Raw genomic sequence first — 72,089 nt, 5'->3', positions numbered from 1 at the left:
TCGCCCCGCGTGCGCCCGCTCTCCGCCAGCTCCTGCTTGCCGCTTCCCCTGGACGACCCTGGAGTCGCCACGCAGCCCCCGACCGCTCTCTCACTCTCCCTCGGCTTCCTTCCCCTTCTCTGCTCTCTCCCCACCTCGCACCCAAACGCGTCAGGGAGCGCCGCCGTGCACCGCCGTGGCCACAGCCACCCCCTCGCCCCTCCGACATGCCCATGAGCTCCGTGCCGTCGTCCTTCTCACCTCTACCAAGCCAAGCAAGCCGGGAAGCACTGCAGTGACGCCATCATCATCATCTACCACCGACGGGCGCCGAGATCGCCGTCGTCAATCCGTCGCCTCCGACGCTTCCCCGAGCACGTTGACCTTCTCTACCGCATCCCTCTGAGCTCCTGCTCCCAACCCCTCTCCCCCCCCCCCGCTGTCAAATCCCTCCTCTAGTCCCCCTGGCCACCGCGGCCAAAGCTCCCGCCGCCGCGCCTGTCGCCGTCGTCGTTGCAGGTCACCGAACTCACGTCCGAGCACGACCTCGAGCTCATGGATCTTCCAGGAGCCCGCCCAGCCCCTCAGATCGCTTGCTCGCCAAGCATAGCCCCGCGCCCGTGCTGGCCCGAACTCCGGCCACCGCCGCGAGCTTGCCTCCGGTGAGCCCGGGCCACCTCAGCCCCTGCCATTTGCACAGATGGATGCGGGCGAGTCCCAGCTCCACGTAGATGCCCTCATCCGCCCCTTTGGTCGCCGGAGATGCAAACCCGAACGTCTCCGCCGTCTCTGGCTTCGCCGGCGATGAGCCGCGGGTCAACTCCGGTGGGTTGACCCCGGTGGACCGGGGTTTGACTGGCCTGAGCCTATGACAGGTGGGCCCATGCCCCTGTTTGTTTAGCCTTAGCATTTAATTAGTGTTAACTAATTTAGTTAGTTAGATGTGACACTGACATGCAGGCCCCACGTGTCAGGTTTGACCTGGACCGCCCCAGTTGACTCATGATGTCACACTGACATCATGCTGACGCAATAACTCTTTTTCTGGATTTATTCTTATTCAGGAAATTCCAGAAAATGGTGCAAACTTCTAAAATTCATGGAAATTCAACCGTAGCCCCAAATCAAACAAGTTATATATGAAAAATGATCAGAAAAATCTAATCTATCCATCTGTACCACTTTCATGCATGAAAAACCAACTTATACCTGCTGTATAAGTGAAAACATTCAAATGGCATTTTAAATGCTCAAACTAGAGTTTGCATTTGAACCCTTGGTTCAAATGGACTCCCTTGCACTTGTTGCCAACTGCATTAGCTCAATTCACAGCATATTGCCATGTCACATTCATGCATCATATTGTTGCATTGCATTGATTGGTTTTCCTTGTTTGCCGGTAATTGTCCCCTCTCGGTAGACGCTGCTCCGACGTTGTGATCGATGACACTAATGAAGACTCAATGCCATCTTCAGAAGTGCCAGGCAAGCAAAACCCCCTTGTTCATTACGATACAATCCCACTCTCTCGCTCCTGCTCTCTTTTACTGCATTAGGACAACAACGATTCATCTGTTACTTGCTGCGGTAGTTGAACCCCTTATCCTCTGCATGACCTGTCATTGCCACAGTAAATAGATGAAACCCACTAGCATGAGTAGGAGTTGTTTGAGCCCTGATGTGCCTACTCATTCATGCTTGTTTGTCATGCCTGCTATTGCTTAGAGTTGTGTCAGGTCTGATTCATCGGGAATGAATTGGAAAGTTGTGAACATGTCCTACTGTGTGAGAGCTAAGTGTGTGAACACGATTTGGTAAAGGTAGCGGTGAGAGGCCATGTAGGAGTACATGGTGGGTTGTCTCATTGAAACCGTCCTCAGGAACTGAGTTCTGTGTTTGTGATCCATGAACAGTTACTACCACACATTGGGTTCCGGTAACTCGACCCCTCTCGACTTATTAATCAACTTGATCTCTGTCCAGGAGTTGCAACTAGTTTCTGGTGTTTGTAGGTTGTGTTAGTAGTCTACCAAGTGGTACCCGGTACAGGTGGGCTTGGGACAGACTAGGCACCGTGGCACGGTGTACCAAGCGTAGATCCATCCGTCGAGGTGGGCTTGGGAACCCTGTTCACATCGTTTGGGGCCGTGAGCGACACCCCGGCCGGATCTCCTTGCGGATGGAACCCGAATAGGCGATAAACCTGGACGAGAGACTTGTGTGGTTAGTCAGGTCGTGGCCGACTCCCTCGCCAGGCTTCCGCTTGAAGGTTGCCGAGGTACACGAGGTGTACATGGTGGTAAGTGGCGAGAGCGTGTGTGACGAAGTACACCCCTGCAGGGTTAATATGATCTATTCGAATAGCCGTGTCCACGGTAAAGGACTTCTGGGTCGCCTGTACAGTTCATAGACAAGTGAAAGTGGATACTCTAAAATGCGCAAGATAAGCGTGAGTGCTATGGATGGCGTTCTCGTAGGGAGACGGGAGCGGATCCATAGTGGTGTATTGATATGGTGAATATGTGGACTCGTGTGCGCCACCTCAAAAGAGTTGCTTGCAGTCGTAGTTAGGATAGCCTTCGAGTCAAAGCTGGCTTGCTGCAGTTAAACTCCACCACCCCCCTTTGTTGATACCGATGCATATGTAGCTAGTTCTGATGTAAGTCTTGCTGGGTACATTTGTACTCACGTTTGCCTATTTTATGTTTTGCAGAGAGACGTCAGTCTCGCTAGTAGTTCCGTGTGGACTTCGACGTTTAGCTTGTTACCTCAGCTACGATCTTGTGCCCTCGGCAGGATCTGGTAGATAGTCAGGCTTCTCAGCCTTTTTCATTTGTAGATGTCTGTACTCAGACATGTTAAGCTTCCGCATGTGCTTTGACTTGTATGCTCTGAATGTTGGGTCATGAGACCCATGTTTGTAATATCTCGCTCTTCGGAGCCTAATGAATAAATACTCTGAGTCGTAGAGTCTTGTTGTGATGCCATGTTGTATTTGCACATATCGAGCATATTGTGTGTATGATTGAAATGCTTGGTATGTGTGGGATCCGACAATCTAGTTGTCTATCCTTAGCAGCCTCTCTTATGGGGAAATGTAGTCTAGTGCCTCCTTGAGCCATAGTAGTCCGCTACAACCCGGTCCACCGGAGTCCTGCTGGCCCAGCACTACTGCTCTGGACACTTGACTGGCCGGCATGTGTTTCATATCGTTCCTGTGTCTGTCCCTTCGGGGAAATGTCACGCGGTGACATCCGGAGTCCTGCCTAGCCTGCTACAGCCCGGGTTCCCGGAGTCCTGTTAGCCCAGTGCTACAGCCCGGATTCGCACGCTGCTGACCGACACGTTCGATGTTGATTCATGTATGCCTGTCCCCATACGTTAGTGCCGCTTTGGGTTCACGACTAGCCGTGTCGGCCCGGGTTCTTTGTCATATGGATGCTAGCGACACTGTCATATACGTGAGCCAGAAGGCGCAAACGGTCCCGGGCCATGGTAAGGCGACACCCGTGGGAGTACCGTGCGTGAGGCCGCAAAGTGATATGAGGTGTTACAGGCTAGATCGGTGTGACTTGGAATCAGGGTCCCGACAGCTTTGGTATCAGAGCCTGACTGCCTGTAGGTTTACGAAGCCAAACTGGTCGAAGTTGAGTCTAGAAATGCTTTAGTTATATAAGGGAATTGATTGTGGAAGGGAACGTAAGGCTCTTTTTACTCCTTTACCTTATGCCCTTCTGATCTGAGTCACCCTCTTCTCTTCTACGGGGATTAAGAACTAGGCTTCTCATCTTTCTATCAGGATCACGTGTTACTAATCCGTAGACTCGTAGGATTGTTGGTCTGAAGCCTCAGTTCAGTTTCTACTACTTCCGTGTGTTGACAGTTGATCTCGGAACCTTGATATTGTGATTCTGGGTGGTTATGCCACCATTTTGCAGGATGTCTCAATTCTTTTTGAGCATTTACAGCCGTCATGCTGTCCGAGTCATCCTAGGTTTCTAAACAATCTGATGCATTTGCAAAATCCTTTCCCTCTATTTTTGCGTCCCTTTGGGCCAGATTAACCACACTAATCGTTGAGTTGAGGTACTCTGTTGCCTTGACATATACGTTGGAGTTATTATTATGACCTAGGTGTCTTAGAGGACCACTTAGCAATCTAGCAATGCTTGCATCCCCAGTGTGATGATTCTGGCCATTACTCTCGAAAGCATCCCGTGATGCCACCTAGTTAGTAGGCATTCTACTCCTGGGTTCTTGAACTCGAGATTCACCTACTTACTTCATGTTGATAGTGTTGCTAGTTCCTTAAGATATTAGTAACCTTTGCATTAGCCCTCGAGGTCCGTGGTATATCGTTCTTCCAATACCATGAACTGCTTATGGCAGAAGTTCTCTTGAACCGAAAGATCACAACCAGAGTGCTCATGACGAGTTCTCCATTCACATTGTGAATCTTCCAGTCCTTCTCCTTCTGCATGGGTTATCCGGAAGAAATATGTTGAACTTGTTCGACATACTAATCCATGCATCCACAACTCAGATAATCATATGTTCTTTTGGGTTGTCCCTCTTTAGCTGTATTCCGGCCCTCGTCTATCAATTGATAGTCAGGAGTAATTGTGCATTTGTGTTATCGATGCCTATTATTCTTGTGGTCTGTCAAGCCATTCTGATCCGGAATGACTAGGAGAAACAAACTCTAGTACCTCGTCCATTTCTAGGATTGGGTCAAAGTAGTTGTATTCCGCAGATCAAAATGCCAATCCAGCTTTTGCTCTGTTCTACCTTGGAGTGTTACCATCTTTATGTCAAGAATGTCATGAGAATTGCACCACCTCTTATGAATTCCTGATGCAGTGATACCTCTCGCCATCATTATTCATTCCTCGGTCCCGTGTTGTCACAACCGGAATACCGACAAGTGAACCGTGATGTGTGAAATCAACACTCTGAGCAACTCGTTGCTTGGTGGTTAATGGCAATACTCTCACTCTTAGCGTGTTGGTTACTGAATCACATCCTAAGGTTGATCGTGCTACCTAGTCCATTTTTCCTGGTGCACCCTTTGATCAAGAGTTAGCATTGTATCAATCCCTTTCTTGTTTGGTCACATCGTTTTGCCCTGAAAAGCAAGATTGTTCTCGAGCTTAGTAACATATCGGTGGTTCGTGATTTTCCGAATATCTTCTCAGAAGTATCACCAGGTTGTCACCTGACCGCTATGCTGAGCTCGTGATCAAATGGTTTTCCTATAAACCACTCTTTCTCCAAGAATCTGTGTTGGATACCCCTGAGCTAGTTGGTTAAGCTGAACAGCAACTTGGAGAGTTGGAAGATAACAGCTTGCCTGGCTTAGTTCATTTTAAGGGATATCTTTTGTGTGTGTGTTGAAGAAAGATGATATCTCCATCGATTGGTCCTCGTGATCAGTTGTTGGATCTATTGCCTTGTCAAAACTTTGACTTGAGTATGGGCTATCGTCAAGTCAAATCAGAACCAACGATGTTCGTAATGTTGTCTTACTTGTGGTTGATTCCTCGAGCATACACCATTACATCCTTTGGTCTGACCAATGCTATCATCATGTTCACATGATGGTGGAAGTCCAGTGATATGGAAATTCCGATGAGTTGCTGTTGAGCCCATCAGCAGCATTTTGTCTCCTCCATGATTCGTGTTGAACATCCAGCTAGTGTTGGAAACTTGTGTAAGCATTTTCTTCATGCCCCGTTCATGAAGTATATGTTTGGATGAAAGTAGTGACTTCCTCTAAGTTCACGTGCAATCGATGCAAGTTGCCAACGTGAATTCGAGGGAGCTTGTTTTTGCTTCCTCTGGAATCATCCCAAGTTAGTCACGCATATGTGCAAAGTACTCTATGGTTTGATAGGTTGGCCGCCTCCATTCCATATGTGTTTCCTAGCACACCAAGCCACTGATTGATTTGTTCAAGGAGAAGAAGTTCCTTCTTAGGATCCGGACTTATGTAAGGACTTCGACATCCTTGTTGATGGTTCCTAACCAGAACTCGGTAGTGTTTCATTGTAAGACTACCATGTGAGCATGCTTGTCTGGGACAACGTGTTCACATGTTTGTAGCAGAACCAACTCATGTTTTGGAACTTACTATCGTAGTTCATCTCCCGAGAATCTCGCAACGTCATCTCGTCGATTTGTGTTGCAAACTTTCATTTTTCTCTCTAGACTGGATGAGTCTGGAACATTCTGACACCAACCAGATCTGAATCTCAGGCAGCACGATGGTTGGAACATTTCCCAAGAGTTCCTATGGATTTTTGTGCTCCTGAAGTCCGACCTACTACTTGAGGTTCAAGATACCAAACCACATCTAATGGGTTACGCTAGAACATCAAGGAGAACATTAGAAGCGGAGTGCTAAATGTTTCTCGGTCGATCATCCAGATTTTGCTCCCTTGGCTTTGCTAAGGTGAAATCTGAGAAAGTGTTGTCCTCCTTTGCACCTGCATCCTCCATCACCGTTCATCATGGTAGTATGATGTGTTGCCAGGATCCTCGGCACGGATGTTGGTAAAACCTTGATGAATATGGAAATGCTCAAGTTCTTGAGAGCACGTGCAAGCATTAGGTGTCATCGTGAGCACTAACTGGGATTGGCCCACATTTCATCGGTTATGTTATAACTTTTCCAATAGTGGAATCACTCTCTACTGTTGGGTTTCTCCCCAGTTACTAGAATCATTCCCATCATTTGCATTTTGTTCCCAGCTTGCACCTCAGTAATTACTGCTTAGGATCATCTTCAAAGTGGTCCTACTATGGGTCCCATCCATCCCCGATGATAAGCAAATCATCCATTTCGTTGTCTTCAACAAGGTAGTTCACATCGTCCATTCTAGCCCGAGTGTGTCGTTCCCCCGAACTACCTCGAACGATCATTTGTGATTGCCTTAGGCTGGCATAAAGAGTTTCAATGATATCTATATCAAAAGTAATTCTTTTTGCCACTTAAGGGAATAATTCTACGAGTCACCTTTCCTAAGGTGCCCCGTTATGGAGTCATGGCAATTAACTCCTCACTGCTTTGGAACCCATGCACCATACTATCTAAGCGTGGGATTGTTGCCCACCAAATCAAACCTCATCGTTTGTTCTTCCATCCCTCTCGACGTGTTTTGTGTCTCAACTCGAGATGTTTCCACATCTCATTCCGCGAGTTGATCTTCCATAGCTCGATCTTCGAGAAGATCAATCCTGTAGAGTTTTCCTCTCTTCCGTCATCATAGTTGGATGAAGCTCTCGAAAGAAGATGTCAAGATCAAGATGATGCAATGAATTAACATCTTCGAGAAGAACAATTGGATCGTGAAGATTATGTTAGTTTGCGTTCCCCTTTCATCTTACCCTACGCTTGAATCTCGGGACGAGATTGTTGTTTAGTGGGGGTGAGTTGTCACATCCCTAGCTTCTCATATTGCACTAGGCTAGCTTCATGTGTGCATCATGTTTAAACTTTGAAAGAAACTTGAAATGGGGATTGCCTAAACCCTAGCATTAAAGGAATTCAGTAGGTTCAACCAAAGTATTTCCAGTAAATCCAAATGGTTTTCAAAAATGTTCATCATTCTTGGAAAATGCTGGAAACAGTAATCAGAGGTGATGCACATTTTTCCATGACATATTTGGGCTCTGGATTAATCATACTCTATTTGCATTTGGGCATTTAAATGCTATTAAATATTTTAAATGCTCAAATAATCATAAACTAAAATGTTTACTGGAGGATATATTCCCAACAGTGATCATGAGCAGTTTCATGATTTTTGGAAATGCCCTGGCATTTTTAATAAAGCCAAACACAATTACAGAAAATAGAAAACAGAAACAATTAAAGAAAAGAGTGACAGAGGAATTACCTGGCGCTTACCTGCCGCCCAAGTGGCCAGCCCAGCCCACCAGTGCCCCCCTTGTCATCTTCCTCCTCTGCCAGAAGGACTGGGCGCGTGGTCGCCCCGCGCGCGCCCGCTCTCCGCCAGCTCCTGCTTGCCGCTTCCCCTGGACGACCCTGGAGTCGCCACGCAGCCCCCGACCGCTCTCTCACTCTCCCTCGGCTTCCTTCCCCTTCTCTGCTCTCTCCCCACCTCGCACCCAAACGCGTCAGGGAGCGCCGCCGTGCACCGCCGCGGCCACAGCCACCCCCTCGCCCCTCCGACATGCCCATGAGCTCCGTGCCGTCGTCCTTCTCACCTCTACCAAGCCAAGCAAGCCGGGAAGCACTGCAGTGACGCCATCATCATCATCTACCACCGACGGGCGCCGAGATCGCCGTCGTCAATCCGTCGCCTCCGACGCTTCCCCGAGCACGTTGACCTTCTCTACCGCATCCCTGTGAGCTCCTGCTCCCAACCCCTCTCCCCCCGCTGTCGAATCCCTCCTCTAGTCCCCCTGGCCACCGCGGCCAAAGCTCCCGCCGCCGCGCCTGTCGCCGTCGTCGTTGCAGGTCACCGAACTCACGTCCGAGCACGACCTCGAGCTCATGGGTCTTCCAGGAGCCCGCCCAGCCCCTCAGATCGCTTGCTCGCCAAGCATAGCCCCGCGCCCGTGCTGGCCCGAACTCCGGCCACCGCCGCGAGCTTGCCTCCGGTGAGCCCGGGCCACCTCAGCCCCTGCCATTTGCACAGATGGATGCGGGCGAGTCCCAGCTCCACGTAGATGCCCTCATCCGCCCCTTTGGTCGCCGGAGATGCAAACCCGAACGTCTCCGCCGTCTCTGGCTTCGCCGGCGATGAGCCGCGGGTCAACTCCGGTGGGTTGACCCCGGTGGACCGGGGTTTGACTGGCCTGAGCCTATGACAGGTGGGCCCATGCCCCTGTTTGTTTAGCCTTAGCATTTAATTAGTGTTAACTAATTTAGTTAGTTAGATGTGACACTGACATGCAGGCCCCACGTGTCAGGTTTGACCTGGACCGCCCCAGTTGACTCATGATGTCACACTGACATCATGCTGACGCAATAACTCTTTTTCTGGATTTATTCTTATTCAGGAAATTCCAGAAAATGGTGCAAACTTCTAAAATTCATGGAAATTCAACCGTAGCCCCAAATCAAACAAGTTATATATGAAAAATGATCAGAAAAATCTAATCTATCCATCTGTACCACTTTCATGCATGAAAAACCAACTTATACCTGCTGTATAAGTGAAAACATTCAAATGGCATTTTAAATGCTCAAACTAGAGTTTGCATTTGAACCCTTGGTTCAAATGGACTCCCTTGCACTTGTTGCCAACTGCATTAGCTCAATTCACAGCATATTGCCATGTCACATTCATGCATCATATTGTTGCATTGCATTGATTGGTTTTCCTTGTTTGCCGGTAATTGTCCCCTCTCGGTAGACGCTGCTCCGACGTTGTGATCGATGACACTAATGAAGACTCAATGCCATCTTCAGAAGTGCCAGGCAAGCAAAACCCCCTTGTTCATTACGATACAATCCCACTCTCTCGCTCCTGCTCTCTTTTACTGCATTAGGACAACAACGATTCATCTGTTACTTGCTGCGGTAGTTGAACCCCTTATCCTCTGCATGACCTGTCATTGCCACAGTAAATAGATGAAACCCACTAGCATGAGTAGGAGTTGTTTGAGCCCTGATGTGCCTACTCATTCATGCTTGTTTGTCATGCCTGCTATTGCTTAGAGTTGTGTCAGGTCTGATTCATCGGGAATGAATTGGAAAGTTGTGAACATGTCCTACTGTGTGAGAGCTAAGTGTGTGAACACGATTTGGTAAAGGTAGCGGTGAGAGGCCATGTAGGAGTACATGGTGGGTTGTCTCATTGAAACCGTCCTCAGGAACTGAGTTCTGTGTTTGTGATCCATGAACAGTTACTACCACACATTGGGTTCCGGTAACTCGACCCCTCTCGACTTATTAATCAACTTGATCTCTGTCCAGGAGTTGCAACTAGTTTCTGGTGTTTGTAGGTTGTGTTAGTAGTCTACCAAGTGGTACCCGGTACAGGTGGGCTTGGGACAGACTAGGCACCGTGGCACGGTGTACCAAGCGTAGATCCATCCGTCGAGGTGGGCTTGGGAACCCTGTTCACATCGTTTGGGGCCGTGAGCGACACCCCGGCCGGATCTCCTTGCGGATGGAACCCGAATAGGCGATAAACCTGGACGAGAGACTTGTGTGGTTAGTCAGGTCGTGGCCGACTCCCTCGCCAGGCTTCCGCTTGAAGGTTGCCGAGGTACACGAGGTGTACATGGTGGTAAGTGGCGAGAGCGTGTGTGACGAAGTACACCCCTGCAGGGTTAATATGATCTATTCGAATAGCCGTGTCCACGGTAAAGGACTTCTGGGTCGCCTGTACAGTTCATAGACAAGTGAAAGTGGATACTCTAAAATGCGCAAGATAAGCGTGAGTGCTATGGATGGCGTTCTCGTAGGGAGACGGGAGCGGATCCATAGTGGTGTATTGATATGGTGAATATGTGGACTCGTGTGCGCCACCTCAAAAGAGTTGCTTGCAGTCGTAGTTAGGATAGCCTTCGAGTCAAAGCTGGCTTGCTGCAGTTAAACTCCACCACCCCCCTTTGTTGATACCGATGCATATGTAGCTAGTTCTGATGTAAGTCTTGCTGGGTACATTTGTACTCACGTTTGCCTATTTTATGTTTTGCAGAGAGACGTCAGTCTCGCTAGTAGTTCCGTGTGGACTTCGACGTTTAGCTTGTTACCTCAGCTACGATCTTGTGCCCTCGGCAGGATCTGGTAGATAGTCAGGCTTCTCAGCCTTTTTCATTTGTAGATGTCTGTACTCAGACATGTTAAGCTTCCGCATGTGCTTTGACTTGTATGCTCTGAATGTTGGGTCATGAGACCCATGTTTGTAATATCTCGCTCTTCGGAGCCTAATGAATAAATACTCTGAGTCGTAGAGTCTTGTTGTGATGCCATGTTGTATTTGCACATATCGAGCATATTGTGTGTATGATTGAAATGCTTGGTATGTGTGGGATCCGACAATCTAGTTGTCTATCCTTAGCAGCCTCTCTTATGGGGAAATGTAGTCTAGTGCCTCCTTGAGCCATAGTAGTCCGCTACAACCCGGTCCACCGGAGTCCTGCTGGCCCAGCACTACTGCTCTGGACACTTGACTGGCCGGCATGTGTTTCATATCGTTCCTGTGTCTGTCCCTTCGGGGAAATGTCACGCGGTGACATCCGGAGTCCTGCCTAGCCTGCTACAGCCCGGGTTCCCGGAGTCCTGTTAGCCCAGTGCTACAGCCCGGATTCGCACGCTGCTGACCGACACGTTCGATGTTGATTCATGTATGCTTGTCCCCATACGTTAGTGCCGCTTTGGGTTCACGACTAGCCGTGTCGGCCCGGGTTCTCTGTCATATGGATGCTAGCGACACTGTCATATACGTGAGCTAGAAGGCGCAAACGGTCCCGGGCCATGGTAAGGCGACACCCGTGGGAGTACCGTGCGTGAGGCCGCAAAGTGATATGAGGTGTTACAGGCTAGATCGGTGTGACTTGGAATCGGGGTCCCGACATGCGCAATATAGCAGGGTGGCGGGAAACGGGTGAGGAAATGGCGGGAAACAGTGGCGTGTTCATAAAACGCCATCAATTAATGGAAACTTAGGATAGAAGGAACATCAGCTAGCACAAGAAGTAGATGATGATCAGATGAACACGGACCACACTAGGGAACCCGTCGGAGATGAATTCATCAATCCCAAATGGTTGAATACTAGCAAGCGTTTGCCCACAATACACACGGCCTATTCCATCACAAACAGGTCGGATGGATCAACTATATGCCACGTACCGCACATTGTCAAAAAGTAATGCAGTAGACCTTCTTCAACATGTGTTAAAAATAAAAAACAAGGACCTCGAGGTTAAATTAGCTGAGGGAATGGGTCATTTCGGTCATTTGACCGAAATGACCCATCCTATCAGTTAATTTAACATCAACACAACTTCCCATCCAGTCACCCATCTGATGGCTGCTCCAGCCTGAGCACACTTAACTTGATAGTTTTCTTACATGAGCTGCCGGTGGAACAGCTAGTCCTTGCTGATAGGAATGTCTCTTCGCATCCTTATGGCGTATCCGGATGACCGCCCGTCCCACAATGGCCAATAGATGTTGTGTAGACAGAGCATATCACCTACGTCTTATTAGAAGCAATCGTCTATGTTATATCGGTCTTCGCACACATTTCTGATTACACACCTGTTTGCCGCGTATCACACACATCTTGTTATATTGAACCGTTTCTGTTCTCTTGCCTAATCACAAACAGTTCATCCGAGTGAACAGTATGCTGTACATCGCACACACCTTGATCGGGTTGCCCGTTTCTTTTGTGTTTCCTAATCACAAACAGTTCATCCGAGTGAACCGTTGTCGGTGTACAAAAGTAGGGGTCCCTTTTTGCACCCCTTTACTTGCGCGCGGGCAGTCGCAGCCCCACGCCCCTGGCCACACTTGGTGTGGCAAAGGGAGAAGCAGAACCACAAGACAACCAGAGCAACGCCAAGACTAGAGACGCAAAGAGCAAGCGGGCTAGGCGGACTCCCCCGGCAACACCCTTGCCTACGCGGCCCCGGCAAGAGCCTTGCCGGGACAACTTGCCCAACGCCAGCAGAGCGCGCCATCCTTGAGCCCAAGGGTTCCAACGCCATCAACCACAGTGGAATCAAGGCTCGGGAGGCACCTCCATGGTGGCATGCAGATGTTTGTGAAGATCAGACGCACACAAGATCAGATGAGAACCAGAAGACGACGATCCTCGGTGGGATCCTAGCCAAAGAAATCCACAAGACCCCCAGCAAGATCCTTGCCGGGGACGACCGCGATGCCGCGGCAAGACCCTTGCCGAGGCCCCGGCAAGACCCTTACTGAGGACACTTGTCGGGCCAAGGCCAGCCCATGTCTGCCAAGGCTCCACTGTCGTTTCCATACAGCTGCCAGCGCAACCAGCTGAGCAGGCACCTGCGTGGCGACGCGCGGCCTCCAGGCCAACTCAGCAAGCACCTGCGTGGTGGCATGCAGATCTTCGTGAAGACTCTGCCACCGCGCCAGCCTAGCAGCTTGCCAATGTGGCGCTACAACGCCTCATCAGCTCGGACGCGCGTTGGAGCCAGACGAGGCGGCGACAGCTGGGACGAGCTTCCTTGCCGTCCCCGATAAAGGAAAGAGGGCACGTCGGCAGCGCATTAAATGTGTTTGTCTGACGGTGCCAGAGGATAAACTTAGCCACTGTATACCTTTCGACCTCCTGTGTGCCACTGTGGCAACCCCTTTTGTCTATAAAAGGAGGCCCGAGGCGTACAGGAGAAGGATTCAGATCGTTTGGACTACGCACGCACCACAGCTAGTTCGAAAGCTCAGGAACACTCAAATATACACCAAAGCAGGACTAGGGTATTACGCATCCTTGCGGCCCAAACCTGGGTAAAGGATCTTTGTGCTGACTACCAGACCCGCTCTTTGCACAACCCCGCGCCCGCCAACCGTAGAAGGGATCCCGGTGATTCCATAGGTGTCGTTTCCCCCGACATCTTTGGCGCGCCAGGTAGGGGGCGCAGTTGTGGAAATCTGGTTTGGTTGGAGCAGCGGCTTCATGGTGGTCGCCACTCTAAGGAAGAAGGCGACCAAACAAGCGGCATCATCGATAGATGCAGTGAACGCTCCCGCATCGGCAGAAAAGCTAAGTCATGCAAAACTTTGAGCAATTCCTTTTTAGATCTATGGTTATCATCCCCGAAGATCTTGCCCTATGTATGGAAAACCTTTATGCGATGGGGCCCTTCTACTATTGGCAACGCCCTTACTCTGTTTCGAGTCCGCTCAACAGTTCGAGCGGCTGCATCGAGAGCGGCAGGGTGGCCTTCTGCAATTGGCAACGCTCTCGTTCCGTCTCGAGTCCGCTCGACAGTTCGAGCGGCCGCGTTAAGAGCGGTAAGATGGCTTGCCTGGCAGCACGCACACCCAGCAGGCTACTGGGGATCCGTCCTCAAGGCGCCGCGCCCTGGGTTTACGCGCCGGCAAGCCTACCCGATTAACATAGGGTGGACATACAAAGGGAGATCAGACGGGAAAATAACATGCATCGTTTCAGGGTACTGCAGAGTTATATTACATCAAATAATCACTGTGGTTCTAACTTAAGATAATCTGTCTTGGTTTTGAACTCGCAGCGGTGATAAGAAACGAGGTGCGTAGTCCCGACGCTGGCCCTCGATCCTCTGAACTCCGTCGACGCGGCTGATGATGGGCTCCATACGCTCCTCGAGCGCCGCAAGGTCCACACCCTCCGGCAAGCTCTCCAGCGCGGCATCGAAGTCGAGGTTGGGGTTCCAGTACGCCACCTTGGTGAGGACCTTGGTCATGGCACCCCGGCAAAGCCTCCAGGCCTCATCGGCCAGAGAGGCCGCCCTGTTGGAGCGGAACTGCTCCAGGGCTCCAAGAACACCCTCGAAGAATAGGGTCAGTTTGGCATTGGGGCTCGCATTCGGCTCTGGGGCGTACCTCACGTGCGGCATCCCCATGGTAGCCAGCTGCGTGGTGATCCTGCCAGCGACGTTTGCGAGGCGGCTGGTCTAGAGGTTCTCGCCCTTCACAAAATCCTCGTGGTTGGCGTCGTCGTTCTTCCACAGTTGCCTCTCCTTCTCCAGATTCTTGGCCAGGGTCTCCTCCCGGGCCCTGACCTCCGAGAGCGTCCCCTCGAGACCCTCCAGCTTCAGCTTAAGGTGTTTGATGGAGTCGTTGGTCTTGGAGAGCTGCTCAGCCTTGCTGAGGACTACGCCCTGCGCCTCCACCAAGGCACCGTTGAGCATGTCCTTCTCCTTCGCCACCTTCAGAGCCTGTCCTTCAGCCCGTCTCTTTCCACCTCCAGCTCTTTCACCTTGCCGGCGTGGGCCTGGGCCTGAGCATTGAGTGCCTCCTTGTGCTTCTGCTCCAGCTCCTGGGTCCACTACACGACAAGCTTCTCGACCTCCTCATCCTTGCCGCGGAGTGTCGCAGCGAGCTTCTCCTCACGAGCGGCAAGTTCCTCCTCCTGGGAGTTCATCTTGGCCTGTGCTGGTGTCGAGCGGCCTCATCCTTGCCGGCCTGTTCCGCCGCCCTCTCTTGAACTTTCTTGATGTCGACCTGCTTCATGACGAGCTCCAGCTTGCGCTCGGCCAGCTGGTCATGTGTGACCTTCAGCTCCTCATGGGCTTGGCAAAACCAAGCCTGCGTCTCGGTGACACGCCCCTCGAGGTCTGCCTCCGCCTTGCCCACCGCCGCCATTTTGGATTTGGCCTTGTCCAGGCGGGCACGGGGAAGCACCCGGAGCTTCTGGAAGTTGGCGTTCATGGCCCTAAGGAGCTCCTCCTCCTGGGAACCGCCGTCGCCAGCGCTCGGCTCGTCAACAACCTCAAGCCCGGCGGCGGCGAGCACCTCGTCGTCGAACACCTCCCCCTCGTGGGCGCCCTGGTACTCGCCGTCCCTGGGAGGTGGACGAATAGATCGCTGCCCACCTTCAGCTACTTGCCCGAGTCGGAGGCAGCAGAGGAGGAGGGCTGATCATCAGCCATCCCCTCCTCGGCAGTGGTCTTGCCGGCCTCCTTGTCGGGCCCCTTGGCGGCATCCTCAGCAGTGGTCTTGGAGGCCTCCTCGGCGGCGATCTTGCTGGCCTCGGCCTCAGCGTCCCTGGCGACATCCTCGATGACAGTGTCGATGTCCTCCTGGCCCGCCGAGGAAGGGTCTGGGCACCAAGAAAGGGAATGAGGCGGAGCCAAGGTCAAGGCCCAAGAAAAAGAAGGAAGGACAGGGACGGGAAGTGAGCAAACTTACCTGCACCGGGCTGGGAAGAAGTGGCGCCCTCCCCGCCAACGTTCGTTGCCGGGGTGGAACCACCAGTGCCCAAGTTCGTCTCCTCCTCCTCCATGGGCGTGGGCTCGACGGTGGATGCCCTTGCCGGGGACGCCCCTCGGGGTGGCGTGGTCGAGGGGGGGCACGTTGGGGGAAGCCCTCGATGGCTCCTCCTGTTGCCGTTCCTCTCCTGCGAAACCTGGCAAAATCAGCATCAAAGATCCACCCCCAAGGTCGATGGAGGAGTGAGTGATGGACTCACGCTGGGGGCTGAAGCGGGGGGCTGCGTCGAGGGCTGCTCTCCGGGCTGCTCCCTACCACCAACGGCGTACTCGAAGTACCCGCAGGGGGCTTGTCGCCCGTCGAGGCCTTGGCTCTCTTCGCCGCCCTCTGCGCCAATGTCTTCGTGTCCCTATGAAGACAACACCAGGTTAAGGAAAGATGACACAGGAGTAAGGTCAGGGGATAATGCGGAAGTGGGGCAAGATACTTACTCTTCCTCCACCTCCTCCTCCACTGGCTTCCTCTTCCTCCTTGGGCTGAGAGACCCAAAATCGAAGATGACCTCTGTGTCGACGTCCGCGGGAGGAGGAGAAGCGGGCGGAGTCCGAGGACGCTTGGACGAAGAAGAGGCAGCCGCTTTCTTCTTCGCCACCGCGGCTTTCACCACCTTCTTTGCTGCCGCGGCCCTCATCAGGCGCACGGACTACCCCTGGATCTCCTGCCGCTGCTCGGTCCTGCCGGGCCGGACCGGCTCGCCGGAGCTGGCCTGTCGCAGGACACGCTTTTTCTCCAAGGCCGGAGGGTCGTCAGCCTCGGCCTCCTCCTCGGTCGACTCATCGATCACATCTTCAATGAGACGGGCCCCGGTGTCGGCGCTGCTGGCCTCTCCGGCAGGCCCCACCCATCCGGCGAGCTCCTTCTCCTCCGCGGCCGCCTCAGCCTCATCCTCCATGTGGCCAGCGCTGCCGGCCTCCCGAGCGAGCTCCGCCTCCGCCGCCCTGGCGACGATATAATCCAGCTCCTCCTTGGTGTATCCCGGACAAGAAATGGCTCATCACGGACATACTTCTCCGACAGGGTGTCGAAGAACTCCTGCACCTGATCCGCCCCCGGCTCGGCCCAGTTTGGGTCAAGGCCGTGCGCGTTCAAGTCCAGCATCATGGCAATGATGTCGGTTTGGCGAGAATTGTTGCTCAGCGGGACCACCCCTACCAGCAACCCAAACAAGGGCCCATTGGCAACCTTGCCGGCCCTCGCGGCCTTGCCGGTCCTCTCAGCCCTGCCGTCGCGATGCACGTCGAGCTGGAAAAGCCTCTGGCAGAAGTGGGCATGCCCCATCACCATGAAGTTGTGATCCAAGCCGGGGCGGAGTCTCATGATGTCAGCCGCGTTCCTGAAAAGTCAGGCCGGCCTCCCCTAGTTATGCAGCAAGGCGATTCAGCGAGGAATGAAATCCGCCCCAATCATCTCAAGGGTGAGCCCGGCCATGGTGAGACGATGAATCCTGGTGGTGGCGACCGTGAGCTTCTCATCCTTGGCACCAACATCGCTCCAATCATTCCTACGAACTGGCGGCGCCTGGCGAACCCGGCAAAACTCCTGCGGGTCCTCCTCCTCAATCTAGCACCACCGGCTCCGCCACTCCTCCCACCTCTCCTTCTGAGCACCCTCCGGATATGTCCCCTTCCCCTAGTTCCTTCGGATCCAGGCGACACAGCCGAAAATGGCACCTCCCTTTTGGATACGAGGGAAGAAGTAGTGGCGGAAGAGTGTCGTGCTGGGATGCACCCCGGCGAAGCCCTCGCAGAGATGGGCAAAAAGAGCCATGCACGCCACGACATTTGGAGTAAAATCCAGAAGGTGGAAGCCATAGGTGTGCATGATGTCATTAAAGAAATCGAGGAAAGGGGCAGAGCCCACAGGAAAAGTAATCAACGAAGAATGGGTACCGATTCGGGCCGGCCTCGGCGAAGCCGGCTGGGATGATGTGCGTGGCAGGGTGCCCCTTCGTCTTGCACCCCCACAGGGGCTTGAAGTAGTCCCGGAGGTGGACCGCATCAATCGTCGAAGGAAAGTAGGCGAGCTGCATCCACCGCGCCGCCAACTCACTCTCCGGCGCCTCCCTCTCCCCGGCGTCCTTGGCCACTCCCTTGCCCCTGCTGGTTTTGGGTGCCATGGAAGCTGGAGGGGGGCGAGTCGAGGGAAATGGAGGCGGCAACTGCGAGCGGAAGCAGGAACTTGAGAAGGAAGAAGGGAGAGGCGACACTTCCGAGATTGCGAAAGGCATAGGGGGTAAATGGGCGTCGCGCCTGCAGTTCCTCCTTTTTTATGGGGAAGGCGCGGGCCGCTTCGTTACCATTTACCGCGATGTGACGCATGAGCACAACGGCCGCCCCACGCATGACCCCCACGTCACGCACGACTCCCACGTTGCACGTTCAACGTGGGTTGTGGGGAAGTGCAGCGGGCGGGGGAGTTACCGCGGTAAAAACTCCACCGCATGTGCGCCCGCGCACTGCTCTCGGCTTGGCCCAATAACGCTCTGCGCTCATATGTGGCCCAGCCCGGGGGCTCCTGTCGGTGTACAAAAGTAGGGGTCCCTTTTTGCACCCCTTTACTTGTGCACGGGCAGTCGCAGCCCCACGCCCCTGGCCACCCTTGGCGTGGCAAAGGGAGAAGCAGAACCACAAGACAACCAGAGCAACACCAAGACCAGAGACACAAACAACAAGAGGGCGAGGCGGACTCCCCCGGAAAGACCCTTGCCGAGGCGGCCTCCGCGGCCCCGGTAAGAGCCTTGCCGGGACAACTTGCCCAATGCCAGCAGAGCGCGCCACCCTTGAGCCCAAGGGTTCCAACGCCATCAACCACAGTGGAACCAAGGCTCGGGAGGCACCTCCATGGTGGCATGCAGATGTTTGTGAAGATCAGACACGCACAAGATCAGATGAGAACCAGAAGACGACGATCCTCGGCGGGATCCTAGCCGAGGAAATCCGCTCTTGCCGGGGACGACCGCGATGCCACGGCATGACCCTTGCCGAGGCCCCGGCAAGACCCTTGCCGAGGACACTTGCGGGGCCACAGCCAGGCCCACGTCTGCCAAGGCTCCACCGCCGTTCCCATACTGCTAGCCCAACTAGCTGAGCAGGCACATGCGTGGCGACGCGCGGCCTCCAGGCCAACTCAGCGAGCACCTGCGTGGTGGCATGCAGATCTTCGTGAAGACTCTGCCGCCGCACCAGCCCAGCAGCCAGCCAACGTGGCGCTACAATGCCTCATCAGCTCAGACGCGCGTCGGAGCCAGGTGAGGCGGCGACAGCTGGGACGAGCTTCCTCGCTGTCCTCGATAAAGCAAAGAGGGCACGCCGGCAGCATTAAATGCGTTTGTCCGACAGTGCTAGAGGATAAACTTAGCCACTGTATACCTTTCCACCTCATGTATGCCACTGTGGCGACCCCTTTTGTCTATAGGTGTTTTGGACTACGCACGCACCACAGCCTGTTCGAAAGCTCAGGAACACTCAAATATACACCAAAGCAGGACTAGGGTATTACGCATCCTTGCGGCCCGAACCTGGGTAAACGATCTTTGTGCTAACTACCAGACCCGCTCTTTGCACAACCCCGCGCCCGCCAAGTGTAGAAGGGATCCCAGTGATTCCATAGGTGTCGTTTGCCCCGACAACCGTATGTTGTGTATCGCACGCGCCTTCATCTGGCTGCCCGTTTCTTTTATTCCTCCTCATCGCAAACAGTTAATTGAGCTGAACCGTATGCCCTTCATCGCACACGCAACTAAAACCTGAACCGTGTTTGATGCATCCATCATCGCAAACGTTCTATACATTTCTGACGGTTTTCATACAGCACCGTTTGTGATTATTGCATCGCATACAGTTGCTCGAAGGGTCTCTGATCGTAGTGTCACGTTAGCAGCATCCTGAAGTAGTGATACCAAATCATATCCCTGCCATATGGATATGATCATCCAACACATATACATACCAAATCAAAAGTCCATATGCAACATATATAGCTAGCCAACATATCCATCAACGCGCATACAATGGTTTCATCCATACATACATATATAGGTAGCAAGTTTCACATTGTTCATCCTACAAAAACAAAACAAAAAGGAAGCACAAGGAGAAGAGTAGACTCCATCAACGCAAGCTTCCTCATCGAAAGCAAATCTTCAAATTGGGATAGAAGAAAGTTAGAAGAAGAAGAAGAAGAAGACTAGAAGAAGAAGACTAGCTAGAAGAAGAAGAAGAAAAAGAAGAAGAAGACTAGCTAGAAGAAGAAGCAGAAGAATTTTTCTTCTCTTTCTTTTTCTCCTCTCCTCTTCTTTATCTTCTTCTTCTTCTAACTAAGGTAGGTAAAAATGCCATTTTTTAGCTAAGCTAGGTAAAAATGCTAAGTGTAGGTCATTTTAGAGCTAAGCTAGCTACTTAGGTCATTTTGGAGCTTTGTAAGGTTATTATGTCATTTTCATGGAAAATATGCTAAGTCTATGTCATTTTGGAGGTAACAAAGATTATCATGCCATTTTTGACCTAAGTATGCTAAGTATGTCATAAATGAACTGAAGAAGCTAAGTATAGGTCATTTTTGAGCTAACCTAGGTAGTTATGCCATTTTTTACCTAAGTAAGCTAATTATGTCATAAATGAACTAGGTAAGCTAAGTATAGATCACTATTGAGCTATCCTAGGTAGTTATGCCATTTTTAGCTAACTAAGCATATTAAGTCATTTAGGAGGAAAAATGCTAAGTATAGGTCATTTTATAGCTATCCTAGGTAAAGTATAGGTCAACAAAGCTTATTATGTCAATTTGGAGAAAAATAAGGTAAGTATAGGTCATTTTTGTGGTAATCTAGGTGATGATGCCATTTTTGAGCCAACTTACGTAAGTAAAGCTCATTTTTTATCTAACTTAGGTAATTATGCCATTTAGGAAGAAAATAAGCTAAGTATGCATTTGTTAAGCAGAACACTAGAGAAAACTTAACCTCATCACAACAAATGCGATGAAGATCGCAACTAAGGTAACAATTGATCCAATTGCGTAATGATACCAAGCCTCATTATCAATGGCATATTTTCTAATCTTCTTAAGCTTCAGGTGCATTGCATCCATCTTCAAGCGCATCGCATTCATCTTCATCTTCTGATCATCGACGACATCGGCAACATACAACTCCAATGTCATCTTCTCTTCTTCAATTCTTTCAATTTTTTGTTTCAAATACTCATTTTCTTTTTCAACTAAATTTAACTTGTTGACAAGAGGGTCGGTTTCAAATTCCGGTTCACATACCTCCTAGATTAAAATATCTCTATGTCAACTTGATGGCCATAATTGTAATAAATGCAAAATGCAAAAAATAGTTATAAAAGAGAATTTACCACATCCGAATCATAAAGCGGGCGAGGGCTGGCAGGGACGGACATCAAGACCATGGCACTACGTATAAGAAATAATCATACAAAGTAAGAAATTATACAAGTAACTATATAAATCATACAAGTAACTATATTAATCAAGTACAACATAAAAAATTGAATACCTAATAATAATCTGGATCGTCGGGTTCAATAAATGCCCCGGGATCAATAAATGCATCATCATCATCACTATCAGTAATGACATGCTCATCATCATCATTAATAATGCATCATCATGTGGAAGGCCACCTTTACGTAATCGGTCAAGCATTGACAGGTCATCTGCAGCTGTAACCTCTTCTAGTTCAGGCTCTTCTTGTTTCGGCTCAGGGGTGAAGTCGGGTTCACTGTCGCTGTCTACTTCAATGTTCTGGGGTGAAGTAGAGCGGTTCTTGAAACGTTTTTTGGAAAGACGTGTTTCTTGGAAGAATTCTCCTTCATATGTGTCTGGGTTAATGTGAGGTTCATAATCCTCTTAATTGGGGGAGGTGGTCTAACACATGGCGGCACTTCATAAATGACATCCCAACCATTGAGATTTGGATCACTTTGACAGGCCCACGGTAGATAGAAAACTTGGGTTGCCTGTTGAGCCATAATATAGACATCGGGAACATCCAAATGGGTGCTTTGTTTGATTTCCACTAGCCCTATATGTCCATGTGTCCTTCTAGTCTCCTTCGGTTGGAACCAATAACATTTGAAGACTACGACGTTTGGTGGGTTTGCACCATAGAATTGAAGTTCATAAATTGCTTCAACTCTTCCATAATACTCGGTATCTCCTTCACCGATAGCAGAGACACAACAATTTGTAGACTTTCGGTCGCCATAGATAGCTCTTTGCCATAGGTACGAAATCGATACCCATTGATGTCGTACTTGTCAAATGAACGGGCCTTAAAGTCAAAACCATAAGCGACTTGTCTCAATTCGGCGTCCATAAACTCTGAATTAGTCTACAAGTTTAATACGAAAGGGATTGTTGCATTAGCGACAAATTAGATAAAGAAATGAAATGGTCTAATGGAAATTACCGTTTGTTTGAACCAAGAGATGAAACCGGGATAGCCGCCTCCATGCTTTGCCAGAAGCTCATACTCTTCGACGGAATCCTTTTGGATCACCGCTCCATACGAGAATTTGGCGACGTATCGTATGTATCAAATTTATCCGGGAATAAGAGTAGTTCAAAGGAATTAGAAGTTGCGAAACAATGTACTGAGAACTTACTCGATGTACGGCCGCACTTCTGTTAGTTTGGTGAAGATATACAACGGAATGATCTACCATTCTTCAAAATCCAACATTAAGGAATTAGAAGCACCGGCTGGTGCGAGATCCCCTTTGAATAGGCTGAGGTTGGATCCACCCTTTTTAGGGTCGTCAGCATTGTACCGAGGCTTCGGATTATGCAAATGATGATTTTTGGCTTCATAGTGTGTTGTCACGAAGTTTGCCGCCTCCTTAGTAATGAATGCCTCAGCCATCGATGCTTCAATTCTACGTTTATTTTTACATTTTGCTCATAGCGTCTTCTGCATCCTCTCAGTTGCGTAGCACCAATGATTTTGCACGGCCCCCCCCAATCTTGCCTCGGTTGGGAGATGCAAAATCAAGTGATGCATTGGCTCAAAGAAGCCCGGCGGAAAGATCTTCTCTAACTTGCAGATCAACTCCAGCACCAACTCTCCATTTCTTCTAGCAGGCCAGGCGATAGTTCTTTCACACAAAGAACACGGAAGAAATAGCTCAGCTCTGCCAGTACTAGCCATTCATCCTCAGGGATGAAGCCACGCAACATCACCGGCATTACCCGCTCAATCCATATGTGCCAATCATGACTCTTGAGACCAAATATCTTCAATTTATCAAGACTCGCTCCCCTCTTTAGATTCGTTGCATACCCATCGGGGAACATCAACTGATTTTTCACCCACAAGATAATTTCCCTCATAGCTGGCCTTCCAAGATTGAACCATGCCTTTGGCTTTGTCCAGTTCTGCTTTCCTTTCGGTGGTTGCATGTTTTGTAACGGTCTATGACATAGCGCCTCCTGATCGACTCTAGCCTTGCTATTATCCTTTGACTTCCCATCTATGCCGAACAATGTACCAAAAAGTGCCTCGGCGATATTCTTCTCAGTGTGCATCACGTCGATGTTGTGTGGGCAAAGGAGGTCTTTGAAGTAAGGCAGATACCACAAGCATGACTTGTGAGTCCAGGCGTGTTTCGAATTATACCCCTTGAAATACCCTGGACGCTCTGGATCTGGCTCGAGAGCGTCTAACTGATCCAGGGTCTCTTGGCCTGTCAACGCAGGTGGTGCAGAGTTTTTGACAACTCTACCTTTCATGAAGTTCTTGTTGTCTTTCCTGAACTTATGGCGAGGATCCAGGAACTGTCTATGCATGTCGAAGCAAGAAAACTTGTGACCGGCCTGAAGCCAACGAAACTCAAGAGCTCCCTTGCATGTGTGGCATGGGAACCTTCCATGCACACACCACCCAATGAATAGCGCATACGTCGGCAAGCCATGCGTCGAGTACATGTACCAGACACGCATTATGAAGTTCCGTTTGCTAAAGGAGTCGTATGTCTTGAACCCATTATCCCAGGCTTCTTGCAATTCATCCTTCGGCGGCTGCATGCACACATTCATATTCTTCCCCGGATAGTTGGGCCCTGGAATTATCAACGTTAGGAAAATGTTCTTTCTTTGCATAATCTGTCCGGGGGGAGATTGAGTGGAAAGACAAATATGGGCCAACAACTGTATTGGGCTGCCGTCAGACCAAACACACTGAACCCATCCATGCTGATGGTGACTCGAGGATGCCTCGGATCTGCTGCTTTGTCATCATGTAATGCATCGAAGCGCTTCCATGCTTCACCGTCCGATGTGTGCACCATCATCAGCTTCCCATTTGCATCTAGTTGGGTTCTTTGCCCGTTTTGTGCCATGTCATCTGTCTGGCCGTCTCTTCGACCATGAAAAGTCATTGAAGTCTTGGTACAATTGGCATATACCAAAGAACATTAACGGGGATTTTGGTCCGCATCTTCTCACCCATACCGTTGTCCACCACAACATACCTGGATGACATGCAAATGGGACAATAGTTCAAGTCCGCATACTGAAGCCTAAATAAGGCACATCCTTTCTCACAGGCATGTATCTTCTCATAGGGCATCTTAAGAGCACGGAGGATTTTGTCTGACTGGTACAGGTTTGCAGGTAGTACATGGCCTTTGGGTAGAAAACGTCCAAATACTGTCATCATTGCGTCGTAGCATTCTCTGCCCAAGTTGAATTGAGCCTTCAGAGCCATTATTTGTGAGATGGCATCCAGCTGACAAAGCTCAGTGTGCTCGTGGAGAGGATGTTTTGAAGACTCCAACATTTCATTGAAGGCCTTTGCAGATTCCTCCATCTCATCGTCCGAATCCCAAGCATCATCAAAGTCTTGCACCATGTCTTGCATCCCGGTACCATGCTCGGCGGTGCGACGATGAAGCACCTAAGCTCTGGCACATTAGGCATACTCGCCATGAAATGTCCACACCGTATAATCTGGCGTAAAACCCCTCTTCTGCAGGTGTTTTCCCATTTCATCCTCTGTCCTCTTGTGACAATTGTTGCACCCGGCACAGGGGCACCATGTTGTCCTCTGGCAATTTGCAAATGCGGCTCTCAGAAACCCCTTGGTTTTTGTTAACCATTCAATGGTCATGTCTTTCTGACTAGTGTGACTGGTGTACATCCACGCATGATCACTCATCTTGCCTAGCTACTGGACACATAAGATATATATATATATCAGCATGTATATATTCATCAGTTAATGGAGTTTGTCACTTTTATTACGTCCATGCAACCTAGACGCTAATAGGTAAAGATAGGTCCTAATCCCACCCGAGTATGTGTATATTGGGTTCGTTTTCCCATGCTCTGCTCCGGATCCGACGCAAAATTTCGGCAGCACCTCCCCGCTGTTCTCTTGATACACGTCTCGACAATAAGTAGAGAGGATGTGTACCCGGAGAACAACAGGGAGGCACTGATGAAAATTCTGCATCGGATCCGAAGCAGAGCATATGGGAAAACGAACCCAATCTACACATACTCGGGATGTCCATGGATAGCGTTGGACAATTCGAAAGAATCACGGCTATAAATATGCAAATGCATGCATATTTATAGATGTAACCCTTTCGAACGGGAGACGCATACTGGTCACGCATACTGATGATTGAAGACACCTATAGCTAGCAAGTTTCATCGGCACGAAGACCGGAACAGAGCAAATGAAGGGGGGAGGAGGAGATGTCATTTGTGCTCACCCACGAACGCAGGGGCGGAGCTCGTCGAACACTAGACCCTCGCAACGACGAAAAAACTGCACTTTTAAATCAAAAGATGAGTAACATAGCAATATTAGTTTTTCTGTCAACCTCACTAAATATTTACAACAGGACGAGCGGGTTAGGGGGTTCCTCGGCGTCGATGGAACCCTAAATAGCAAGTATCATCGGTGCGAGATACAGGTGGCACTTGGCGTTGAACACTAGATCCACATCCCACAAGTGACGCTGGCGCCCGGCGTCCCGCGTGCAGCAATAGTTTTGGGGGCCGATGACGGTCGAACACCTTGGCGAATTTGTCAGGCAGCCTCTACGATGAGGATTAAAGCCAAGTTTTGAAACTTCAAACAACCAAACCGACTTGAGTCAGTTTGGGTGTTTCAAGTTTCAATACTTGGCTTTTAATCGTCATCACAGAGGCTGCAAGACAAATCCGCAAAGGTGTTCGACCGCCATCAACCCCAAGAACTGTTGCCGCGGGACGCCGGACGCCGGCGTCACTTGTGGGACATGGATGTAGTGTTCGACACCGACGGCCACATGTATCTCACCGACGATACTTGCTATTTAGGGTTCCATCGACGTTGAGGAACCCCCTAATCCGCTCATCCCGGGGCGCCCTCTGGTATGCCGACGCACGGTCGACGGGTCAGCACTCAGACCGGGGGATTCTCGGCATGGGCGTCAGAACCGGCGGGACCCACTGGCTCCACCATCTATCCCCTCGGCGACCGGCGATCCACGACCCTCTTCCTTTTTTTCCTTTTTCCTCTCCTTCTACTTATTCTTCTTCTTTTTTCAATTTTTTTCTTTTTCTAATTATCTAAACCTAAACCTAGCACTAACCTAATCCTACCACTAACCTAAACCTATTAATAAAACCTAACCTAAACATAAATAACAGTACAAAAAAATTCACCTTGGCTTCGACGGTGGTGGAGGAGGCGGCGGGCGGCGGGGCGGCGGGCCGAGGCAGGCCGGGCGGCGGGGCAGGGTGGCAAGCGGGGACGGGGCGGGGCGGCGAGCCGGGGCGGAGGGGGCGGGGAGGTGGGGCGGTGGTCGGGAGCGGCGAAGGCTCGGGCCCGGGGGCGGCGGCGCGGGTGGTGAGGGCCAGGAGAGAGAGAGAGGGGAGAGAGGGGTGGGGGCGTGGGTGCGGCCCCTTTTCTGCTAGGTCACAGCTCTTTGTCATCTCCTAGCAGACGACACAGAGCTTACCTAGTGGGGTGGGGTGGGAGGGAAACAGCTGTTAAAACGGCCACTTTCTTTCCCGTTTGTTGGCGGACAGCAAAGAAATTGGACGTTAGGTCGTTCTCGTTAACCTGCCACCCACCCTCTTTGTCGTCCGCTAGCGGATGGCAAAGAGATGGCTGATGGCAAAGCCTACCTTTGCCGTCCACTACCTCTTTGATGTCCGCTTTCTGGCGGCTGATGGCAAAGCCTACCTTTGTCGTCAGCTAGCGGACGACAAAGAGTGGGTAGACGGCAAATCTGTTGATTCCTGTAGTGTCGGTTGGAGCTCTACTTCGGGCGCAAGGAAGCTTATATTCGAAAAAAATCATGTTTAAATCTCAGCACACTCGAAGTTACGGATCTCCCAGAATATAAGAAACGGTTTTCGGCCAGAAAACGGAAACGCGAAAAAAGAAGATAATTGAGAGAGAGAGAGATCCAATCTCGAAGGGGATCTGGCCCCTCTGCCGCCATGGAGGCCATGGACCAGAGGGGGAACTCTCCTCCCATTTAGGGGGGAGGCCAAGGAAGAAGAATAAGGAGGGGGCTCTCTCCCCTCTCTCCCGGTGGCGCCAGAGTGCCGCTCGGGCAAGGATCGTGACGGCGATCTACATCAACAACCTTGCTACCGTCAACACCAACTTTCTCCCCCTCTATGTAGCGGTGTAACCTCTCTTTTCCCCGTTGTAATCTCTACTTCAACATGTTCCTCAACACTATATATTATTTCCCAATGATATGTGGTTATCCTATGATGTTTGAGTAGATCCGTTTTGTCCTATGGCTAATTGATGATCGTGGTTGGTTTGAGTGTATATTTTATTATGGTGCTATCCTACGGTGCCCTCTGTGTCAGGAAAACATGAGGGATCCCCACTGTAGGGTGTTGAAATACATTTATAATTCGCATATAGTGGCTGGCGTGAGTGACAGAATACACAGACCCGAGTAAGTGGGCTATTGCGTATGGGAGTAAACAGGACTTGATACTTAATGCTATGGTTGGGTTTTCTGGCCTTAATGATCTTTAGTAGTTGTGGATGCTTGCTAGAGTTCCAATCATAAGTGCATATTATCCAAGTAGAGAAAGTATGCTAGCTCATGCCTCTCCCTCATATAAAATTGCAAGAATGATTACCAGTCTAGTTATTGATTGCCTAGGGACAAATTACTTTCTTGTTGACAAAAGCTATCTACTTTTATTACCTTGCACTTTATTCGTAGTTTTATTCTTGCAAAGTGCTCGTAGTTTTATTCTTGCAAAATAGTTTCATACTTGTTTTAGGTAAAGAAAACGTTAAGTGTGCGTAGAGTTGTATCGGTGGTCGATAGAACTTGAGGGAATATTTGTTCTACCTTTAGCTACTCGTTAGGTTCGACACTCTTATTTACCGAAGATGGCTACAAATGATCCCCTATACTTGTGGGTTATCAATGTGCTTCGTGAAAGTCCTATCAGACGTCTTGACCTATCTCTATAGATCTTAATGCCTCATATGTAAGTAGCTTCACCTAGGTCTTTCATTGAAAAACTCTTGTTCAAATAACCCTTTATGCTTTCCAGAAATTCTATATCATTTCCAGTCAATAATATGTCGTCCATGTATGTCGGTGTACAAAAGTAGGGGCTCTCCTTTTGACCCCTTTACTTGTGCACGGGCAGTCAGAGCCGCGCCCGCAGCCACACTTAACAAGGCAGAGGAGGGAAGCCGGAGGGAAACCGAAGCACAGGACGAACAAGGCAACGCCAAGATCAAAAACACAAAGAGCAAAGGGGCGAGGTGGACCCCCCCGGCAAGACCCTTGCCAGGACGACCTCCGCGGCCCCGGCAAGAGCTTTGCCGGGGCAACTTGCCCAACACCAGCAGAGTGAGCCACCCTTGAGCCCAAGGGTTCCAAACGCCGTCAACAACTACATTGGAACCAGGGCTTGGGAGGCAACTCTGTGGTGGCATGCAGATCTTTGTCAAGATCATAAATACACAGGATCAGATGAGGACCAGAAGACGGCGACCCTCGGCGGGATCCTAGCCGAGGAAATCCACAAGACCCCTGACAAGCGCCTTGCCAGGGACGACTGCAACGCCGACAAGACCATTGTCGGGACCTCGGCAAGACTCTTGCCGAGGACACCAGCGGGGCCGCAGCCAGGCCCACGTTTGCCAAGATACCACCGCCGTTCCCATGCAGCTGCTAGCTCACCCAGTTGGGCAGGCACCTATGTGGCGACGGGCGGCCTCTACACCAACCCAACAAGCACCTGGGTGGTGGCATGCAGGTCTTCGTGAAGACCCTACCACCGCGCCACCTCAGCTGCCTGCCAACCTACATGGCACCGCACGCATCGCTGGCCCGGGCGCGTGTCGAAGCAACGCGGGGCGGCGACGGATTGGGACGGGCCCCATTCCCGTCCCCGATAAAGCATGGGGACACCTAAGCGATGCATTAAATGCGTCTTGTCCTGTAATGCGGGCGATAAGCTCACAATACTGTAGACCTTTCCACTTCCTGTGTGCCACTGTGGCAGCCCCTTTCAACTATAAAAGGAGGCCCGAGGCATACTGGAGAGGGATTCGGCTCTTTGGAACTACGCAGCTACCATAGCTAGTTCGAGAGCTCAAGAACACTCTGAAATACACACCAAAGTAGGACTAGGGTATTACGCATCCTCGCTGCCCGAACCTGGGTAAACAATCTTTGTTCTAGCTCCTAAACCTGCTCTTCTCACAACCCCGCGCCCGCCAACCTGTGACACCCCAAAATTTTTGGCCTTATTTCGTTTATTAAAATATTGCCAGGAAATAAAACTTTTCCAATTTGTCAAGTTTTACCTTTTGTGATTTTGGATTTTTGCCTCTAGTGGGAGAAACCTTCAAAGGTATTGTTGGACTTGATTTCTCTCTATAATAAAACCATTATTTATCAGTGGATTTAAATGTTGCAAGATTTATTTATTCAAAAAGCTTTATCTCTTTAAAATGATTTCCTTTTGCAGTTGGGGCCTATTTACACTACAACCTTTTGACAAATGCTTTTAAAAATTCCACCAAAATTTGGGGATGTCATGTGATGTTTCCACATCACTTTTATGCAAAGATACCTTCTGGCCATTGGAGATTTTGAGCTCTACACCAATTTTTCCAATCTGGTCCCGTAGGCACTTTTACACTGCAACCCATTTAAATTTTTCTTCAAAAATTCTTCCAAGTGTTTGGAGATGACAGTGGATGCATACAATTCATCTTCAAGAAAAAACCCAATGATGTTCTTTGAAAAATTTGAGTGGATCAACCTCTTTTGCATTCTGGTCCAATTTGGTGATTTGTACTGCAACCATATTTTTCCTTGCTCTAGTGACCCTGAGCTTCCTCCTACTTGTAGCCCTCCCTACCAAACTCTTAAGTCCAGGAGATTGGGCTCATTGGAGGTTTTGAAGTGCATGTTCTAAACCCTTCTGTTTTCTGTCCAGAACTGGAGTTTTGCAAAACTTGCACTATCAACTTTCTGTTTTTGCCAAACTAATCTCACCACCATCTCCTGTATCTAAAGAGACAGTGATCTGGAGACTTTGGCCACTCCAAGAGTTGCCTAAGTGCACTTGACATTCTGTCGAACACCTGGGGTGGACAGTCAGTTTTGGCAAGCTCTCTGGTTTGCATTGTGGACTTGAACCCCTGGCCTATCAACCTTGTCCACAGAGTGCCTAGCCACCCCTACCCTCGATCTGTGCTTTGCCAGCTCCACCCTCGCGCTCTAGAGCGCGCTGGCATTGCGTCGAACAGGTGCCGTGCGTGCTCTGGGCGCGCCCAGAGCGCACGTTTTGCACGCGCGCGCACTACGCCGACACGCCGCACTGCCGCACGCGACGTGACCCGACCCTGGTCCCTCTGCATCGCTGAGCCGCGCACTAGCCGCCCCCTGCTCCACGATCCCTCTGGTGCCCGGCTGCGCCACTGGCCACGCCCTTGGCGGCACGCCGGCGTCGGCAGCGGCCTCTGCCATGTTCGGCACCGCCCAGACCGCGCCTGCGCGCCAGCTGCCCCTAGGAATCGCTCGTGCCTATCCTCCTGCCTGTCGGAACGCGTTCGTCGCCGCCAAGATGCCCTGCGCCTACAGGAAAGCGGTCGCCGGCGATCCTATCCTCTGCCACCGCGGGAACCTGCCTCGAGCGCTATATAAAGGGTCCCCGAGCCCCTCCGAGCACTCACGCGACTTCAGGCACTCCTCGTAGAGCTTCCCGCGTAGTGAATCGACCTATGGTGGCCGTCTCCCTCAACTCCGGCCAGCTCGGCCGCCGCCAAGCCCCGGTGCGATTCGTCGCAACCGGCCACCCTCTCGCGCAACCAGCACCACCAGAAGCTTCCCCGTAGTCTTGCGGAGCTGCCCAGCTGCCCAAACTCGATCGGAGACCACCGGAGCACAATAGTCACTTCACCACCGTAGCCTTCACCCGCCGAGGAGCTCGCCGCCGGCGATTCCTTCCACCTCCGACGACCCAGCAACCACCCCGAGGACCGCCTCGGTCTAGCCGTTCCATCCCCGCCCGCAGATGCCCTCGAGGAGCCGCCGTCCGTCGCCGGCGATCGCCGGAGCCCCGCTCCCGTCGGGCAGAAGAGAAGAGAAGGAGGGAAGGAACGGTCAAACCTGACCAGTGGGCCCTCTGGACCCACTGTCAGTGACTCGCGCAGCGCCCTCTCTCTGTTTAAGTGGAGGCGCAAAACCCCGAATGCGCTTTCCCTGCTGCGTAAGCGTATTTCCCTCGAAGCGTTTTCCTTTTTTCTGGTTTTATTTAAAAACAGATTTGACCAAACTTTGACTGGCTATAACTTTTAAAATAAAACTCCAAATGAGTTGATTCTTTTTCCTACCTCTCTCAAATTTCATCTAGTTTATCTTAAGATTTATTTCAAAAATATTTGAGACAGGTTTTGGTACTGTGTTTGAAATATTTGTATTTGTGTATTTTGCAAAATAGGATTTTTGGAGGAAAAGGAGAGCTTCCAATAAGTGCATCCTTTGCATACTTTTGAAGGCAAGCATTTCTGAACTCTGGCATAATATTTGTTGTGGTGTTTGGATACGATCACAGCACCTTTTGTCTTGGAGTATAAGTGACAGTTTATGTATCGATGTAGTCTCGTGCATGAGTGCACTTTGGAGTTGTTTGTGGCCAGCAATGGATACCCTGAGGATTTGGATCGCCCTCGTGAGCTTCTCTTGCACACCAGTAGGAAGCGGGAAAGTCGTGGTCTTGGGTAGACACGAGATTGTCCCTAATCCCTCGTTGTGACGAGTATGCCCGGCATAGCATGGTAAGGCTCGAGGAGTGGTGATTTATTTCACTAGTGGTAATATTGTTGGTGGATACTTGGATCACCTGAGTCGGTTGTAGAGCGAGTCTTGTTCAGTAGCTTCCTTTTGTCGGTACCACCACTTGTCCCTGCAGGGGACAGGGTATGGTTCAGTAGGTTGTCAACCCCTTTCCAAAGCACACACCGTACAGAGAGGCCGTGATGAAGGTCCCGTGGCCACGGATTAAAGCCTGTCATTCGGTCCGGGGGCATGGGTGTTTTCGGTTGTAGCCGAAGGGGATAGCTTCCCCAGTTTGCGCGCGGTATAAATTTTGTGATCCCATGCTACGTCGAGGTTGTAGCCTCCCCACTTAGAGTTTTGCTTGGCAGGTGTCGTGGGTGATTCCAGGCACTGGTGAGTTAAGCTAGTGTGTGCAGGTCAGGCGTGTTTTCAATCAAAAGACCGTAGACGGAATTAGTCCCGAGGGACTGAGTAATCCCGTTACTCGTGGAAAATGGTACTCCCTCTGCAGAGGATATATCCTGTCGGATAGTCATGTTCTTGAGTAGGACCACAGTCTGAGTTGAATCTTGATAACGGTATTCGGATGGAGAACGATTTAACTAGAACTCTGTAACGGTATTTGGATGGAGAACGGTTTAACTAGAGCTCAGTAACGGTATTCGGATGGAGAAACGACTTGACTGAATTATCGGTTTTCGGATGGAGAAACGACTGTACTAAATATTGTTTATGATTATGGCACCTTTGGATTATGATCTTTATTATTATGGACTAACCATTTATTTTATGTATATTATTGAGTATCCCTGGGACGGTTCTACCTCCTGGATATTCACTGTGAGTATTCTCGTATAAGCCCTTTCTGTGGTGTCGCTCAGACGCCCGACTGCGGCATGCTTGTTGTTCATTTATCTTTTATAAGCCCTTTATGTGGTGTCGCCCCGACGCCCGACTGCGGCATTATTAATTCTGCATTTTCCGCTCGAGGAGTCTTTCAGACACTCGTTTGGCACCAGTATTACTATTCTGCATTTTCCGCTCGAGGAGTCTTTCAGACACTCGTTTGGCACCAGTATTACTATTCTGCAGTTTCCACTCGAGGCGTCATTCAGACCCTCGCTTGGCACCCAGTATTTTTACTTTGAATTATTTTTACCACATGGGTGCATCTTGGTCTTTCGTATTCTTCGTGGCAGATGCGTGATCTTTTATTTAACCCGGAGCATGTTTGATATATTATACCCGTGTTCTTAATGTTTGCGAGTACATTCAAACGTACTCACTGGCTTGTCCCTGGCTATTGTCTTGGCCAGATTGCCTTGCGTGGAGGTATGCATCGCGGTGACACCCTCGGAGCCTACGTGTTGACGTGTGTAGCCTCGCGAAGATAGGAGTTATCCTGGTCAGCTGTTCTTGTGGGAAATGGAGTCCCATAGACGCAGATGTTTCCAACCGCTTCCGCCCTCAACCATTAGAAACCAAGTGTTGTACTCCCAGGCCTAAATGGTCTTGTACTACATATTTTTGTTCCTTGCTTGGAATTCTTGTATCAAGTTGGTACCTCATCAGCTAACAGTAATCCTGGGGCTGGTGAGCGCACATGCCGTTTTTCTGGGAATTTATATCCCAAAAATCCGGTCGTGACACAACCGTAGAAGCGATTCTAGGGATCCCATAGGTGTTGTTTCCCCGACATCTTTGGCGCGCCAGGTAGGGGGCGCAGTTGTGATAATCTGGTTTAGCAGCCAGCTTAGCAGTTCCTCGTGGCCATGACTTCTAAAGAAGAAGATGGTCAAGAGAATGGCGCCGCCTGCAAGCGCGAAGGGTGCCAGTGCGGCGCCAGGAGAGCTAAGTCATGCCGAACTTTAAATATTTCTTTCTTATATAAGGTTATTCCCCTCGGAGATCTCGTCCTTTGTATGGAAAACCTGCACGCAATGGGGCCATTCCGCTATTGGCAACGCCCTTACTCTGTTTCGAGTCCGCTCAACAGCTTAAGCGTCCGCGTCGAGAACGGCACGGTAGCCTTCCGCAATTGGCAACACTCTCGATTCTGACTCGAGTCAAGCTCGACAGTTCGAGCGGCCGCGTTGAGAGTGGTAAGGTGGTTTGCCTGGTAGCAAGCACACCCGGCAGGCTATTGAGGATCCGTCCTCAAGGCGCCGCGCCCTGGGTTTATGCGCCAGCAAGCCTACCCGATTAACGTAGGGTGAACATACAAAGAGGGGATTGAACAGGAAAGTAACATGCATAATATCAAAAGTGCTGCAGAGTTATATTACATCAATTGTTGCTGCGGTTCTAACTAGAGATAAAAATTGTCTTTGTAATGAACTTGCAGCAGCGATAAGAAACGGGGTGCCTAGTCCCGGCGCTATCCCTCTACCCTTTGGATTCCATCGATGCCACTGATGACGGGCTCGATATGCTCCCTGAGCGGCGCGAGGTCCATATCCTCCGGCAAGCTCTCCACAGCAGCGTCGAAGTCGAGGTTGGGATTCCAGTATGCCACCTTGGTGAGAACGTTGGTCATGGCACCCCGGCAAAGCCTCCGGGCCTCATTGGCCAGGAAAGTCATCCTGGTGGAGCGGAAATGCTCCAGGGCTCCAAGAACACCCTCGAAGAATAGGGTCAGCTTGGCGTTGGGGCTCACGTTGTGCTCCGGGGTGTACCTCACATTTGGCATCCCCATGGTGGCCAACTGCATGGTGATCCTGCCGGCGACGTCTTCGAGGCGACCGATCCAGCGGTTCACACCTTCCACAAAGTCCTTGTGGTTGGCGGCTTTGTTCTTCTTCTACTGCTTCTCGGCCTCCAGATCCCTGGCCAGGGTCTCCTCCCGGGCCTTGGCCTCCGAAAGCATCTTCTCAAGACCCTCCAGCTTCAGCTTCAGGTCTTTGATGGAGTCGTTGGCCTTGGAGAGCTGCTCAGCCTTGCCGAGGACTGCGCCCTGCGCCTCCACCAGGGCACCGTTGAGCGTGTCCTTCTCCTTGGCCAGCTTCAGGGCCTGATCCTTCAGCCCATCCCGCTCCACCTCCAGCTCTTTTACCTTGCCGGCGTGAGCCAGAGCCTGGGGCATCGAGTGCCTCCTTGTGCCTCTGCTCCAGCTCCTGGGTCTGCTGCATGACAAGCTTCTCCACCTCCTCGTCCTTGCCATGGAGCATTGCGGCGAGCCTCTTCTCGCGCGCGGCAAGGTCCTCCTCCTGGGACTTTAGCGCGGCCTGCTGCTGGTGCTGAGCGGCCTCGGCCTGAGCGGCCTCCTGCTTCACCAGTTCATGGGCCTTCTCGATGTCGGCCTGCTTCATGACGAGCGCCAGGTCGTGCTCAGCCAGCGCATCCTGGGCGGCCTTCAGGTCCTGGTGGGCCTGGCGGAACCAAGCCTGTGCCTTGGCAACACGCCCCTCGAGGTCCACCTCCGCTTTGTCCACCACCGCCATCCTAGACTTGGCCTTTTCCAGGCAAGTGCGGTGAAGCGCCCGGAGCTTCTGAAAGTTGGCGCCCATGGCCTAGAGGAGCCGCTCTTCCTGGGAACCGCCATCGGCGCTCAGCTCATCAACGACCTCAAGCCCGGCGGCGGCGAGCACTTCATCATCGAACACCTCCCCTTTGACGGGCGCCCCGGTGCTCGCCGTTCCTGGGAGGTGGACGAACAGGTCGTCACTCACCCTCAGGTACCTTGTCCTCCACGCCGCCGGCGCTGCCGGCCTCCTTGGCGAGCTCCGCCTCCGCCGCCCTGGCAGCGATGTAGTCCAGCTCCGCCTGGGTGGTGTCCTGGACGAGCTGTGGTTCGGCGCGGACGTACTTCTCCTCCAAGGTGTCAAAACACTCCTGCACCTGATCCGCCGGCGGCTCGGCCCAACTTGGGACGAGGCCGTGCGTGTTGAACTCCGGCATCATGGCGATGATGTCGTTTCGGCGTGAGTTGTTGCTCAGCGGGACCACGCCCACCGGCAACCCAAACAAGGGCCCCTTGGTGACCTTGCCGTCCTTCGCGGCGGCCTTCACGGCCTTGCCGGACCGCTCGCCCTTGCCGTCGCGGTTCACGTCGAGCTGGAAGAGCCGCTGACAGAAGTGGGCGTGCCCCATCACCGTGAGGTTGTGGTCCAGGCCGGGGCGGAGCCTCATGATGTCGGCGGCGTTCGTGAAGAGCCAGGCCGGCCTCCCCTTGTTGTGCAGTGGAGCAATTTGGCGGCGGATGAAATCCGCCCCGATCATCTCAAGGGTGAGCCCGGCCTCGATGAGAAGAAGAATCCTGGTGGTGGCAACCGTGAGCTTCTTGTCATTGACATCGACATCACTCCAGTCGTTTCTGCGGACCGGCGGTGCCTGGCGAACCTCGCAGAATGCTGGTGGATCCTTCTCCTCAATCCAGCACCACCGGCCCCGCCACTCCTCCCACCTCTCCTTCTGAGCGCCCTCCGGGTATGTCCCCTTGGACCTTGGGATCCAGGCGACACAACCGGAAATGGCGCCCCCTTCTGGATCCGAGGGAAGAAGTAGTGGCGGAAGAGCGCCATGTTGGGATGCACCCCGACGAAGCCCTCGCAGAGGTGCACAAAAAGAGCCATGCACGCCACGGCATTTGGGGTAAAATCCAGAAGGTGGAAGCCGTAGGTGTGCATGATGTCGCTGAAGAAATCAGAGAAGGGGGCCAAAGGCCGCAAGAAAAGTAGTCGACGAAGAATGGGTACCGATTCGGGCTGGCTTCGGCGAAGGTGGCGGGGATGACGCGCGTGGCCGGATGCCCCGTCGTCTTGCTTCCCGTCTTGCACCTCCATAGGTGCTTGAAGTAGTCCCAGAGTTCGACCGCGTTGACGAAAAGTAGGCGTGCTGCGTCCGCCGCACCGCCAACTCGCTCTCCGACGGCTCCTTCTCCCTGGCGTCCTTGGCCACCCCCTTGCCTCTGCTGGTTTTGGGCGCCATGGCGGTCGGGGAAGACAAAGGTGCGGCGGCGGCGAGCAGGAGCAAAAGCTCGAGAGGAAGGAAGAAGGGGACGGCGGTTCCAAGATTGGGGAAGGCGCAGGGGGTAAAATGATCAGCGCGCCCGTGGTTATTCCTTTTTACGGGGAAGGCACGAGCCGCCTCTTTTCCCATTAACTGCGATGTGACGCATGCGTGCGGGAACCGCCCCACGCATGACCCCCACGTCACGAACGACCCTCCACGTCGCGCGTTCAACGCAGGTCGTGGGGAAGCGCAGCGGCCAAAAAAGTTACTGCGGTAAAATCTGCCCCACCTGCCCGCGCACCGTTCTCGGCCTAGCCCAACAACGCGCCGCGCTTATGTGTGGCCCAGGCCCGGGGGCTCCTGTCGGTGTACAAAAGTAGGGGCTCTCCTTTTGACCCCTTTACTTGTGCACGGGCAGTCAGAGCCGCACCCGCAGCCACACTTAACAAGGCAGAGGAGGGAAGCCGGAGGGAAACCGAAGCATAGGACGAACAAGGCAACGCCAAGATCAGAAACACAAAGAGCAAAGGGGCGAGGTGGACCCCCCCAGCAACACCCTTGCCGGGACGATCTCCACGGCCCCGGCAAGAGCTTTGCTGGGGCAACTTGCCCAACGCCAGCAGAGCGAGCCACCCTTGAGCCCAAGGGTTCCAAACACCGTCAACAACTACATTGGAACCAGGGCTCGGGAGGCACCTCCGTGGTGGCATGTAGATCTTTGTCAAGATCATAAATACACAGGATCAGATGAGGACCAGAAGACAGCGACCCTCGGTGGGATCCTAGCCGAGGAAATCCACAAGACCCCCGACAAGCGCCTTGCCGGGGACGACTACAACGCCACGGCAAGACCCTTGCCGGGCCCCCGGCAAGACTCTTGCCGAGGACACCAGCGGGGCCGCAGCCAGGCCCACGTCTGGCAAGATACCACCGTTGTTCCCCTGCAGCTGCTAGCTCACCCAGCTGGGCAGGCACCTGCGTGGCGACGGGCGGCCTCTACACCGACCCAGCAAGCAACTGCGTGGTGGCATGCAGGTCTTCGTGAGGACCCTACCACCGCGCCAACTCAGCTGCCTGCCTGCCTACATGGCACCGCACGCATCGCTGGCCCGGGCGTGTGTTGAAGCAAGGCGGGGCGGCGACGGACGGGACGGGCCCCATTCCCGTCCAATATAAAGCAAGGGGACACCTAAGCGATGCATTAAATGCGTCTTGTCCTGTAATGCGGGCGATAAGCTCACAATACTATAGACCTTTCCACCTCCTGTGTGCCACTGTGGCAGCCCCTTTCGACTATAAAAGGAGGCCCGAGGCATACTGGAGAGGGATTCGGCTCTTTGGAACTACGCAGCCACCATAGCTAGTTCGAGAGCTCAAGAACACTCTGAAATACACACCAAAGTAGGACTAGGTTATTACGCATCCTCGCGGCCCGAACCTCGGTAAACGATCTTTGTGCTAGCTCCTAAACCTGCTCTTCTCACAACCCCGCGCCCGCCAACCGTAGAAGGGATTCCAGGGATCCCATAGGTGTCATTTCCCCGACAATGTATAATATTAGAAATGATAGAGAGCTCCCACTCACTTTCTTGTAAAATACAAGTTTCTCCATAAGTTTGAATGAAACCAAAAGCTTTGATCACATCATCAAAGCATATATTAGAACTCTGTCATGCTAGCACGAGTCCATAGATGGATCGCTAGAGCTTGCATACTTTGTTAGCATCCTTAGGATCAACAAAACCTTTTGGTTGCATCATATACAACTCTTCCTTAAGGAAACCATTAAGGAATGCAATTTTGACTTCCATGTGCCATATTCCATAATCAAAATATGTGGCAATTGCTCACATGATTCTAACAGACTTAAGCATCGCTACGGGTGAGAAAGTCTCATCGTAGTCCACTTGAACTTGTCAGAAACCCTTTGCGACAAGTCAAGATTTATAGACGGTGACATTACCATCAACATCAGTCTTCTTCTTAAAGATCCATTTGTTCTCAATGGCCTGCGGTTATCAGCCAAGTCCATTGATGTCTACTACACAGCTTTATTCTTGTAGACACATGTTGGGCCTCCACGCGCAGAGTTTTGTAGGACAGTAGCAATTTTCCCTCAAGTGGATGACCTAAGGTTTATCAATCCGTGGGAGGCGTAGGATGAAGATGGTCTCTCTCAAACAACCTTGCAATCAAATACAAGAAATCTCTTGTGTCCCCAACACACCCAATATAATGGCAATTGTATAGGTGCACTAGTTCAGCGAAGAGATGGTGATAAAAGTGTAATATGGATGGTAGAAATATATTTTTATAATATGAATAAATAAAACCAGCAAGGTAGCAAATAGTAAACGGGCACAAAAACGGTATTGCAATGCTTGAAAATGAGGCCTAGGGTCCATACTTTCACTAGTGCAATCTCTCAACAATGCTAATATAATTGGATCATATAACGTCCCTCAAAGTGCCATGAAGAATCACTCCAAAGTTCCTATCTAGCGGAGAACATAAGAAGAAATTATTTGTAGGGTACGAAACCACCTCGAAGCTAATCTTTCCGATCGATCTATCCAAGAGTTCATACAAAAATAACACCAAATAATTTCAGATTCATAATACTCAATCCGACACAAAGAACTTCAAAGAGTGCTCCAAGATTTCTACCAGAGAAACAAAGACAAGAACGTGCATCAACCCCTATGCGTAGATTACCCCAATGTCACATCGATAATCCGCGAGTTGAGTGCCAAAACATATATCAAGTGAATCAATACGATACCCCATTGTCACCACGAGTATTCATATGCAAGACATATATCAAGTGTTGTCAAATCCATAAAAGTCTTCAATCCGATAACAATAAAATCTCAAAGGGAAAAACTCAATTCATCACAACAAGATAGAGAGGGGAAAACACCATATGATCCGACTATATTAACAAAGCCCGCGATACATCAAGATCGTGACATCTCAAGAACATGAGAGAGGGAGAGAGAGACATTAAACACATAGCTACTGGTGCAAACCCTCAGCCCCGAGGGTGGACTACTCCCTCCTCATCGTGGTGGCCGCCGGGATGATGAAGATGGCCAGCAGAGATGATTCCCCCCTCCGGCAGGGTGCCGGTACGGGGTCTAGATTGTTTTTCGGTGGCTACAGAGGCTTGCAGCGGCGGAACTTCTGATCTAGGTTAACCCCGAGGATTTCCGGGATATTTGTGAATTTATAGGGTAAAGAGGGGGTGCAGGAGGCCACCGAGGTGGGCACAACTCACCTGGGTGTGCCTGGCCCCCCAGGCGCGCCCTGGTGGGTTGTGCCCCCTCGGGGCACCCCCCAGGTGCTGCTCTGGCCCATTGGTGGTCTCCTGCTCCATAAAAAATACACAAAAAGTTTCGCGGTGTTTGGAATCCGTTTGATATTGATTTTCCTGTGATGTAGAAAACAAGCAAAAAAACAGCAACTGGCACTGGGCACTGGGTCAATAGGTTAGTCCCAAAAAATGATATAAAGTTGCTATAAAATGATTGTAAAACATCTAGGAATGATAAAATAACAGCATGAATACTTCACAAATTTAGATACGTTGGAGAGGTATCAGCATCCCCAAGCTTAATTCGTGCTCGTCCTCGAGTAGGTAAATGATAAAAGAAATAATTTATGAATAGTGAATGGTAGCAAAGTGCATAAGTTTGATCAATGACAATTTCAATCACTTTTCCTAGCATCATAACAACAATTATTTTTTATAAAACTTCTCATGTTAAAGTAGCCACCAATTCACATGTTAAGGTTCAAACAATGAATTCTCTTGAAACTCAACAACCTATGTTCTCAGTCACCAAGCAATTGTAATTCAACTTATTCAACAGAGTTTAAGTAAGAGCTCCACATACTCAACCATCATATAGTTTTCTATGATTGCTAACACTCACTGCATACACATGAGCAAAACGTTTCAACCGGACACATAGCAAGATAGGGGCTTATTGTTTTGCCTCCCAACGTATTCACCTCAAGGGTGATGTCAACAATAATAACTCATGCTACCCATATTCAACTGGACATATGTGCCTAGATCTTTCCTCACCACATGATGCTTGCCAAAGGAGAAAAATAAAAAGGAATAGAGGGAAAAACTTTGACTCTTGCATAAAAGTAAATACATAAAAGTAAAGGATAGGCCCTTTGCGGAGGGAAGCATAGGTTGCCATGCGCTTATTTGTTGGTATGCTCAACCCCTTAGTGCAAAAGAACATCATGTTATCTTGCCCCTTATGATAGAAACCTTTATTATGCAGTATGTCGCTTTTATTCTTTGCCATCACAAGTTCGTACAACGCTCAATTTTCTCTTACACAAAATGATCTAACACTTTTAGAAGAATTTTTATTGACTTATTGCACCGATGACAACTTACTTGAAGGATCTTATTCAATCCTCAGGTAGGTATGGTGGACTCTTGAAAAAAAGATTTGGGTTTAAGGGTGTTTTGGATGCACAAGTAGTATCTCTACTTGGTGCGGAATTTTTAGCTAGCAAAGATGGGGGCAAGCACCACATGTTGAAGGATCTATGACAATATAACTTGTATGTGAATATGAACAAACATAAACCATTACGTTGTCTTCCTTGTCCAACATCAACAATTTTGGCATATAATATTTTGATGGGGGCTCAAAATCACAAAATATTTCCAGGATAGTGTATTTGCATGTGAAAGTTCTCCTCCTTATGGTAATAATTCAGGAATTGCTTGTATGATCAATATTGTGATTGTCAAGCTTCAAAAGATACCCAATGTGAAGATACCACTAGGCATGATATGATTTCAACTTCATGACATTCAATTTTTTCAACAATTTACTCATAGGATATAAGTGAAGCAAAAGAGTAAATGACAAACTACTCCCAAAAGATATAAGTGAAGATCAAGCGAGTAGTTAAGTAAATAGGTAGCTATTTGAGGACTCTCTCTTATTCAAAAACTTTCAGTCTAAGTATTTTATTAAAACAGAAAGCAAAAACAAAATAAAATGACATTCTAAGAATAGCACACATCATGTGAAGAAGCAAAAACTTAGGCTCAACCGATACTAACCAATAATTGTTGAAGAATAAAGGTGGGATGCCTACCGGGGCAACCCCAAGCTTAGATGCTTGAGACTTCTTGAAATATTATCTTTGGGTGCCTTGGGCATCCCCAAGCTTGAGCTTTTGTGTCTCCTTAATTCCTCTCAAATCACGGTTTTCCTAAATCTCAAAAGCTTCATCCACACAAAACTCAAACAGAAGTCGTGAGATAAGTTAGTATAAACCTATGCAAAAACCTTATCTTTATCTACTGTAGAAAATCACTAAAATTATTATTCAACATTGCATACTAAATGCCTCTGCATATTTAATACTCCTATCCTCAAATAGAATCCTTAAACAAGGAAACATATGCAAACAATGCAAACATAACAGCAATCTGCCAAAACAGTACAGTTTGTAAAGAATGCAAGAGTATCAAAACTTCTTTAACTCCAAAAATTATGAAAATTTACCACACTGTAGAAAATTTATCATATCTTATTTTGCAAGAAGTTTCAACAATTTATCATATTCTGACTTTTCTAGGAATTTTTGCAACATCGATAAACTTTCTGTTTTGAATAGCAACTCATATACTTGCAAGATAAGCATGGCTTCAACAATTTATCATATTCTGACTTTTCTAGGGAATTTTTGCAACATCGATAAATTTCTGTTTTGAACAGCAACTCATATACTTGCAAGATAAGCATGGCAAAGGCTATACTTGACATTTTTATTGAAATAAAAGATGTAAAACATTATTCTAAATAACAACAAGCAAATTCTAACAAAATAAAATGACGCACCAAGCAAAACTCATATCATGTGACGAATAAAAATGTAGCTCCAAGTGAGGTTACCGACAATGTTGGAGACGAAAGAGGGGATGCCTTCCGGGGCATCCCCAAGCTTAGTTGCTTGGATCTTCCTTGAATATTGCCTTGGGGTGCCTTGGGCATCCCCAAGCTTAAGGTCTTGTCACTCCTTATTCTCCTCATATCGACATCTCACCCAAAACTTGAAAACTTCAATCACACAAAACTTAATGGAACTTCGTGAGATAGGTTAGTATGATAAAGAGCAAACCATTCACTTTGGTACTGTCAAAGACAAGATTCATAATTGTTCTCACACAATGACTACTGTACCCTATCATTTCTACAATTTATATTGAGCAATATAAGCCATAGAAACTAGAAAACAAGCAAACTATGCATTGAAAAACAGAATCTGTCAAAAACAGAACAGTCTGTAGTAACTGTACTCCACCATACTTATATTACTCCAAAAAATCTAAAAAATTAGGAAAACATAGAGAATTTATATATATATATCACCTGTAGAAAATTTAGATCAAAAGCATGTTCCAGTAAATTTTTAAAATTCCTGGACTGAGCGCAAAAGTTTTTGTTTTTGCATAGAATCAAGTCAACTACCGTCCACACTATCCCAAAGGCTTTACTTGGTACTTTATTGAAACAAAATCAATAAAAGTTATTAGTACAGTAGCGTAATAATGTTAAAACACAGAACAGTAGGGGTAAATGTTGGGTTGTCTCCCAACAAGCATTTTTCTTTAATGCCTTTTAGCTAGGCATGATCATTTCAATGATGCTCGCATAAAAGATAAGAATTGAAACACAAAGAGAGCATCATGAAGCACATGTCAAGCACATTTTAAGTCTAAACCACTTCCTATGCATATGGATTTTGTGATCAAACAATTTATGGGAACAAGAATGAACTAGCATAGGAAGGTAAAACAAGCACAACTTCAAGATTTTCAACACATAGAGAGGAAACATGACATTATTGCAATTCCTACAAGCATAAGCTCCTCCCTCATAATAATTTTCAGTAACATCATGAAGAAATTCAATAATATAACCATCACATAAAGCATTATTTTCATGATACATAAGCATAGAAATTTTGTTACTCTCCACATAAGCAAATTTATTCTCATCAATAGTAGTGGGAGCAAACTCAACAAAATAACTATCATGGGATTGAAAATTAAAATCATGATGACAAGTTTCATGGTTATCATTATTCTTTATAGCATACATGTCATCACCATAATCATCATAGATAGCAACTTTGTTCTCACAATCAATTGAAACCTCTTCCAAAATAGTGGATTCATCACTAAATAGAGTCATGACCTCTCCAAATCCACTTTCATCAATATGATAAGATTCAACACCCTCCAAAATAGTGGGATCATTACCTAGAGTTGACACTCTTCCAAATGTAAATTCATCATTGTAATCATCATAAATAGGAGGCATGCTACCATTATAACAAATTTGCACATCAAAACTTGGGGCAATAAAGATATCATATTCATCAAACATAGCATCCCCAAGCTTATGACTTTGCATATCACTAGCATCATGGATATTCAAAGAATTCATACTAGCAACATTGCAATCATGCTCATCATTTATGCCAAACATTTTATAGAATTCTTCTTCTATCAATTGAGCACAATTTTCCGATCCATCATTTTCAAGAAAGATATTATAAAGATGATCAATAATATGATGCAACCTCAATTCCAATTTTTTTGTAGTTTTATTTTATAAACCAAACTAGTGATAAAACAAGAAACTAAAAGATTCAATTGCAAGATCTAAAGATATACATTCATGCACTCACCTCCCTGGCAACGACGCCGGAAAAGATCTTCGTTGACGGGATGTGAGTGCCGCTTACCTAACCTCCCCGACAACGGCGCCAGAAAAGAGCTTGATGTCTACTACGCAACTTTATTCTTGTAGACACGTATTGGGCCTCCAAGCGCAGAGTTTTGTAGGATAGTAGCAATTTTCCCTCAAGTGGATGACCTAAGGTTTATCAATCCGTGGGAGGCATAGGATGAAGATGGTCTCTCTCAAACGACCCTGCAATCAAATACAAGAAATCTCTTATGTCCCCAACACACCCAATACAATGGCAATTTGTATAGGTTCACTAGTTCGGCGAAGAGATGGTGACAAAAGTGTAATATGGATGGTAGAAATATATTTTTATAATCTGAATAAATAAAAACAGCAAGTTAACAAATAGTAAACGGGCACAAAACCGGTATTGCAATGCTTGAAAATGAGGCCTAGGGTCTGTACTTTCACTAGTGCAATCTCTCAACAATGCTAATATAATTGGATCATATAACCGTCCCTCAAAGTGCGATGAAGAATCACTCCAAAGTTCCTACCTAGTGGAGAACATAAGAAGAAATTATTTGTAGGGTACGAAACCACCTCGAAGCTAAGCTTTCCGATGGATCTATCCAAGAGTTCATACTAAAATAACACCAAATAATTTCAGATTCATAATACTCAATCCAACACAAAGAACTTCAAAGAGTGCCCCATGATTTTTACCAGGGAAACAAAGACAAGAACGTGCATCAACCCATATGTGTAGATTACCCTAGTGTCACCTCGGGAATCCGTGACTTGAGTGCCAAAACATATATCAAGTGAATCAATACGATGCCCCATTCTCACCACGAGTATCCATATGCAAGACATATATCAAGTGCTCTCAAATCTGTAAAAGTATTCAATCCGATAACAACCAAATCTCAAAGGGAAAAACTCAATTCATCACAACAAGATAGAGAGGAGAAAACACCATATGATCCGACTATATTAACAAAGCCCGCGATACATCAAGATCATGACATCTCAAGAACACGAGAGAGAGAGAGATTAAAGACATAGCTACTTGTACAAACCCTCAGCCCCGAGGGTGGACTACTCCCTCCTCATCGTGGTGGCCGCCGGGATGATGAAGATGGCCACCGGAGATGATTCCCCCCTCCGGCAGAGTGTCGGAACGGGGTCTAGATTGGTTTTCGGTGGCTATAGAGGCCTACGGCAGCGGAACTTCTGATCTAGGTTAACCCCGAGGGTTTTCTGAATATTTGTGAATTTATAGGGTAAAGAGGGGGTGCAGGAGGCCACCGAGGTGGGCACAACCCACCTGAGCGCGCCTGGGCCCCCAGGAGTGCCCTGGTGGGTTGTTCCCCCTCGGGGCACCCCCCAGGTGCTGCTCTGGCCCATTGGTGGTCTTCTGGTCCATAAAAAATCCACAAAAAGTTTTGCGGTGTTTGGACTCCGTTTGATATCGATTTCCTGTGATGTAAAAACCAAGCAAAAAATAACAACTGGCACTGGGCACTGGGTCAATAGGTTAGTCCCAAAAATGATATAAAGTTGCTATAAAATGATTGTAAAACATCCAAGAATGATAAAATAACAGCATGAGTACTCATAAATTATAGATACGTTGGAGACGTATCATCCACCAAAGTCCATACTTTGTATTCATACATGGATCCTATCTCGGATTTCATGGCCTCAAGCCATTTGTCAGAATCCAGGCTCATCATTGATTCTTCCTAGTTCGTAGGTTCGTCATTGTCTAGCAACATGACTTCCAGGATGTGACGCCCCTATTTATAATCGTGCACTAATCATACACGCATCATGCATGATCACGAACGGTGACTCACGTCAATATCATAACACAACTATATGACACAAAGGATAAACAGAAATCTCATATATTACAAGCCAGGGTCACAAGGACCCAAAAAACATAAGCCATCAAAGCAAATATCATCTGAGTACAGACATAGTCAGACAAGTTTTGCCTTAAAAAGGCTGAGCAAAACAACGACACTAGATTGAAAGGCGAGGCCTCCAGCCTGGGACCTCTGAACTACTCTTGGTCCTAGATCTCCACGTAGTAGCCAGGCTTGGGATTCTCTAGCTCCTTGGCTCCATCGTCTGATCACAACATCCGAGAAGAAGAAAGGAGGTAGCAAAGCAACCGTGAGTACTCATCCAAAGTACTCGCAAGACTTACATCAGAACTATGCAAAGTATGCATCGGTGTCAAAGGAATGGGGCTATATCTTTGGACTAAACTGCAGAAATGCTAGAATAGAGGGGGGAAAGCCTATCCTAGAGAAGACTAGCATCTTGCAGCATTAGAAGAGAGTAGCGTATATATAATATTTAGTAACATGTATACATATCAGCAATACTTACAGATCCTTCCTCAACTACCTAGCAAGAAAGTGATCCTGGAGTAGTAAAACAGTTAAGTATCACAATGGTATCCGGTTCTAGTTGTAGTAGATCAGGATATAACTCCAAGCGTCCTCTTACCATGGACACGGCTATTCGAATAGATTACTTCCCTGCAGGGGTGCACCACATTACCCAACACGCTCGATTAACTCTGGCCGGACACATTTTTCTTGGTAATGCCCAACCTTGGCTGATCGACACGCCATAGACCAACCTAGACTCTCCAGAGAGGTCAACACACCGGTCTAAATCCTTAGTATGAAGGGGTCATGGGCCCATTGAGGGAGTCCTGGACTAAGGGGTCCTCGGGCGTCCGGCCTGTTAGCCATGGGCCGGACTGATGGGCTATGAAGATACGAAGACCGAAGACTCTCACCTGTGTCCGGATGGGACTCTCCTTGGCGTGGAAGGCAAGCTTGGCGATCAAATATGAAGATTTCCTTTCTCTGTAACCGACTTTGTGTAACCCTAGATCCCTCCCGTGTCTATATAAACCGGAGGGTTAGGTCTATAGGACCGAATACTCATTACCATAGTCATACAGGCTAGACTTCTAGGGTTTAGCCATTACGATCTTGTGGTAGATCAACTCTTGTAATACTCATATTCATCAAGATCAATCAAGCAGGAAGTAGGGTATTACCTCCATAGAGAGGGCCCGAACCTGGGTAAACATTGTGTCCCCCGTCTCCTATTACCATTGATCCTAGACGCACAGTTCGGGACCCCCTACCCGAGATCCGCCGGTTTTGACACCGACATTGGTGCTTTCATTGAGAGTTCCACTGTGCCGCCGTCAAGAGGTTTGATGGCCCCTTCGATCATCTACAACGACGTTGTCCAAGGAGAAGTCTTCCTCCCTGGACAGATCTTCGTATTTGGCGGCTTCGCACTGCGGGCCAACTCGCTTGGCCATCTGGAGCAGATTGAAAGCTACGCCCCTGGCCATCAGGTCAGATTCGGGAGCTTGAATTACGTGACGGACATCCGCGGAGACTTGATCTTCGACGGATTCGAGACTGCGGCAGCCGCTCCCTGTCACCTCGATGAACATGACTTAAATATGTCATCGGACCACATCCAGGAGATAGCTCCTGTAACTACTCTGGCCTTAGATCCGGAGAAAATCGCGCCATCTGAGGACGGGAAGCTCAACCCCGCCATGGAGGCCACAGATTCCGCGGCGTTGGAGCCGCACACAAACTTAGCCTCATGCGATATTTGTGTCATCGGAACTCCGGACTCGTTTCCAGCTATGAGTTCCAAACCATGTGCGTCCGCGGACGCCGAGCTTGATCGGTTATCAATCTTCGAGTTCAGTGTCGCTGACATCTTCTGACACTCGCCTTTCGGTGATGTACTAAACTCATTAAAGAATCTGTCCTTGGCGGGAGACTCACAGCCGAATTATGTCCGGTTCGAACTGGAGGCTGATGATGGAGAATTTCGCTTCCCACCCACCACCCACTTCATAGCCACTGTCGAGGACTTAACTGACACGCTTGATTACGGCTCCGAAGACATCGACGGTATGGACGACGATGCCGATGAGGAGCAAGGCCAAAACCCACCATTTACTGGACGCTGAACGGCCACTTCTTCGCACGATGTATACATGGTGGATACTGTCGGTGTCAAAACCGGCGGATCTCGGGTAGGGGGTCCCGAACCGTGCGTCTAGGATCGATGGTAACAGGAGACGGGGGACACAATGTTTACCCAGGTTCGGGCCCTCTCTATGGAGGTAATACCCCACTTCATGCTTGATTGATCTTGATGAATATGAGTGTTACAAGAGTTGATCTACCATGAGATCGTAATGGCTAAACCCTAGAAGTCTAGCCTATGAGTATATGGTAATGAATCTGTCCTATCCGGACTATGCTCTCCGGTTTATACAGACACCGGAGAGATCTAGGGTTACATGAGGTCGGTTACATAGGAGGGAATCTTCATAATAGGTCGCCTAGCTTGCCTTCCATGCCAAGTAGGGTCCGATCCGGACACGGGTATTGTCTTCGGCCTTCGTATCTTCACAGCCCATCAGTCCGGCCCATGGATAACAGGCCGGACGCCCGAGGACCCCTTAGTCCAGGACTCCCTCAGTAGCCCTTGAACCTGGCTTCATTGACGAGGAGTCCGGCGTGCAGATTGTCTTCGGCATTGCAAGGCGGGTTCCCCTTCTTCCGAACTCCAAGGTAGTCTTCGGACATGATGATTGTATGGGACATGTTAAACACCCTGCACAACTGCAGAGAGAATATATATATTTTACACGAGTCCCATCCGCTGACAACTTTCTGTAATGCGACGTCACGTCCGTTCGGTCGTAATTTCGAACCGTTTGTCCCACGTTTCAAGACGCGGTTGCTATTGGCACGTCTTGTCGAAGCAGAGATCGTGTCCCCTTATCGCGGGATTCTCATCAATGCGGGCATGGGTAACCCAACCGTGCCGTTTACACAGCCCCTTGGGAATAGGCGGGTCTTAAGGCGAGCGAGGAGGCGTTTAATGTCAACTGCCTTTATAAGAGGATAAGGACCCCCTCTTCCTCTTCTCACACTTTCTCTCCATCTCCGCCTTCCCGATCTCGAGCTCCAGCGCCCAAGTTTTCATCTCCTTTCCACTCAAGCAACCATGTCCGGATCTGGTGGTCAGGGATGGTCTCCTCCGTCACGGAGGAGGACATTACTGAGCTCCGGGCGGCCGAATATTTGGCGAAGGAGATTGTCCACCGCCTACCGGCCGAGGGACAGATCGTCCCCACGCCGGAGCCCACAGAGAGGGTGGTATTCCTCCCCCATTTCTTCCGTGGGCTAGGGTTTCCACTCCACCCCTTTGTCCGCGGGTTAATGTATTACTACGGGGTAGATTTCCATGATCTGTCACCGAATTCCTTCCTCAACATCTCGGTGTTTATCGTCGTGTGTGAGGCCTTCCTCCGCATCCAACCCCACTTTGGGTTGTGGCTCAATGTCTTCAACGTGAAGCCGAAGGTGGTGGATGGCCAGCACGCGGAGTGCGGAGGGGCAATGGTGAGCAAATTGTCCAACGTCTCTTGGCCCAAAGGCACCTTCGTGGATACGGTAAAGGACTGGCAGAAGCGGTGGTTCTACATCACAGAACCACGCGGCACCACCTGGACCGCAACTGCCGAATTCCGCTCCGGCGCTCCTATGCGACTCACCTCCTGGGTCAAGCAAAGTCCTGACTGGTGTTCTCCTGACGAGCTGATAGCGCTGCAGACGCGCGTTCAGAGCATGGTAACCAAGAGCGTCAAGCTGGTTGACATGATCCACGTGATGTTAGTTCGCCGGATCCTTCCATGCCAGCGCCGAAGCCGACCGCTGTGGGAGTTCAATCCAAATAAGCACCGGACCCTGGTGAGGCTCTTCGAGACTACGCACGAGGGCGCATGCAAATTGCTCTTCAAGGGCAATGAGAAACCACCGGCCATGGTTCGGACCGTGGTCACGATTGTACACACCCCGCCAGCAAGGTATGTTATTTCGAACGAGTCTTCAACCTAATTGTTTCGAGGATGATGTTTGGGCTTTCGTTATTGCTCCTTCAGGACTGGACGGAGAGGGCGAAGCGGATCTAGTGTCCAGCTCCGCTGCCCGAGGAACCAGTCATCCCGCGCTTGGCGGAGATGCTAGTACCGGCGCCATATAAGGCGCCGGAGAAGAAGGCCAAGAAGGCAAAGGGGGCCAAGAGCGGCCTCCGCCGTAAGGGTACTTCAGACGCGGCGTCCGAAGATGACGAAACTCATTCCTCTATCCTTGAAGACAATGACGGGGGAGAGGAGGAAGAAGAAAACAATCCTCCCCTTGAGGAGAGGAAGAAGAAGAGGGCGGCTCCGGCGCATCTGGAGGCGGAGGCGCCTAAAAAGGGGAAGGGCGTTCCGGCGGTCAACACCGCGTGGGACGTTGACAGTAGTCCGGAACGGCGCCCCTGCACAAAGCCCCAGGCCGCATCGTAAGTGACACAGCTTATTTATGCGCACATCCAGCCTTTTCTCTCCATTGTCTTGACGTAATTAATTGTACTATTGTAGTCCGGCCTGCGACCTAACCTAGCGATCCTTGTCTGGAAGTTCGTTGGCTCCGTCGGAGATGGCGAGCCAGTCGCCACCACCTGCTTACTCCCCCGGGGCCAGTGACGACGTTGAGGCGCTGTCCCGGAGGGCCGATCCGAGCCGGCAAGGAACTCAGGACGCTGTTCGGGTGGCGCCACAAGGTGAAGCCTCCACTGCCGAACACATGGGGGAGATGATCCCCATGGAAACTGGCGAAGAGGGCCGCATCCAGCTTGGCCCTCGGCCGGATACGATTCCGGAGACCAATATGGCTCCGGAGTCGGGCGGGCAGCCCCCTTTGAAGGAGGGGGGTGCACCGTTTCCGCCGGTGGCCCCTGTCCATCCAGGGGCGCCGAATAACCTTATGGAGGCGCTACGAGGCGCCTCCGTTATGGACGAGCACCGTGTTCTTATGAGCGTGGTGATTGAGAAGGTTCAGTCCGCCAAGAGCGGACTGAACGAAGCCTGCAGCAACCTGTTGACAGGTTTCGAGGTAAATAACAGAGAAAAAAACCCCATATAATCAGTAGCCCCTGAGACACTGTCTGGTGCTCGGTAAGAGGAGCCAGACAGAGGATCAATCCTCGAGTGTACGAGACTGACGTGATATGTGTGCATGAGCAGGCATCGCTGTTGGCCGCGACCTCACATGCTGCCGAAGTCTCTGAACTGAAGCAGAGGCTGGAGCGGACCGAGAACGAGCTCGGCGAGGTTAGAGTGCGGCTGCAGGAGAAGCAAGGTAAGTAACGTCTTGCTGTGTGTTCGGAAAGCGGAGACGCTGTGTATTGACTGTAATGTCGAAATGTATGCAGGGGCCGCGACCGAGGTCGAGGCCCTGAGGAAGGCCCTGGGCGAGGCCGAGGAGAAGGCTGTCCAGCAGCAAGCCGCCCGTAAGAAACTGGAGGCCCGTGTCAAGGAAATCCAGCAGGAGCTCCAGGATGCAGTGAAAAAATGTGAGACCTTGAAGAATGATGCGTCGGCTCAGGAGGCCGAACTCACCAATGCTCGTCAGGGCGCGGAGACCGCGCGGAATGAGGCCCAGGCCATCATTCAGGAGATCCAGGAAGCCAGGAAAATCACGGCGGGTAAGGCTTTTAAGATGCAAAGCAAGTATGCGGAGAGGCAGTACCTTTTACTAACCCGGGTTCGGAGTTCCCCAGGAGCTTTTGCGGATCTACCACGCAGCGTATCGGACGCTGCAGATTTCTACCGAGCCGAAGGAGGAGGTTCTACGGAGAGGCTATTCTGGGCGCAGTATGCGGCGCCAGAGCGTCCCGTGTCTTTCACCGATCAGCTGAAGCAGCTAGTGGAGCTGCACCGGGTGGCCGAACTAGCCATGAAGGATTTGACAATCCGGCTATGGCCAGCCGAAGCTATGCCCGGCAGCTACTTCGGACTCGTGAGGCGCCTAACGGAAGCCTGTCCGCGGCTGGACGTCATCAAGCGTTCAGCCTGTATTGAAGGTGCCCGTATGGCCTTCCCTCACTGCAAGATGTGGTGGGCGAAGATGAACGCTGTTGAAGTTGCCAACGGGCCGCCGGAGGGCAAGGAGCACCGCACACCCTGAGAAATATTTTGCGGATGTGATAGAAGGGTCTCGACTTGTGGCAGCTCAATGTTCGAAGGACACTATTTTCGAATGAATACATTCATGTTGTCTGTTGCCTTGTATTTATAAAGACAAAGCTTGTTTTGTAATGTAATTTCGTTATGCTTTAAATTGTTTCCTCCTGTGCGGTCGTGTTATATGCAATCTAAGGGTTGGCCAGTCGTCGGCTTCTGCCCTCACGTAGTTAGTACGGAGGTGTTCGGGATGGGATCTAAACAATCTTGATCCAATTATATGGTCCTTGAAGGAGTTGTTTAGCGCAACGAACAAGGCAATCAGACTATACGGCTTAAACGCCCTCAGTTAGCCATAGGAGTTTTATAATTAAGCAAGTGCGTAGGCCCTGGTCCAAGCCAGGGTGCCGTCAGCATCTGATCGAGGAGTGCCGACCCTTCGCGTGACGCGGAAAAAATCTCCAACGATTTTGTAACCCTCGAACAGCTGACCGACTCTCGCCGTATCATGACAGTCAGTTTTCTGCTTTCTCTACTGAGGTGCTCATCCGGTCAGGGCCAGAGCACAATCGCAGTGGTTCTCCCTTTACTACCCTAGCCGATAGAGCGGAACGTAGGGTAGCAAGCACAGGAGCCAGGCAACCCAACTATTGACCAAAGACATGATTCGGAGCCAATGCATATAATGCTAATTTCGGGGTGCCGAACTTGTATACAAGAAGTGTTCGGTCTTTGTTGCCGTGTTATGGAGCGATAAGCAGCCCCTGGCGAATATGAAACATACAAAAGAGAACTGATGTAGCTGATAAGCAGATCGAAATAAAATGAAGTAAGAAGCGAAAACCACAGAAACTGGGCCGCAAATCATTTTTTTATAACTGAATTGATACGTCAAGGCGTATCTTATACAAATAGTGCGGTAAGAACCCGGACTATTTATCATGCCGGGATCAAGAAGGAGCAGCGTGCGGGTCCTGGGCAATAAGTAAAAATACCGTCAAGAAGGACGCATGGAGGTTACCCTACGCACCTATGCTGCATGCCCCCCTTGTATGCCGATCCTTCGAAGGGGCTGGAGATCAGGCTCGCAGGAAAAGGAACCTGAAATAGAAAGGAAAAAGTGTGTCCGGGGTCGGTCTAGCCGAACTGTAGATATCGGGTTAGCTTGTGCCTCCGTCGGTGTCCATGGAATTCCGAGTGCGTAATTATGTACGTGTGGTACGAATGCCACTGCTTCATCGGGACTGGGACGGAGGCCGAATTGCTAGTCAAGCTCTTGACGAGCCTTGCTGTCCTGCTGCAGTGTAGTTCGGAACCTCTTGACGGTGTCCTGGGGCTCGGCAGCCGCACTATGGTGCTATTTGAGAAGGCCGCTCTGTACCTCTACTGCTAGGGCGGCGGTGTGCTCCTCTGTTCGGAGGGAGCATTCCGTGTTGCCATTGACTGTTATGACGCCGCATGGACCAGGCATCTTGAGCTTGAGGTAAGCGTAGTGTGGCACTGCGTTGAATCTAGCAAACGCTGTTCTTCCGAGTAGTGCGTGGTAGCCGCTGCGGAATGGGATGATGTCAAAGATTAACTCCTCGCTTCTGAAATTGTCCGGAGAACCGAAGACTACTTCCAGCGTGATTGAGCCCGTACAGTGGGCCTCGACGCCTGGTATGACTCCTTTGAAGGTAGTCTTTGTTGGTTTGATTCATGAGGGGTCAATGCCCATGTTCCGAACTGTGTCTTGATAGAGCAGGTTGAGGCTGCTACCACCGTCCATTAGGACTCGTGTTAGGTGAAATCCGTCAATGATTGGGTCGAGGACGAATGCGGCCGAACCGCCATGACGGATACTGGTTGGGTGGTCTCGACGATCAAAAGTGATCGGAAATGACGTCCATGGATTGAATTTGGGGGCGACTGGCTCTATCACGTATACGTCCCTGAGTGCTCGCTTACGCTCCCTTTTGGGGATGTGTGTAGCGTATATCATGTTCATCGTTTTGACTTGAGGGGGAAACTTCTTCTGTCCCCCAGTGTTCGGCTGCCGGGGCTCTTCATCCTCGTCCTCATTTTGTGATCTATTTTCTTTGTTTTCGGCATTTAGCTTGCCAGCCTGCTTGAAAACCCAACAATCCCTGTTGGTATGATTGGCTTGCTTGTCCGGGGTGCCGTGTATCTGGCACGGATGGTCGAGTATACGGTCCAGGCTGGAAGGTCCTTCATTGTTCCTTTTATAGGGCTTCTTCCGCTGGCCGGACTTAGAGCCAGTGAATCCGGCATTGACTGTGGCGTCATCGGTGTTGTTGTCATTGCTTCGGCGTTTGTGTCTGTTGCGCCGAAGCTTACCAGTGCTATTCTTGGCCTCCGAGGGGCCTGTCTCGCTGGCTGTGTTGTTACTACGGGCCAGCCAACTGTCCTCTCCCGCGCAAAAGCGTGTCATGAGTGCCGTGAGGGCTGCCATGGACTTCGGCTTTTCTTGGCCGAGATAGCGTGCTTGCCATTCGTCACGGATGCTATCTTTGAAGGGTGCTAAGGCCTCGGCGTCCGGACAGTCAACGATCTGGTTCTTTTTGGTTAGGAACCTAGTCCAGAATTTTCTGGCTGATTCTCCAGGTTGTTGAACTATGTGGCCTAAGTCATCGGCGTCTGGTGTCCGGACATAAGTTCCTTGGAAGTTGTCTAGGAAAGCTTCTTCCAAGTCCTCCCAGCTGCCGATAGAATTTTCAGGCAGGCTGTTAAGCCAGTGCCGAGCTGGCCCTTTGAGCTTGAGTGGGAGGTATTTAATGGCGTGGAGATCATCTCCTCGAGCCATGTGGATGTGGAGGATGAAATCCTCGATCCACACTGCGGGATCGGTTGTGCGGTCGTATGATTCGATATTGACGAGCTTGAATCCCTCGAGGAATTCCTGATCCAGCACCTCGTCTGTGAAGCAGAGAGGGTGTGCGGCACCTCTGTACCGTGCCGTGTCGCGGCGTAGCTCTGATGGAGTTCGTCTGCGGCATTCGGACCGGGCGTGGTTAGGTTTGTCACGTCCGAATAGGTAGCCGTCTTCGTGCCTCGAGGCACGTTCTTGCGATCCGTAGATCGATCTTGTATGTCCTGCTCTACTGTCCAGGGTCTGCCGGAGGTCATACGTGTGACCCCGAATTCTTCCGTCTTTATTTTTGCGGGGCGGTTGGGCGGTCTGTTGTTCGGCCTAAATTGCCGCTTTATCCCGACCGCGTGGTGGCCGGTCGGCCGCCCTGTCTCGACCACGTGGTGGTCGTTCCGCATTACGTGGGGGAGATGTGTGCTCCGGTGCCTCCTCATCGAATTGAGGTAGAAGTCTGCGTTTTGGGTAGCTCTTGGTTGGGCGCTTGAGGCCGTATTCTTCCGCTGTCAGGACGTCAGTCCATCTGTCAACGAGCAGATCTTGTTCAGCTTGAAGCTGCTGCTGCTTCTTTTTAAGGCTCCTTGCAGTGGCTATGAGTTGAAGCTTAAAGCGCTCCTGCTCCAGAGGGTCCTCAGGCACAATGAAATCTTCGTTGCCGAGGCTTGTCTCCTCTTTGGAGGGTGGACGGTAACAATCGTCCCCCGAGTCATCTTCTATGGCCTGCTCATCGGGGTTGTCTTGCCTGTCGTCATGTTCCTCCTATTCGGATGCAGCTCCGACAGGGTCTTCATTGTTTTTGGCATCGCCCGAAGTGCTATTTTCTCCGGTACCAGTATTGATGTCCTTTGAGCGGCGAGGCTTAGAATGGCGTTTGGGGCGCCGGCGCTTGGACTACGTCTCAGAAGTTTTATTCTTATCTGGCTCTTCTTTGTTGTCGCCAGATCCCTTGGGTGTATCAACCATGTATACGTCGTACGAAGAGGTGGCCGTCCAACGTCCAGTAAATGGCGGGTCTTGGCCTTGCTCATTGTCGGCATCGTCGTCCATACCGGTGATGTCTTCGGAGCCATAGTCAAGCACGTCGGTTAAGTCGTCGACGGTGGCTATGAAGTGGGTGGCGGGTGGGAAGCAAAATTCCTCGTCGTCCGCCTCTAGCTCGAACCGAACATAGTTCGGCTGTGAGTCTTCCTCCAAGGACAAGTTCTTCAAAGAATTTAGTACGTCACCCAAAGGCGAATGCTGGAAGACGTCCGCGGCGCTAAATTCGAAAATCGACAACCGATCCAGCTCGGTGTCCGCAGGTGTATCCGGTCCGGAACGTGCAGCCGGAAACGAGTCCGGGGTTCCGTTGACGCAAGCATTGCAGGATGTCGAGTCCGTGTGTGGCTCCAACGCCGCGGACTTTATGGCCTCGGAGGGCGCGATCTGCTTTGGTACTGAGGCCGTTGCAGCAACAGGATCCATCTCCTGGGTGTGCTCTGATGACAGATTTAGGTCATGTTCATCGGAGAAAGGGGGAGCGATCACCGCGGTATCAAATCCCTCGAAGATCAAGTCTCCACGGATATCCGCGACGTAGTTTAAGCTTCCGAACCTGACCTGGTGGCCAGGGGCGTAACTATCGATCTGCTCCAGATGGCCAAGCGAGTTGGCCCGCAGTGCGAAGCCGCCGAATACGAAGATCTGTCCGGGGAGGAAGGTTTCTCCCTGGACCACGCCATTACTGACGATCGAAGGGGCCATCGAGTCCTTTGCCGACGGCACAGTGGAACTCTCAATGAAAGCACCAATGTCGGTGTCAAAACCGGCGGATCTCGGGTAGGGGGTCCCGAACTGTGCGTCTAGGATCGATGGTAACAGGAGACGGGGGACACAATGTTTACCCAGGTTCGGGCCCTCTCTATGGAGGTAATACCCTACTTCCTGCTTGATTGATCTTGATGTATATGAGTGTTACAAGAGTTGATCTACCACGAGATCGTAATGGCTAAACCCTAGAAGTCTAGCCTATGAGTATATGGTAATGAATCTGTCCTATCCGGACTATGCTCTCTGGTTTATATAGACACCGGAGAGATCTAGGGTTACATGAGGTCGGTTACATAGGAGGGTATTGTTCTTCATAATAGGTCGCCTAGCTTGCCTTCCACGCCAAGTAGAGTCCAATCAGGACATGGGTATTGTCTTCGGCCTTCGTATCTTCACAGCCCATCAGTCCGGCCCATGGATAACAGGCCGGATGCCCGAGGACCCCTTAGTCCAGGACTCCCTCAGATACACCTAAAGAAACTAACGACGACGACAAAGAAGATCCAGTTGAGGATAAACCCCCTAAGACACAGCCCAAATGCCGGCGCTCCCGCGGCCGCTCTAAGGCACGTCGTTTCGAAAACAACAATAGTGGCACCGGAGAAAATAATACTCTGGACGATGCCGAAAACAATGAAGGCCCTGTTGAGATAACTTCCGAACAGGAGGAACAAAGAAACCGGCACGTTAGCCCCGATGAACAGGCCACACGTGAAGACTCGGAGGACAGTCATTATTTGCCACTCTCTGAGGATGAGGAGAGCCTCGGCAATGAGGATTTCATCGTACCTGAGGAACCTCTAGAGCAGGAGCGCTTTAAACGCCGGCTAATAGCCACTGCAAGGAGCCTGAAAAAGACACAGCAGCAGCTTCAAGCCGACCAAGACCTGCTCAACGATAGATGGGCAGACATCCTAGCAGCTGAAGAATATGGCCTCAAGCACCCAACCAAGTGTTACCCGAAGCGCAGATTGCTACCTAAGTTCGACGAGGAGGCAACAGAACTTATACCACATGGTCGGGACAATGCGGCCGACCAACCACAACGCGGTCGAGATAAAACGGCAACCCAAGCCGAACAGCAGCCCGCCCCACCGCAATGAAAAAACAGAGATAAGACAGCCCGGGGTTCTACATATGACCTTCGACAGGACAGTAGAACAGGACATACCAGATCGATCTACGAATCGCGAGGACATGCTTGGACACGCGACGATGGCTATCTATTCGGACGTGACAAACCTAGTCGCACCTGGGCCGAAAACCGCAGACGGACTCTATCGGAGCTACGTCGCGATGTGGCTCAATATAGAGGCGCCGCACACCCACTTTGCTTCACTGATGAAGTAATGGAGCATGAATTCCCATAAGGGTTTAAATCCGTGAATATCGAATCATACGATGGAACAACTGACCCCGCGGTGTGGATCGAGGATTTTCTTCTCCATCCATATGGCTCGCAGAGATGACCTCCATGCCATTAAATACCTACCACTAAAACTCAAAGTACCAGCTCGGTACTGGTTAAAAAGTCTGCCGGAAAACTCTATCGATAGCTGGGAGGACTTGGAAAACGGCTTCTGCGACAACTTCCAAGGAACATATGTCTGGCCACCAGATGCCGATGACTTAAGTCACATTGTCCAACATCCCGGAGAGTCAGCCAGGAAGCTCTGGACTAGATTCTTAGTTAAAAGAACCAAATCATCGACTGTTCGGACGCGGAAGCCCTAGCGGCCTTCAAACACAGTGTCCAAGACGAATGGCTCGCCCGCCACCTCGGACAAGAAAAACCAAAATCCATGTCAACCCTTACCGCTCTGATGACCCGCTTTTGCGCGGGCGAAGACAGCTGGCTGGCTCGTAAAAGCAGCAGTGCCAGCGACCCGGGCACGTCCGAAGTGCGAGACGGCAATGGCAAGCCGCGATGCAGCAAGCACAAACACAATGAAAAAATGCACAACACAGCGGTCAATGCTGGATTCATCGGTCCCAAACCCGGTCAACGGAAAAAGTCATTCAAGGCAAACAAGGACGGACCATCCGCTTTAGACAAGATACAGGATAGGCCCTGCCAGATTCATGGCCACCCCGACAAACCAGCCAATCATACCAACAGAAGCTGTTGGGTCTTCAAGCAGGCCGGCAAGCTCAACACCGGACACAAGGGGAAAAGGCCGCCCGATGATAGCGGCAACGAAGAAACTCACCAAACAATTACTAAGGGTCAAAATCAGTTTCCCCCCGAAGTAAAAACAGTGAACATGGCATATGTGACGCACACCCCTATAGGGGAACATAGGAAACACTCCCTCCATACAGAAGAGCACGCCACGGCTAACTCAGCCGAACTGCACAATGGCCCTGTCACACCGCACACCTCATCGGCCATTAAGCCGCCGGTCTCCATTCAACATGACCGATTAATGTCCATATTGGAATAGCAATTCGGCTTCCGCCGTTCGCCTAAAACGCCTGCGAATTTGGTACTACGCATACATAATTATGCACTTGAAATACCCTGGGCATCGGCGGAAGCACAATACGAAAGGACTTACAAGCACTTCCACAGCCTCTCCTATTTCTTCTAACTACCTTTTTCTTTCTTATGTTCCCTCCACAGGTGACTCAGAGGCTGGTTATCTCACGGACCCTATCGGAGTTCGGGTTCCTACATTTATCCAAGGGCCATTCTCGTCAAAGGAGTCCCTTAACCGAGGACAGGCGACGCAGACGTGCGACAGGAGGTCCAAAATAACTTTTTGTAGACCGCACTCTATATTTCGAACCTGTAAGGTGCCTTTTTCCTCAGCCTTCAACCCCTGGCATGTCAAATAGCCGGGGCCGTGGCGTTTTTATCTGTAACATAACGATTGGCACATCACTCAGGTCCCAATGAACACAATATGTATTCAGCATTCGCCTTTTTCTAAAGAGCTGAATCTTGCTCCTTGGGATGTTTTCACACCTCGGCATAACTTGCCAGGGGCTGGGGATGAGAACAAATGAGTTGCCGACAAAGTCCGAATAGCTCTATAGCATACCTCGGCGTCACGAGTTTAGCCTTATATGCATCAGCTCTGAATCATGTCTTGGGTCAATAGTTGGGTTGCCCGGCTCCTGTGCTTGCTACCGTACATTCCGCTCTATCGGCTAAGGTAGCAAAGGGAGAACTACTACGATTGTGCTTCTGGTTCATCTAGTCAAGCACCTCAGTAGAGAAAGCTGAAAACTGACTGTCATGATGCGGCGAGAGCTGGTCAACCACTCGATGACTTATCGGGATCTGTCGCGAATCCCTCCATATTATATGAAGGACCTTTTCTTCAGGTCACATATGCAACGCACCATATTGGAATAAGCCGCGTGCATACCAGGGGCTATATCGTAGACCCACCATAAAACTCCTATGGCTAAGTGAAAGTGTTAATGCCCCATAGTCCGATTGCCTAGTTCGCCTCATTGACACCTCCTTAATGGACCAAGACGTTGGGTCAAGAGTGATCAAATGTTTTTTCAAACACCACCATATTTTTTACGAGGGGGCTGAAGCCGGCGACTGGAAAACTTTCAGATTATATAAAAACGGCCGCACAGGAGGAATATAAGTTTTTGGGCGAAACTAAAAAGAAACTAGCCTTATTATAATATTCTCTTTTATAATTTTCATACAATTCACTCGAAAATTACATCTTTCGAGCATTGACCCTCTATTACGCGGGCACCCTCTAAGACATCCTCGAAATAGTGCTCTGGCGCGTGACGATCCTTGCCCTTGGGTGGCCTCTTCGCTGCAACACCGGTGGCCTTCATCTTCGCCCAGTATGTCTTGACACGGGAAAAGGCCATCCGTGCACCTTCAATGCACGTTGATCGCTTCACAGCATCGATACGCGGCACCGCGTCAGCAAGTCGCTGCACCAAACAAAAAACACTATCCGGAACTGGCTCGGTCGGCCACAGCCGGACCACGACGCCCTTCGACAGCACCGGACAGCCTGTGAAGCTCGGCCTATTGGGCCATCTGTTCGTTTAGCAATAGTGGGCGCTTCGATGCACCGAATTGTGACCAGAAAAGCTTCTCCGTTGTATATCCTTCTTGCGCTTGGTAAAACTACGCCGCATCGGCCGCACTCTTCGGCAAGTCCAATAACGCGTCTGGAGAACTCCACACTTGGTTAAGCGGGGTATAACTCGGATCGCCGAACTTAGTTTGCAATAAAAAGGGCTTACCAGCCGTGATCTCCCCAGCTTGCCGGATCTCCTCCCGAGCCGCTCTAGACTCGGACCGCACTTCTTTTGCCTCTCGTAAGGCCTTATCAAGATCAGCCGCTTTTGCTTTATTATCCTTCTCGAGGAATTCAACGCGTCTAGCGGCACCTTCGAGCTCACGCATCATCTTGGATATTTTCTCCTCGTCCTGACGCCGAGCAGCCTGTTCGGCCTTCAATTCGGCCGATGCCTTTTCGGCAGCCGCATTACTAAACCAGGCCTGCTCCTTGACCCGGAATAGCTCCGCCCGAAGAACCTCAACCGCCGTAGCACCATCTGCTGTTATGCATATTTTAGCATACACTCCTTCACGTCCCGCTTATATTATAAGCAAGTGCATATAATGACTGCCCCAAATACATACCTTGTGACTCGTCAAGACCCTTATGGATAAGTGTGATGTCCTCACTCGCCACATCTAGCTTCCGCTGAAGCTCGGTGACTTCTGTAGTCCGGGCGGTCACTGATGGGGAAATTGCCTGTGTTCCAATTCAATCACGTCATTCCCTGAGCATATCTCTTTTGATCCTCTGATCGCTTCCCTTGGGAAGCCAATTCGAGTCTCAGGGGCTACTACCTATATACAGGTGCATTTTGCGAATAAAACGCAGTTGAAAATATTACATCACAAACCTCGAAGCCTCTTAGCAGGCTCGTGAAGGCTTCATGCAAACCGCTCTTCACGGACAGAACCCTCTCAACAACCGTACCCATCACGGTACGGTGTTCCTCTGAGACGGACGCTTGTCGCAGCATGTTCGTCAATATATCCGGTGCTTCCAGGTCTTCGGAAGCCGCCGTTGGAGCACGGCCTCCCTTTGAAGGAACCCGTTTGCTCATCCCTACAATCATCTCCGGTTGTAAAACGGATTGTTCGGGGCCTTCATTGTTGGCCCCCGAACCCTGGGCGACTGGAGTATCACCTCCGGGTGATGTCTTCTTCATCCCTCGCACTGCTTGCTGATCGGGGGAGACCCTCCGGGACGACACTTCATAGTCGTCCGCCTTATTGGGCGAGGAGATTGGTGGAGGCGTTTCGCTCTCCATCATCTCCGGAAGAAGGTCCCCCGAGGAGGAGGATTGTTGAAGAGGACGGTATGCCGGACTGCAAAATATATATTCCCAATGTTACCTTGGTAGCGGGAAAGGAACGAGATATGTTTAAGAACTCCCTTGTTCAACTTACGATTTGGCCAGAGGCTTATCCTCACTATGGAACTGTGCGACAACGTCGTCTTCCAAGCCTGAGCCGCCCGACGATGGCATCTTGCCTCGCTTGGGGGCCTTTTCCTCCCAATCTTCGGAGGCGCCCCTTTTCTTACCCTGGGGAGAAGGTACCTTGACTTCTCCTTCACTTTTGTCTTCGGACGACGGAATTTTGATTCCCCCGGACGCAGTGCCTGATATACCTTCGGGGTGGAAGCCGTTGGCATGGTAGAGTCCGGCGAACTAGCATTACTTGAACCACAATGATAAGATCGATGTCCCTCTTGAGGAGACTTCGGATGCGGCTCTGCAGAGTTCGCACTTCATCAATTGATCCACAGTCTAGCCCCTTATTGATCCACGACGCGAGCTGAGTCGGAGAGCTAGATCGAAACGCAGGAGCAGCGGCCCACTTGGTACCACGAGGCTCGATGATATAGAACCACTCCTGCTGCCATAAATTTGAAGATTCTGTAAAGGATCCTTTTAGCCAAGAGGCGTTAGTAAGCTTGCTCACTGTGGCACCACCACACTCCGCCTGTCTCCCCTCGATCACCTGCGGCTTCACATTGAAGGTGTTCAGCCATAAGCCGAAGTGTGGAGGGATTTGGAGGAAAGCTTCGCACGTGACGATAAATGTCGATATGAGAAGGAAGGAGTTCGGGGCCAGATCGTGAAAGTCTAGCCCGTAATAGAACATGAGCCCACGAACAAAGGGATTGAGAGCAAACCCTAAACCTCGGAGGAAGTGGGAGATAAACACGACCCTCTCACCGGATCTAGGGGTAGGAATAACCTGCCCTTTAGCAAGGAGCCGGTGGAAGATTTCCGCGGTCAGATATCTTGCCGCTCGTAGTTTCGCGATGTCTTCCTCTGTAACAGAAGAAGCCACCCACCAGCCTTGAAGGCTGGAGCCAGAAATGATCGAGGTTCGTGGTGATTGAAGCCCGGGTGTTAGAACTCGAGGTGGGGAAAGCTGAAGAAGGAGCAAGCGCAGAGCAGAAGGGCGGGTCTGTACCCCTCTATAAAGGCTGTGAATATCGAAACGCCTCCTCTCGGGCCTTAAAACATGCCTATTCCCAAGGAATCCTACCAAAGAGATGGCTGGATTACCCACGTCCGTGTTGGTAAGAATCCCGCAATAAGGGGACACGATCTCTGCTTTGACAAGACGTGCCAATAGAGGCCACGCCTCGAAACGTGGAACGACAGGACAAGAAACGGTTCGAAATAAAGACCAAGCCAGCATAATGTCACGTGGCAAAAAGTTGTCAGCAGATTGGACTCGTGAAGTATTATACTCTCTACGGCTGTGTGTGTGGTATTTGTGTTGCAGATCTGGACACATCTCTCGTCCAGAGACTATCTTGGAGTTCGGAAAGGGGAACCCGCCTTGCAATGCCGAAGACAATCTGCGCGCTGGACACCTCATCATTGAAGCCTGGTTCAGGGGCTACTGAGGGAGTCCTGGACTAAGGGGTCCTCGGGCGTCCGGCCTGTTAGCCATGGGCCGGACTGATGGGCTATGAAGATACGAAGAATGAAGACTCTCACCCGTGTCTGGATGGGACTCTCCTTGGCGTGGAAGGCAAGCTTGGCGATCAAATATGAAGATTTTCTTTCTCTGTAACCGACTTTGTGTAACCCTAGATCCCTCCGGTGTCTACATAAACCGGAGGGTTAGGTCTATAGGACCGAATACTCATTACCATAGTCATACATGCTAGACTTCTAGGGTTTAGCCATTACGATCTCGTGCTAGATCAACTCTTGTAATACTCATATTCATCAAGATCAATCAAGCAAGAAGTAGGGTATTACCTCCATAGAGAGGGCCCAAACCTGGGTAAACATTGTGTCCCCCGTCTCCTGTTACCATCGATCCTAGACGCACAGTTCGGGACCCCCTACCCGAGATCCGCCGGTTTTGACACCGACACCCATCACCCTAAGTACTCCTTCACGTCACGAGACTGGTCGGGGCCCAGGCGCGCCTCTGTATACACAAGTAGGCGTAACCAGCGCACCCCAACAATCAACCCGCATCTCTGAACTATGACATCTGGATCGCTTTCTAAAGGAACTTACGATGCAGAGGGTCCCATATAACATTATCCCGCGTGGCAGTTAGTGCGTAAAGGCATGTAGCCCAACTCAGATCAAATACCCAAATCCATTAGTGTATTATTAGCATCTCGCGGAGACGATCAGGGTCATCGCTCTGACAAGGTAACTCATGGACCACGACTAGGGACCAGACCCACCTCTCTCCTAGGTGGTCTCCACCTGCCCTATCGTTCCACCATATTATCTCTCATGGGTACCCTTGGTGGCGACCCATCTTTATCATTGTAACAGTCCGAGTTCAGGTCCGTACCATCACGGTGAAACCAGAGGAATCACCCTTGATAGGTTTACCTTGATATACTGCACGATAGAGTCATCACCTAGAGTGAAATACGTGGAATCACCCTCAGTAGCTCGCACTAGATGTGCTACACTACAGAGTCGTCATCGAGAGTGAAATACAAGGAATCACCTTCGGTAGAGCACACTTGGTGAGGCTATGCAAACTCATACAATTGTAAGGGCCTTTAGGGGTGTTCTGGTCTCAGTACAATGATCCATCATCTCGGTCAACCGAGATAGTATAGCATGGCAACACAGACAAGGGAGTAGGGCCACTGACGGTACACTAACTTACCTATTCTAAGCAGATAGGATAACAGATAAAGTCTCACTAGCAGGTTATCAAAAACAGGCTATGCATCACAATAGGATCTACCGGAACAACAACAGTAGCAAAATCTAATGCAAGAATAGGAGAGAAAGAATGGGAGATATCTGGATGATCAAGGGGGTTTTGCTTTCCTGGAAGCTTTGCCGAGAAGGACAAGTTATCGTCGACGTAGTCGTACTCGGATGCAGCGGCAGTCTCGGGGTCTACCGGAGAGGAAGGAGGGGGAAGAAACAAATAAATATAAGGCATACAAATGCAACACAATGCATGGCATGGAAAAATGAGATGATGATATGCTCTAATGTATCCAGGTATTTTTCAGTATATTGATCCAGAGGCAAAATGTCAATGTTCATTATGTTAGAGGGATGTGGCGGGTATGTGGATGACATACTCAGGTTTCATGGCCTCAAGCCGTTTGTTCGAATCTGGGATCATCATTGCTTCTTCATAGTTCGTAGGTTCGCCGTTGTTTAACAACTTGACTTCCAGGAGAGGAGTACCATACCACTCTGGTGCAGAACATACCCTGGATGACTTACAAAGTTCAGTACTAGCTTGATCCAAAGTTTCATGATCATCATCATTAGCTTCCTCTCCGGCTGGTGCATGCATCACAGGAACTTCTTTCTGTGATGTGCTACTTTCCAATTCGAGAGGATGTATGATTAACTCATCAAGCTCTACTTTCCTCCCACTCACTTCTTTCGAGAGAAACTCCTTCTCAAGAAAGGACCCATTCTTAGCAACAAAGATCTTGCCCCCGGATATGTGGTAGAAGGTGTATCCAATAGTCTCTTTAGGGTATCCTGAAGATGCACTTCTCCGCTTTGGGTTCAAGCTTATCAGGATGAAGCCTGACATAAGCGTCGCATCCCCAAACCTTAAGAAATGATAGCTTAGGTTTCTTGCCAAACCATAACTCATACAATGTGCTACTTGTGAGTTGCGTTGGGATTTTCCTCGAAGAGGAGGGGAGATGCAGTACAGTAGAGATAAGTACTTCCCTCAATGAGAACCAAGGTTTATCGAACCAATATGGAGAACCATGCAAATTCTCGTCTTCAACACCTGCACACACAAAAGAAAATACTTGCACCCAACACTGGCAAGAGGATTGTCAATCCCCTTGAACTCGTTACTTGCAAGGATCAAGTCTTGTATAACTAGATGGATAAATTGGAAAGTAAATAAATTGGAGCAAAGTATTTTTGGATTTTATAATATGGTTAGAGTAGACCCGGGGGCCATAGTTTTCACTAGAGGCTTCTCTCTTGAACACATAGTATACAACGGGTGAACAAATTACTGTTGGGCAATTTATAGAAAAGCGCATAGTTATGACATGATTCATGGCAATGATCATGTATATAGTCATCACGTCTAACACAAGTAGACCGACTCTTGCCACCATCTACTACTATTACTCCGCCAATCGAACGTTATCCAACATGCATCTATGGTATTAAGTTCATGACAAACGGAGTAACGCCATAAGGAAGATGACATGACGTAGACAAAGTAAACCCAATCAATATGAATAAACCCCGTTGTTCTGCCCTTAATGGCAACAATACAAATATGTGTCTTGTCCCCTACTATGTCACTGGGATATAGAGCACCGCAAGATTGAACCCATTACAAAGCACCTCTCCCATTGAAGATTAATCAATCTAGTTGGCCAAATCAGGCGGATAGATCAGAGAGAAATACAAAGCTATAAAAATCATGCATAATAAAGTTTAGAAAGACTCAATTACTTTCAATGAATAATCTAGTCATAAACTCATAATTCATCAGATCCCAACAAACACACCGCAAAATAAGTTTACATCGGATAGAACTCCAAGAATATCAAGGAGCACATGGTATTGAAGATCAAAGAGAGAGAAGAAGCAATGTAGCTACTAGCTATGGATCCGTAGGTCTATGGTGAACTACTCATGCATCATCAGAAAGCAGAAGGATGATGTAGAAGCCCTCCGTGATCGATTCCCCCTCCGACAGAGTACTGGAAAAGGCCTCCAGATGGGATCACTGAAGAAGAGAAGCTTGCAGCGGCGGAAATAGTGTTTCGGGTGGCTCTCTGTTGGTTTGGGATTATTTGGGAATTTATAGAGGTGGAATTAATTCAAACGGAGTTGCGTGGGAGTCACGAGCTTAGGGGGCACGCCTGGTGAGCTCGTGACTCTCCAGTAAGGCTTCTGGCCTCCTTCTGAACATTCTAGGGTCCCTTCTGGTCCAGAAAAAATCACCGTGAAGTTTCATTGTGTTTGGTACTGATCTTCTGAAAAGCCAAAAACAAACAAAAAATTGGAAGTAGCACTGGGCACTAGGTTAATAGGTTAGTCCTAAAAAATAATATAAAATAACATATAAATGCATATAAAGCATCCAAGACTGATAATATAATAGCATGAAACAATAAAAAATTATAGATACATTGGAGACATATCAAGCATCCCCAAGCTTAATTCATGCTTGTCCTCGAGTAGGTAAATGATAAAAAACAGAATTTTGATGTGAAATGCTACCTGACATGTGTATAAATATTAAGAACTAAGTGATTCAAGGCAATAGTCTATCATTTGATATAAAGACATCAATACTCGGGCATACTAACAAACAATCACGCCTTTCAAAATAAACAATGCTAAAGAACGCTATATAGCTTGTCATGCCTAGTCTTCCTAACATAAAGTATTAATCATGAACTACCCCGATGACAAGCCGAGCAATTGGATCATACTTTTTAATGCGCTTCAGCATTTTCAATCTCATGCAATATATGAGCACGAGCCATGGACATGGCACTATGGGTGGAATAGAATGCGGTGGTAGAGATTAATAATGAGAAGTCAAAAAAGGAAGATAGTCTTGCATTGACGCGGCTAATCAACGGGCTATGGAGATGCCCATCAATTGATGTCAACACGAGGAGTAGGGATTTCCATGCAATGGATGCACTAAGAGCTATAAGTGTATGAAAGCTCAATGGAAAGTAAGTGGGTGTGCATCCAACTTGCTTGCTCACGAAAACCTCGGGCATTTGAGGAAGCCCATCATCGGAATATACAAGCCAAGTTCTATAACGTTAAATTCCCACTAGTATATGAAAGTGACAACATAGGAGACTCTATATAAAAAACATGGTGCTACTCTTAAGCAAAAGTGTGTTTAAGGATAGTAACATTGCCCCTTCTCTCTTTTTCTCTCAATTTTTTGTTGGGCTCTTTTTGGCCTCTCTTTTTTCGTCCGGATTCTCATCTCGACTTGTGGGGGAACCATAGTCTCCATCATCCTTTCCTCACTAAGACAATGCTCTAATAACGATGATCATCATGCTTCTATTTACTTACAACTCGATATCTAGAACAGTATGACTCTATATGAATGCCCCTGGCAGTGTACCAGGATGTGCAATGATCTAGCATAACATGTATGATAATGATGAATGGTGGCTGAGCCACAAATACTATGTCGGCTATATAATCATGCAAAGCAATATGAAAATGAAAATGTATGTCATGAAAACGGAACGGTGGAAGTTGCATGGCAATATATCTCAGAATGGCTATGGAAATGCCATAATAGGTAGGTATGGTGGCTGTTTTGAGGAAGATATAAGGAGGCTTTTACACCGGCGAATTTTGCACCGACTCTCGAGGTGAGAAAGGGCAATGCATGATACCGAAGAGGCTAACAAATTGCAGAAAGGTTAGAGTGCGTATAATCCATGGACTCACATACTTATTGTAAAAGCCTATTAGCCCTCAAAGAAAAGTACTACTTGCATGCCCCTAGAGGGGTAGATTGGTAGGAAAAGACCATTGCTCATCCCCAACCGCCACTCATAAGGTAGACACCCGATAATAAACCATGCCCCAACTTCATAAAGAAAACTAGAGACTATACGTGCATGCTTCGGGAATCACAAACATTAACATCAATATTTTTACTAAACCAAAATCATCCACTAGTACCCCCCACATATTACCATCTTAATAGCGCAAATCTACTGCAAGGAATCAAACTTATCATATTTGGTGATGAAAGTTTTTATTATATTCCCCTTGAATACCTATCCTTTATGGACTAGTCTTATAACCTGTGCAAATTGCCATTACTATTTATTAGACTCTCAAAAAGATTTAAGTGAAGCATGAGAGTGCAACTATTTCTTTAAAATATAACCAGCGCCATGCTCTAAACGATATAAGTGAAGCACTAGAGCAACTTCCTAGCTGAAAAGATATAAGTGAAGCACATAGAGTATTCTATCAAATGATGAATAAATGTGTGTACCTCTCAAAAGGTGTGTGAAGCGAACAATGATTGTGGCAATCTAAAGTAAAACAAATCAAAGACTACTATAATACGAGACGCTCCAAGCAAAACTCATATCATGCGATGAATATTTAAAATATCGCTCCAAGTAATATATCGATAGATTATAAACGAAAGAGGGGATTCCATCTGGGGCATCCCCAAGCTTAGACGCTTGGGACTTCCTTGAATATTACCTTGGGGTGCCTTTGGAATCCCCAAGCTTAGGGTCTTGCCTCTCCTTATTCCTTCATCCACCGTGATCTCACCCAAAGCTTGAAAACTGCAGCACACAAAACTCAACAGAAACCTCGTGAGATCCCTTAGTATAATAAGCAAATCATGAACTTTAGGTACTGTTATGAATCCATTCATATTTTATTCTTGCATCATACCTACTATATTCTAACTTCTCCATGACTTATACCCCCCGATATAATCCATAGCATCATTAAAACAAGTGAACTATGCAATCAAACAAAATCTGTCTAAAACAGAACAGTCTATAATGATATCTAAAAAAACATTATACTTTTGTAACTCCAAAACTCTGAAAAAATAGGAGACCATGCACAATTTGTATATCAATCATGTGTAATAAAAATCAGAATTTTGTCACGTTCCAGTGAATTATAATAATTCCAGTACTGTGCGCAAAAGTTTTTTGTTTTTTCACATAATCAAGTCAACTATCAACCAAATCATCCCAAAGGCTTTACTTGGCACAAACACTAATCGAAACATAAAAACACAATCATAACAATAGTGATAATTGTGTCAACTCACAAAACAAAAAGTAAAAGCCAAAAATTAAGATAACTACTGGGTTGCCTCGCAACAAGTGCTATTGTTTAACGCCCCTAGCTAGGTGTAAGGCATTGTTTCAAGTATTGTCATCGTTAGTTTTAACCATCGTAGGCGGGATTTTCTCAAGACTGGAGGTTATTTACGCTTCCCATTAATTTCAGGGAATGAGGCAATTTTATTATCTAGGGTATCAAGCCTTTTATTGCACACGGTAAGAAGGGAATTCATTCAATTGAGATTTGCACTAAGGGTTTTAAGTGGCTCATTAGACTTTTGTAACTCAACCAAAATTTTCTGCATATCCCCCAATTTTCCAAGATTTGGATTCCTTCCTGAGTATAGTTGAATCCCTGTTGTGGCGGTGGGATCCCCACTATCCCCTCTATTATTTCATAAGCAACATTAGCATCACTTCCAACAAAATATGCGTTAGTAGCAAAATCCAGGAGTTGTCTATTAGGCATAGTGAGACCCACATAAAAGTTTCTAAGCAAGATTTTTATATCACCTTTTATGGTACAAATACGATAAGACTCCATTATTCTAAATGAAGCATCTTTTAGATTTTCCCCTTGTTACTGTTTGAAGTAAAGAACCTCAAAATCTGGGGAGAGAGAGGAGGAATGGTAGGACAAGACATAGCGACAAGCAAGCAAACAAAAATATTTTTGTGTTTTTGATTTTTTTGAGAAGTGCAGGGAGATGAAAAAGAGAGGCAAATAAAACATAAAGCAAGTAGATGATAGTTTGTGTGTAGGTACTTGATAAGAATTTGATGTTGTCTCCCCGGCAACGGCGCGAGAAATTCTTCTTTCTACTTGTTGAAGGGAATATGCCCTAGAGGCAATAATAAATTTGTTATTTTATATTTCCTTATTCATTATAAAGGTTTATTATTCATGCTAGAATTGTATTGACCGGAAACCTAAATACATGTGTGAATACATAAACAGATACCGTGTCCCTAGTAAGCCTCTACTAAAATAGCTCGGTGATCAAAGATGGTTAAAGTTTCCTAACCATAGACATGTGTTGTCATTTGATAACGGGATCACGTCATTAGGAGAA

This window comes from Triticum aestivum, chromosome 2D (genome assembly GCF_018294505.1).
Source record: "Triticum aestivum cultivar Chinese Spring chromosome 2D, IWGSC CS RefSeq v2.1, whole genome shotgun sequence".
NCBI classification, from domain to species: Eukaryota; Viridiplantae; Streptophyta; class Magnoliopsida; order Poales; family Poaceae; genus Triticum; species Triticum aestivum.
Note: the sequence above shows the minus strand (reverse complement) of the source record.